At 48.9% G+C, this 56,667-nt stretch overlaps 2 protein-coding genes across 5 annotated transcripts; both read right to left on the reverse strand.

Annotated features, from left to right (window-relative positions):
* Nucleotides 1–8,317: 8,317 nt before the first annotated feature.
* On the reverse strand, nucleotides 8,318–37,719 carry NCKAP5L (NCK associated protein 5 like). 4 transcript variants are annotated; one of them, XM_019724625.3, is made up of 13 exons: nucleotides 37,446–37,719; nucleotides 21,505–21,566; nucleotides 20,305–20,433; nucleotides 19,493–19,561; nucleotides 19,340–19,378; nucleotides 18,500–18,619; nucleotides 15,400–15,513; nucleotides 11,796–14,428; nucleotides 10,762–10,924; nucleotides 10,446–10,527; nucleotides 9,803–10,111; nucleotides 9,580–9,722; nucleotides 8,318–9,217 (listed from the first exon to the last, which is right to left on the reverse strand). In XM_019724625.3, the coding sequence occupies exons 3-13, from the start codon at nucleotides 20,425–20,427 to the stop codon at nucleotides 9,005–9,007; spliced, it is 4,008 nt and encodes a 1,335-aa protein (XP_019580184.3). In that variant the 5' UTR covers nucleotides 20,428–20,433; nucleotides 21,505–21,566; nucleotides 37,446–37,719; the 3' UTR covers nucleotides 8,318–9,004. The 4 variants fall into 4 exon arrangements, with proteins under 4 accessions (XP_019580184.3, XP_074181816.2, XP_019580183.3 ...); XM_074325715.2 differs by having other exon boundaries at nucleotides 20,305–20,464; nucleotides 21,541–21,566; nucleotides 37,446–37,718; XM_019724624.3 differs by having other exon boundaries at nucleotides 20,305–20,459; nucleotides 37,446–37,718.
* Nucleotides 37,720–48,559: 10,840 nt separating this feature from the next.
* On the reverse strand, nucleotides 48,560–53,275 carry BCDIN3D (BCDIN3 domain containing RNA methyltransferase). Its single transcript, XM_019724622.3, has 2 exons — nucleotides 52,999–53,275; nucleotides 48,560–49,844 (listed from the first exon to the last, which is right to left on the reverse strand). The coding sequence occupies exons 1-2, from the start codon at nucleotides 53,230–53,232 to the stop codon at nucleotides 49,203–49,205; spliced, it is 876 nt and encodes a 291-aa protein (XP_019580181.3). The 5' UTR covers nucleotides 53,233–53,275; the 3' UTR covers nucleotides 48,560–49,202.
* Nucleotides 53,276–56,667: the final 3,392 nt, after the last annotated feature.

Raw genomic sequence — 56,667 nt, forward strand, 5'->3', positions numbered from 1 at the left:
CATTGCACCACCTAGTGGCAATATATTTTCCTACTGTTCCGAAGGAAATAATTTTTTTTCCGAGTATAAAGAATCACAAACAAAGAACATACATGGAAAACTTAAATTTGCGATTTTCAAATGGCCCGCACTGCTACTACTACTCTGTTGGCTTCTACACCGGTCAACGACAGAAACCAGATTTCTTGATGGCTTTTGCTGCCATAAGTCCCAGCTGCCCTCTGCCCAGATAAGGCCCTGACTACTCAGTCTCCTGCAGGAATCACTCTGGGATAATCACTTTGGGATAATTCGGCGGTCCTGTGGATGACCCTCCACCCCCCAGCACCTGCCCCCACTTCCTTGATCTTCACCCTTCTGGTGACTTTCACTTGCACCTCATTTCAGCCAGCTGCACCCAATATAAAAGTCTAGACTTCTACTTTCAGACTGCAACCCACATCCTTCCAGCTTTCACATCCTGTGTCCTCTTCTCACCTGCACTTTGGTTGCACTGAAACCCCAGCCCTGCCCTTTAACCCCCCACACCTTCCCACTTCATCCTGCTTTCAATACCCTCCCAGCATCACCTCCACTTTGTTGTGATTTTGACTGCAGACTGTGGAAGCTGAAGTGCTGTGGTTTGAATCACAGCTCTTCCACAAACAAGCCTTAATCTTGGACGATTTACTTAAGCTCTCTGAGCCTCACTCTCTCATATTAAAAGTTGGTTAGAGCGCGAGCTCTGAACAGTAGGGTTGTCAGTTCGATTCCCACATGGGTCAGTGAGCGGTGCCCTCCTCAACTAGAGTGAAGACAACGAGCTGCCGCTGAGCTGCCAGTGGGGTGGCTGGATAGCTCTGTTGGTTAGAGGGAGAGCTCTCTCAGCAACAAGGTTGCGGGTTCAATTCCTGCATGGGATGGTGGGTTGCGCCCCCTGCAACTAAAGATTGAAAATGGCGACTGGAATTGGAGCTGAGCTGTGCCCTCCACAACCAGACTGAAAGACAACGACTTAGAGCTGATGGGCCCTGGAGAAACACACTGTTCCCTAATAATAATAATAAATAATAATAATAATAATACTTAACAAGATTGTGGTGAGGATTAACTGAGTTAATATGTAGCACTTAGAACAGTGCCTGGCACACTATAAATGCTGTACATGTTTGCTCTTATAAAGTATTATTGTTTTTGCACAAGCTAGAACCTATGGTGTATGTCCTCACCAGCTACCTCAACTCCCTCATCAGTAAAGCCCATCCTAGCACTAATCCCAAAGTCTTCCCTCTCTAGTCCTAGAACTAGGCCTCTATACCCTCCTAAGAGAAGAAACAGCAACCACAAAAATCCCACTTTGCTACAGGTTGGTGCCACTGGACATTCCTACTCTTCAGCGTCCTCTGGGCTCCAGGCTCCTTTGAAAATCCTTTACTTGTCCTTAGCCTGGTCCCTCTCATCTACCTGCAGTGACCATTCCACATCTTCACCACTTTCCCCATCCACGTGGTATGAAATTCAAAAGGTACAAAAGGGTACAGTGAAAAGATCCCCTTCTGTGGTAGTTAACATAGTTGCATATTTTGTAGCTGCTCCCGTTGACGACGTGTGATGAGCCCCATCCCCTGCATTCTGTACTCTTCCTGTCTCCTGAAACCCTTCTGCTGGGCCCTGAAGCACATGGCCTTGCATCAGCAAACTGTGATCCCTTCTCCAATGACTTTGTCTTCTATCCTATCTGAGCCACTCACTCCCATCTTCATTCTCTGGTTCTTGTTATTACTGATAACTGCAACCCCTCTGTTTTACTGTCCCAAGGCTGCCTTAACAAAGTATCATGGACTGGGTGGCTTAAACAACAGAAATGTATTGTCTCAGAGTTTTGGAGGCTAAAAGTCCAAGATCAAGGTTTAGGCAGGGTTGGTTGCTTCTGAGGGCTGGGAAAGAGAATCTGTTCCAGGCCTTGCCCCTAACTTCTGGTGGTTTGCTGGCATCCTTGGCATTCCTTGGCTTGTAGATACATCACCTCAATCTCTGCCTTCATCTTCACATGGCGTTCTCCCTGTGTGCCTGTCTGTCCTTGGTCCTATTTTCTGCTTTTATAAGGATACTAGTCATAGTGGATTAGGGCTCACCCAAATGGCCAATTTTAACCTGATTACCCTATTTCCAAATAGGGTCACATTCTGAGGTACTGGGGTTAGGACTTCAACATTTATTTGGGTGGATGGAGGGTACACTTCAACCTATAACACCTCCCAGAATCTCAATTTCATGCATCCCACTCTCCGACCTCCACCTTATTTCTTCCCAACATCTTTCCAACTCATTCCCACTAGTACTCTATCTCCAAAATTCCTTTTATCCCGCCAGGACCTGCAACCTACTATTCTACCTCCTTCATGCCTCTCTCCTCTATTGTTTTCTTTTCCTTCTTTATCCAATGTAAAGCCCATAGCCAAGTAAAAAAACATTCCCTTGCATAAACCTTTAATTCCATTGCCTCACTCTCTCATTTGTTTCATTCATTTGGTAAATTGGCAGCCCTGGCTAATCCAGCTCGCTGCCTATTCTGTACCTAATAAGGCAGGAGGAAACCTCCCAAGACAGTCACGTTAATAAGTCTCATTTAAAATTTTTAATCACCTCAAGTGGACCGTTCATGCTGTTTGGTAATCCTACTACTTCCCCTAGTCTATTCACCCTTTTGAGCTCCTAGATGACTACTCATACTGTTTCCTCTCTTCCAAAATCGCCACCACCTCTATTTTCCACCCCTCCTCTTAGCTGATGACCTTGACGATTTCCTTGAGAAAATAAAAGCAATCAGAAGAAGACTTCTATAAGTAGACACCCAACTACACGCCTTGCGCCTTCCTCCTTCCTGTACCCATGGATACTGCTTACGGCCACGTGTGCACTGGAGCCTAACAATTTCTTCTTCCCCGCACCCCTTCCCAACGATTCCCTCTTCTGTCGCCTGCATCATCAAATTTTCTCTTGTATCATTCCCATAAGTATAAGAAAACACTTCAATTTCTTTTATCTTTAAGAAACCCTCTCTTAGGGCCTGGGAGCAGCAATTCCCCAATAGCAATGAGCATACCTGGCTTTCAGATCCTGGTTTCTAAATATCATTTCCTACTAAAAGAAACCAGGAGGTCTTTGGGAAAAAATGGCTGATTCCATGGCTGGGTTGGGGAAAGTCCAAGATGAATCTCAAGCACGTTATGCCAGAAAGTGCATCCTCAAAGAATGATCGGGGTTTGTCAAAAAGATAGAGGCCAGATTGAAGGGGCTCCTACTGGCCAAATCATGGACAATTTGAGCATCAAATAATGATAATAATGGATTATAAACCATTAAATAAAATAGGAAACCATAAGTCCATAATGACATAAACAAACAAATAAATAGAAAGTTTGATGAAACAAAATATTTACATAGTTTCAAAGTACCTCCCTATAATGTTCTAAATTATAAAGGGACAAATAGTAAATGTATAACAGAGAAAACTAACAAACACCAATTTAAGGAATGAAAATGAACATCCTCAGTAATGAGGCAAATAGAAATAAGTCATGGCCTGTAAAGTTCAAAAATGTCAAGGTCATGAAAATCAAGGATAGATTAAAGAATTGTTCCAGATTGAAGGAGACTAAGGAAATACGACAACTAAATGCAATGTGTGATTTTGAGCTGGCTATAAAGGACATTATTTGGATAATTGGTGAAACTTGAATGTGGTCTGCAGATTAGGCTGTAGTTATATATTAATTCCAGATTTTGATGATGGTATTGGGGATATGTGAGAAAGCCCTTGTTTGTAGGAAATAAACGCTGAAGTATTGGGGTGATGGAGCATCAAGTTGGCAACTTACCATCAAATAGTTCAGGAGAAAAAAAGTGATTTGTATTATACTTGAAACATTTATGTAAGTTTGAGATAGTTTTGAAAATAAGACTTAAAAATATAAAAGATCTCAATTCTTGACCCCACTTCCCTCTCCTGCTCTTTTCTCCCTTACTCCTTAGAAGTTGTCTACACTCCAGTTCTTCCTTCCCCATTTTTTCTTGAATCACTCCAACCAGCTTTCATCTCTATCAATGCTCTTGTTAAAGTCGCCGGTGATCTCCATGTTGCTAAACCCAAAAACAACTTTTCACACACGTCAGCAGAATTTGACGCTGATTAATCTTTCTTGAAATATTTTCTTTGAGGACTTATATCCCAGGACCCCCCACTTTCTTGGTACCATCTTTTTCAGTCTCCTGTGCTGTTTCTTCCTCATTTCCTTGGCCGCTAAAGAAATGGAGTATCCCAGGGGTTGGGACATAGACCTTTCCTCTTCTTACTCTCTGGGTGATCTCATCCAGTCCCCTGGCTTCAAATAACATCCATATGCTGATGAGTTACTATAATCTGTATCTCCAGCCCAGGCTGCTTTTGCAAACCCTGGACTTCTATAATCAACTGCTTACTCCACATTTTCCGTTGGATGTTGTCCAATAGACATCTCAAGTTTAACGTGTCCAAGACTTAACTCCTGATCTTCCCTCCCCAAGTCTGCTCTATCCAGTCTTCCCCGTATCAATTAAGGCCAACTTCTTCCTACCAGTTGCTCCAGATACCTTGGAGTTGCCCTCGGCTCCTCTTTCCCTCACATCCATTACATTAGCACATCTTGTTGTCTATATAGAGTCTTCACTCTGGAACAAGTCACCACCATCTCGCGCTGGAGTTACCCAAGAGGCCTCCTTGCTGGTTTGCATCCATACTTACACTCTACCGTCTATTCTTATCACTCTCTCATGGATGCCCATTTCACTTGAGGAAAAGCCAAAGTTCCTACATTGGGCTACAAACTCTACATGATCACTTACTCCTACCAAATTGACTACGAATAAAAAGTTTGATAATACTCCATAATGTGGGAAGATAGTCCCTCTTACATGTTAATGAAGTACAATTTGTTAATATCTATGAAACATTTAAATTAAGCATACTGTATGACCCAACAATTCCATTTATTGGAATTTATCTTACGGAGATACACAGGTGGCTAAAGACATATATGCAGTGTTCATTGCAGCAGTTTGTCATGGCAAAACAAATAAACATGGCACATGCATACGATGGAAGACTACATGACAATGGATATTCACAGGCTTTGGGAGGATCTGCAAGACATTATGTGCTAAAGGAAGAAGTGGATCAGTAACTACAGAATAATTGCATTGTCTAATAAAAGGTCAGCATAAGCATGCTGTGTGTGTGTATTTAAAAAATGATTTGAAAGGATCACCAATCAACTTGAGTTTTATCTGGGTAGTGCAAATGGGAGTTGGCGTATAAAAGAGACTCTTCCTTGTATAACATTCTATTCAATTTCAATTACCTTTTTAAATAACCATGAACAGGCACTTTTATAATTTGCATGTCTTTAATAATTACAAAAGTGTAACTTTTTAATTAAAAAAAATTCAAACTTAAAGAAATTCTTCCCCACCCCAATATCATAGAAATGCTCCATGTTATTTACTTCAAATTTACATCTTTAAACATAAAATGTATATGCTTGAATTAATTCACTTAGGATTACAGAATGGGGATATATGTTCAGAGTTTTCTGCAGAGCGTGATTGTTTCTTTTAAAAAAATTGATAAAACGAATTATTTGTAGCAAATCTAGAAAAGAGTAAAGAATAACCACTGGCAACGCAGAGAAAATCTCAGTTAACATTTTGGCACATTCCTACGAAAGGCAGGGTGCCCAGGGAGGTGGAACCTGAAAGCTTTTCATAGACTTTTGCTGATGCCTTGGTGCCATTGGGGGGGATAAGAGGGGAAGCTGGTAGTTTGGCTTCCTTTGTTTGAGAAATCCAGCAGAAAGGGTGATCCTGAATGGTGAGGCAAACATTCGTCCATTGTTCATGGAGAAAACAGTGAGGTCGCCTTAATCCTGAAAGCAGACGTTGATAGGACATGTTCTGCCATAAGGAGGATCAAGTGGTCTTTTAGCTAAAACTTTTCTTGAAGTACAAGGAGAAATCAGTTTCCCAGGAGTGACTTTAACTCACCTCTGTGTCCTCCACAGAATTACTCCAGATGGAACATTCAGTCTGTGTGGGGGGCACATACAGTCACGTGGGCTGTGGGATGGCTTGTCTGAGCCCAGCACCCCTTAGCAGCACGGTATGATGTGGATTTCGGAGTGAGAGAGGCCCACCTTGGAACAGTTGGTAGGGAAGGGTTGGCTCCAAGCACCATGTATGGCTGATGTTACCCCCTTTTGGTGACTGACAGACATTTCCCCAGTCAGCCTACACTGCCCCAGGGACCAAGGTGACACCTTCCATTTGCAAATACTAGAGAGCAGAGCCTGGTAGAGGACTGACCAGACCCTGGTGACAGAAACATGCATGGACCCTTTGGTCTCAGCTTGTAAGAGGTGGAGTCCAGAGTCAAACCCACCATGCCAAGCTCCTTCCCGGAAAGGAAAGAGGATAAATATCCTGCAGGCAAACAATTCTGTTTTAACAAGGAAATGAGGTAATCCCTCAGGTTCAAACAGAGAAAAGGGCTTAAAAAACCAAGAAAAAGCAAGTTAGGAGGATGTAGACTTCTTTGAGCCTGACTGGCAAGAGGCAGGGATCTGCAGCTTGATAATATACTTAAACCCAGTAAAGCAGAAAGGAAGGTGGGGTAGGAACCTGGAAGTAGAATATGGAAGAAAATGGGATCTTGACATTTAAAGAAAACCGAGACATCTGACTTATCCTTCTCTAAGTCTTGTTCATTTCTTTGATGATGACATCAACTGAGGGGAACAAGAGGGCGGGAGGCCAGATGGGGAAATGTTTAGGAAGAGCAGGGATCTAAGGAGAAAGTCTGGTTGATGGGACCAGCTGATCTGGCTCAACTGCCTAATCCTCTGTAGGTAACGAAAACCAAGACCTGGAGAAGGAACGCAATTTTCCCCCATAAAACCACACTCAGTGGCTAAGACTCTTGACTCCCAGTCCAGAGAGCTCTGAACCCCTGCCCACCAGGAGTGATCCACAGGCCAAAAAGGAAGAGGGGATTAAAGTCCAGGCAGGAGAAAGCAAAGCTACACACCCAAAAAGGAACTATTCAGGCCAGGTTCCATTACTTCTCAGCCTTGGACAACCACTGAATGTTCCCAAGCCTGAATATCTTCATCTGTGAAATGAGGGTGATGGTGCTTCCTCCAGCAGGGCTGTGCAGGGGGTTAGGGTGGCAATACGATAGGTGTTTATTTTAACGGGGTGTTTTTTCACCACTTTCTGGAGCAATCCAGGGCTGGAGACCCTGCTGAAGGAGTTAATATAAAGGGAAGTGCTGACACATTCCCCACATCCAACCATCCTGGGGCTGGTTAGAGCACAGGACAGAGTCCAATGGTATCACTGAGTTGTGACAGGACTCAACACTTCTCCCTGTCTAGGCACCCGACCTCAGCTCAGCAAGTCTGTGGTGTCAACACAGACCATGTACATACTACAGGGCCCCCATGCCCACGACGAACTGTCCGGAGTCCCAGCCAGTGACCAGGGGTGCTGAGTGTGCGTGCTGCCCATGGGGAGGCAGCAAGTGTAAGCTGTCAGGTGAGCGCTCTGGATAAGTCATCCTACACCTTGCAACCCAGGCAGGAAGGCCTTCCTAGGCCCAACTCAGCTGGCCAACGTAAGACCTGGTTCACCTTCAGGTCGTTGCCCAGCTCTATGCCCAACAGGAAATTCCAAGGGCTGTTGGGCCACAACCATCCCCTGGCCTCCCTGTGCATGGGGAGAGAGTCCGAAATAACTACTGAAGTCTAGACCCTCCTGCACAGACTCATTCCTGGCCTCCCCTTCCCAAAGCGAGACTTTGAGAACCAGGGGCAAGAGATATGGGGAAAGCCCAAGATCTGAGGAGAAACGAGAAGACGGCCAGTTTGAGACCCAGTTGTGCCTCACCCCATGCCAACAGGAGGCTAACACACTTAACTCTGCCTACCCCCCAGCCCCTGAGGCTGAGTTTGCAGGGCCCACTGCCCCTGCTACATACAGAGATGTAAGAGCATGCCCACGGCCACCCTTCTGCCCTGTCTAAGTCCTGAGCCAGGGCAATCTTCCCAATCCGGGTACCATTCCAGGCCTAAGTGGGTCCCAATCCCCATCCTCAGTTACCTTCTAGGTAATTCCAGCGAGCTGCCCTGGTAAGGGGGCTGTCTCACCAGAGTGCTTGGGACAGAGTCTCATCCCCACCAGTGCCCTCAAAGTGCACACATCTGTCCGTCCCTGAGTCCTCCCACAGAACAGGCCGACTCAGGGGCAGGGAGGAGCCTCCACATTTTATTAGGGATACTGCAGAAGCAGAGGCTGGAAGCAGAGCAGCCACATTTGTAACGACAGATAAATTAACCGCAGTGCGGGGATGGGTGGGGTGGGGTGGTGGGGACCGGGTCAGGCGCTTTAATATAAAAAATAACAAAAAAGACAAACATGCCCCAAAGACAGGGGGCAGGGAAGGGCAGCACCGTCCAGACAGCAGAAAGGACCAGGGCAGACAGAGAGAAGGCAACTTGACCCTTCGCCGCCCCCAAACTCCATCAGCACGGGGTTTCCGGGCTGGCCCCATGGGGGCTCGGGGCAGGGAGCAGCCAGGTTGGGCGGAGATGGCACAGCTGGTGGGCAGGAAGCCCAGCACCACAAGACGGCTCAGCCTGAAGTAGGAGCTAGGGCTGGGACACAGCAGCCTGGAGACCCAGTCCCTCAGAGGAAGAGCCTCACTCTGGGTGAAAGGAGGGGCCAAAGGTGGTGTCTCTCCCTGAGCTGAGAGTGGTCGTCTCCTCCACAGCAGCGGTGGGCAGTTGGGTGTGCCAGAGACCCCCTTCACCTTCTTATCTGCCTCCTTGGTCCCTTCAGGGAGCAGCCCCACTAGCCCTGAGGGGGGCAGGGCCTGAGGAGAGCCATTCCAGTCTGTGGTCCCCAACTCCAGAGAAGAGCATGGCACAGCCCCTCAGCCCTGACTCCCACAGGAGGAGAGTGAGTCATAGAGTGAGTCGCTGAGGGACTCTGACGTCTCCAGACCTGGGGGGCCCCCACTGGCCACTCTGCCTTCCTCGCCCATGTCCGATGTGCTGGGGGTGCGGCTACCCCCAAACGCCGGGCCCTGGGGCGTAGGGGCTGGGCGGCTGGGCTCCAGGCTCCGCTTCCGGTCCACGGGCAGGGCCTGGGAAAGGAAGGGAAGCTCGGGAGGAAGTTCCTCTCACCTCCTGGCCCAGCCAGAAAGGCACTGGGCTCTGCCCTCAGGATGGGAGATCTGCAGATGGGGCCCACCGAGGTGGGGTGCACTCAGAGGAAGCAGGCTGGAGGCATGGCTGAGCAGTCCTACCAAGGTTTTGGGGAAGGAGAGAAACCCTTTCCCCAAGAGGGGTGTAAGAAAGGAGGTGAGTGGGCTGCCCAGAGGGGCATCCAAGGGGCTGTCCCCTCAATCCTCCTCCCGGACAGAGCTGTACCTCACTGGAGAAACTGGCCTCCCATCATTCACTGCACCCTTCAGTCCCATTCCCTTTCCCCTTCAGCCATGCTCACCATGGGGGTCCTGGGCAGCCCCTCCAATTGTCGGGGTGGGCACAGGAAAGGGTCAGCGGAGCCACCGGCTGTCCTCGAGTTGGGAAAGGTCCAGTTCTTAGCCAGCTGGACAGGAGGGGGTGGGCCTGGGTCTTCACAGGGATCTATGTGGTGACAAGGGAAGGTGGGTGGTGGTGATGGGTGGAGCTCCTGTGAAGGCCCACCCACCTGCCCAGACACTCACCATCAGGACAGGTCTGATGGCACCGGTGGCCAGGAGCAGCAGTAAGCAGTGCAGGGAAGGCTGGCATACTGGGGTGTCGCCCGCTCACCAGCAGCTCCTCTATGCCTGGCACCTCACGCTCCAGCGTGTGGGCACGGCGGGGGACTTTGGTAAGGGGTGGGGGCCGAGCTGGGGGCACCCCAGGTGGGGGCTCCAGCCGTGGCGGCTTGGTCTTGGGAGGATTCTTGCTGGGGGTCCCACTGCTGCCATGGTCTGGGGGTGGGAAGGTTCCAATGCCACTGTCCAGGGTTCGAGTCAAGGAGCCACAGGCTGGGTAGGGGAGGGTAAGTCACGGATGTGAGGCTGCAGGCAGCTCAGCCACTCTGCCTTCTTCTAGCTTCCTGCCCCAGTCCAGGCTCCATCCCTGCTCAGGGCCCTCCAGGCCCAACAGGCTCATTCACCCTGCCCCACTTCCCCTAGGCTTGGGGGAGGGGAGGCAGGTACCCTCTGAGGGCAGGAAAGGGTTTATTTCTGTGTAGCCCCAGTGCCCACCTGGTGCTTGGCACCAACATGGCACTCAGGGTCTGGCAACTGCTGTTGTGACAGGAAGGAGTAAAGAGCAGGTGAGGATCAACTCCCATCCTTGGCCCTTGACCCTGCTGACCTGTGAAGTGTGAGGTGGGCACTGGCTCAGCCAGGCTGTCCTCCGAGGGCATCTCTTCCCGCCTCCCGGGCTCGCTGCTCAGCTGTGGGGAACAGGAGACCTCGGAGCCCGTTCCTCTCCCACCACAAACCCCTCCCCAAGCCCTGCCATTAGGACCCCTGGAGTATGGATCTGAGAGTGCAGGCAGCCCGCCAGCCCTCGGAGACCAGGAGTGCACCTGGCAGCCTCCAGGGCCCAGGGAGCGGAGCCCTCTGGGGAGCGAGCCAGCAGGGTCACAGGGCCAGCGCTCCACCCAGCCCCCATCCCAAGAACCTACCTTCCCAGGAGGTTTTCCACAGCCCTGAAGAGGGCCCACCAGGCCATTTCGGGGTCCACAGGCTGGCCAAGGGTTCTTGGGGTCTGAGGACACTGGCTGGAAGTCACTATACTCGGGTTTGGGCTCCCTCCAGCTCTTGGGTGGCAGCTCCTTGCCATCCACTCTAGGGGCAGCAATACAGACAGGTGAGAGAGGCCTGGGCCCACACAGACATTCCAGCCTCGCTCCCTCCAATGGTGTGGGCCTAGTGAGGCCCCCATGGCCCCCTGCCCCTCTGGGAAGGGGACATATCCCTGGTGGTTGTCCCCAGCAACCCCTCCTGACTATGGGAACAGGCAGAGGAACAGCAGGGGCAGGGAAGATGGGAGGACTCTCCCAAAGCTATCCAGGGCCAAGCCTAGAGACCACTTGACAGTGTCGGCAGGTAGATGGCAGAGCCGGTCACATCCTGGTCTAACATGACACACCTGCTTGCCCCAGCTGAACTTGAGCAGGCACTTGCTGTCCAACTCACACCCAACCTGGGCCCAATGCCTGTGGACATTCTGCCTTACCTGCCCCAGACACAGCAATCCCAAGAAGGGGTGGCCCCTTCTCTAAACCACAGCTCCTATTGCTGGGTGTGTGGCAGGTGCTAAAGAGCAAGACGGGAAACCCCAGAGGAAGAGCCTCATCAGGCCAGTTAGGAACTGGCTCTTGATCACCGTGTGCGGGCATTTAGGCTGCCTCATCCGACACGAGACGATCCGGGAAAGTGTGGACTGCTCATTTCCTCCCAAATGAGAAATTGGGTCTCAGCATGTCTGACGTCAAACAGCCAGAGGAGAGGAACAGGGGCACACACCCCTCTTTCAGTCAGGCCACTAACCCCCCCGATGCTTTGGTGGAATTTTACTTGCTCTCCAACCCCCTTTAACCTCTGTGAAGCCCGAGCTCCCAGGACAGGCAGTCCCAGCCACAGCCCCTGGTGTGCCCGTGGAGGGACAAGCGTCTGCAGGCACCAAAGCACCTGCCGACTGGTCCCAGACCCTCACCTGTTGAGCAGCTGCTGCATGAAGGTGTCTGCGCCCTGGTACATACCAGCCAGCTGGCCTTGGACCTGCCCCAGCCCTGCACCGGACCCTGGCACTGGTCCCCCGGGCCGCGGCCGGGCCCTGCTGCTCAGGTAGGCCTTCTCCTCCTCCAAAGCCCGGCGCAGGTCTTCCGCCTTAGCCATCAGCTTGGAGATGTTGAGGCTCTCTGCCTCCAGCTTCCGGGCTTCCACCTTGACCTCCTTCCGGAGCGGGGAGCCCCCACTGGCCCCTTCCTTGCTCTTGGCGGCCTCTGTGCGACGGTTCAGTGCTGGCAGCTTGCTTTTCTTCAGGCCAAACCAGCTGGCAATGCTGCTGGCATTGCGGTGCTTGGCCTCGGTGCCTGGTGCCCGCTCCTGACCCTGCAGCCGCAGCACGTTCTCCTCGATGCCCTTCATCACCTTCTCTTCAATGGCCGAGTGTGGGGCGCGCCCCTCAGGGCCCTGGCTTGGATCAGCGGGGCCGGGTGCCGAGGATGTAGGCTGGGCTGTGGTGCTGCCACAGTCTGCCCAAGGCGGGCCCTTCCCCTTGTCAGGCTTGGGGGGCTCCTTGGTGGCTGGTGAGGCCACAGGTCGGGGCACCACCTTGGTGGGTGACTTAGAAGGAAGCTTTGTTGGGCTGCCGTGGGGGCTCTTACTGGGCTTGCCCAGGCTGGGGGCTGAGGTTGGCACTTTGGCAGGGGTGCGGGGTACCTGGGGGCACAGGGCCCCTGCCAGCCGGCTCTTGGCCAGCTCCACTTTGGTGAGGCAGCTCCTTGGTGAGACAGGCTCCAGGTCCACCCTGGCCCCCATGGAGTGGGAAGAGTAGACTCGAGCCCCGGGATCCCCTAGGAGCCCAGGGTCCTGTTGCTTCAGGCTGCTTGTGCCCAAGGCCACTGCTCCTCGCAGTGCCCCCTTGGCTTCTGGCTGCTCAGGGAGCCTGGGGGTGGTGGTTGCCATATCTCCAGTGCTTTCCCCTGACCTCCCTGCTCCCCGCACCTTCTCGGTGCCAGGCCTGACTGTCACCCCATTCTTCTCTGGGCCCTGGGGCCCCTCGGGGCCAGTCTTCAGTTTCCCCAGGGCTGCCAGTCTGTCCCGCAGAGGGGTGTAGCCAGGATCCCCAGGTCGCCGCCCTGCCCCCTGGCTGGGCTTCCTGGATGAGCCGCCTGGGGTCCTGCGGCCAGGATGGGGAGACTCCAGTCCTGCTTTGTCCAAACTCTTCTCCTGGGGGCTCCCATAGGGACAGGATTCTGGGAGACAAGGGCTGGGAGGGACTCCAGGGCTTCTGAGGACCTCAGGGGCCTGTGGTACCTCCAAAGTTAGTTGTGGGTAGGTGGGCACCTGCAATGGGGATGGAGGTGGCTCTGGGGAAGGACCCCTAAAGGTGCTCCGGGAAAGGTCCAGGATGTTCTCGTAGCAGGGAGACACCACTGGTCCTGGGGAGAGCGTGGAGGTGGGCATGGCTGGCTGGGGAGGTCGGAGCTGTGCAGAGTCCGGGGTGGTAGAGCAGGGCGAAGGGCTGGTGGGCAGGCCCTGCGCCCCTTCTGGGGAAAGCTCTCCTCCACACAGAGCCCTGCGGGCCAGCAGCGGGGAGGGGCTGCCATCGGAGCCACTGTTCCGGCAGGGGATTCGGGTGTTCCGGGGGAACTGGGGGCTGAGCTGGGGGCCTCCTGGGCTGGGGACCTTCTCTGAAGCTGGAGGCAGCTTTAGGAACTTGAGACCTCTGGCTGGGGAGGGCAGAAGGGGTCCCTGGGCTTCCCCAGGAGAAGGGGGGCCAATTTGGAGCTTGCTTTTCACCTGAGATGAAGAGTGGGGGTGGCCAGGTCGTGAGCCCAGGGGGGCATCCTCTGCACCCATGAACATGCTGAGGAAGGGCAGGGGTCCCTGGCCCTCTGAGGTAGCACCAAAGCCTGGTCTGTGAGCCTCTGGGGTACCCCCACTCCAAGCTGACTTGGGGAGGCCTTTGGACTTAGACAGCTGTGGGAGCCTCTGGTCTGGGGAGGATGGCTGCCCAGAACCTGGGTGGTCCCCGTTGAGTGGGCCTGCAGCCCCGGCCAGGACGGCCTGTAGGTAAGACTCTGTGTCCTCAAGAAGCTGGCCCAGGTTCAACTGTTTTCGGGCCAGGGCCCCGAGCAGGGTGTCGGGGCTGGGTGCCTCGTTGGGGTCACCCGCCTCATCAGAAGAGGAGGAGGAGCTGCTGCCTGGGGCACAGGGTGGGCCAGAGCTGGCACCCTGGGCCTGGGGCGAGCCCCTACTAGGGCCCCACGGCCGCCCAGCACTCTCTTCTTCCCCTGGGCCCCCCAAGAGGCGCTCCCAGGGCAGCAGGCCTCCCAGGCTACCAGGGCCTAGTAGCAGGTAGGGGGCCCAAGGTGAGGTTTCAGGCTGGGGTGGGCCACACAGCTCGCCATTGATGGGCTCTGGTGAGCCAGGACCCTCACTTGAAGGCCGCCAGGGGGTGGCAGGTGAGCACAGAAGCAAGGGGTCAGTCTCTTCCAGGGCTCTCAGCACCTCCAGGATCTGGGCTTTCTTTCGAAGGAATGGGGACAGAGCATCCAGCACTGGGGGTGGGGCGGCGGGGGGTCCAGGGCCTCCTGGCCGCAGCTGCTGCTCCCAACACACCTTGGGGGAGAAACGGCATGAGGAGGAGACCACATGCAGACACAGGACCTGAACTGGACGTAACTGAGTGTGTCATGAACAGAGCTGGCCTGGCTTTGTTTGTGTCTCCAAAAGGAATTGACAGCTCCTGAGATATGATGGCTCAGCTTCCTGAAGGGTCACTAAGCCCTAGTTAGCCCGACTCTTCTTTCTGGCATGACGGGCTGGGGGGGCATCCCACTTCCCCTTCCTGCTTATCCCAGCCCCACTTCCCACTGCTGTTTGGGTCGGCAGCGCTGACCACCTACAACCCTGACAACCATGCTTGCTCCAGGGGACGCAGGCCTGTCTGTTTTTCAGGCTCCAGAAAGAACATAGAGACTCAAGAAGGGGGTGTGATGTGGCTAAGTCCTATGTCCGTAACTGTAGGTGATCCCAGGCCTTCTCAGGTCAGACAGAGGCTTGCTGACGTGATCCTCCTGGAGAAGGGGATTGGGAATGTGTCCACTGCAAGCCCTTTCCAGCTTTTGCCCGGCCCCTTCTTGGGCCCAGTCCAGTCTGATATACTGGTTAATTCCATGGGCTCTGCAACCAGACTGTGTAGGTTTAAGTCCCAGATCTACCACTTAATTAGTTATATGGCCTTCAGCAATTTATTTAATCTCTAAGCTTCAATGTATCATCTGTAAAATGGGATGGTAATCACGTTTAACCCCATAAAATAAGATCCAGGTGTTCAGCACAGTGGCTGGCAGAGTAAGCGATGGCTCTTACAGCAGCAATAATGCATTTGCTTGCAAGGCCAGTGGTTGGGGGTGGGGACCTATTTGTCTTGGAATGAGGTGACAATTGAGGGCTGGCTAAGAATCTGTGCCCTAGGAAGCAACCCTTCCCATGGGACTCGTTAGGAAACAGCAATGGAAGCCACTGACGAGCCCATAGCCAGCACAGCCACAGACCACCATGTTCAGCCCCATGTTCAGCCTTCCTACCTCTCTCTGCCCAGCACAGCGCCCCAGAGGCAGCAAGGTGGCCGGTCCCTCGGTGGAGCTCAGAGAGGGGGAAGCTGGTGGCTCGGATGGTGGCTGGAGTGGGGCAAGTGGAACCTGCAGGGAGAGGCAGAGTTAACACAGGTGCTCTGTCCCAGGTCCCTACTCCCTCCATCTAGGGGAAGGAAAACATCCTTCCAAGTTTGCTCCTTTAGGGACATCTCCTAGTCCAACACGTGCTTTCACTACTGTCCCACCACCTGGTCAGAGGAGCCTCAGGAGACCATGACACAGGCAGACTGAAGAAGTGTATGCCCAGGTGGCGGGGGGGTGAGACCGGTCAGGGGGCTTTGGAGAAGAGGGGGCCCCTTGGCCTGAGGGCAGTGGCAGGCCTAACCTACTGTTTCCCCAAAAATAAGACCTAGCCAGACAATCAGCTCTAATGCATCTTCTGGGGCAAAAATTAATATAAGACCTGGTATTATATATCATATAGTATATATCATATAATATATAATATTATATTACATTACGTTATATAAGACCTGGTCTTATATTACAGTAAAATAAGACCAGGTCTTATATTAATTTTTGCTCCAAAAGATGCTTTATAGCTGATTGGCTGGCTAGGCCTTCTTTTCGGAGAAACACGGTAGGTGCCACTGTGGCTCCAGGACCACTTTGTTTTTCTGTGGGGCCTCCTCCCCGATTACAGAAAGTGTGAGCCAGGAGGCCCCTTCCTGTTCTGATGGCATCACAGGCTGAGACTAAGGGAAGAGACATTTGTTACTGGGTCCTAGAAAGAGATGGCAGGAGTCATCACTTCTGTCTTCCTTATCTGATCTCCTATGAAACTTCTACTCTGAGGAGTACAAAAGTAGTATGTAATCACGGGTCACTTCTCTCTCAGTCCCTCGGAATGTCACTTTGTCCTTTTAGGCATCTCAACTAGATACCAACTTTAATTCTTCCCTGTCTCCTTTTCCATAGTGTTTAAATCCTGTCCCTGCAGCATCTCTCTGCCTTCCCTCTGGCCGCCCTCTGGTTCGGCCGCTCCTGCAGCCCAGAACCTCACGCCTCAGGCCTGGATGCAGCTCAGCGTTTCAGTCTCTCTGACCTGGTTTGGTGGCTTTTCAATTTCTAGTGCACAAGGCAGCCTAAAGCACATTTTTCTTTCCTTTTTTTTCTACAGCATCTATGTGCTCCAAGCCTCCTATGCCTGCCCACTGCCTACAGAGACAAGTCTGAACTCCTCTGCCGACGATCTGGGCCCAGCCTGCCGGCTCTTCCCTGACACCGTCTCCAGCTCTGTCTCACTCACTGCTCTTTTACACACTCTTTATTCCAGCCCCATTGAGCAGCCCCCTGCTCCTTAGGCTTCCCTGCTGTTCCTCGCACCGGGAATCCCTTTTCTCCAGCCCCCACTGCAATCTTTTTAAATCTCCCATCTATCAAGGCCCAGATCCAACGTCACCTTATTAAGGGTGCCCTCCCCAGCCCATCTGGGATGGCATCTCTCCCCGCTCACTCTTAGACAGCAGTCACTCTGCTTTGTATTACTGTTGTCTGTAGCTTCCGCAGTCCCGTCCTTTAGGGGCTACATTCACTCCGCACAGGCCACAGCCCTGTCCAGATCCACATGAGTTGAAAAGGCACTGCTCACAGTAAGAGCTGCATTAGCATTTGCTCAATGGAGCTTTCATCCTAACAAAGCACAACTTGGGGATAATGTTAATAATGATATTTAGCTGCCGATTATTGACTATCTACTATGGGCCAAGCACTATATATTATCTCATTTAATCTGCACAACTTGCAATATAGGTATTCTTATCCCCATCTATAAGGAAAAAACTGTGCTTTGTAAGGTTATATCATCTGCCCAAGGTCACACAGATAAGAATTAGCTAAGTTAGGGGTCCAACCAAGTTTACCTCAGGCCAAGGTTCACGCTCCTTCCATTATGCCCTGTTACCTCTGGGGAAGATAAATCTATTGCCCCAAACCCCAAAGTTAATTTTAAAAATCCCAAATTCAAATGCCAGAATTCATGTAAGTAAAAAAGCAATGTTCTACACCTCTTTTTATCACCAGTCACTGAGAAGGGGATGGACAGGGTGCGATTGGCCCACCGGTGTGGTTAGCCCTCTGGGGATCCCGGGGGGAACCTGGTAGCAGAGCAGGACTCAGGGCTGGGGGCTCCAGAAATGTCATGGTGATGACATCCTCCTCTGCCAGGGGTCAGGCTTCCCAGGGAGCTGAGGGCCTCCTGCTCAGGGTCTGGGGGCCAAGAGCTGCCTGGTTCACCTCAGACAGACAGACAGACAGACAGACAGACACACATACACAGAAGGTACTTCTCTTCTTGTCAAGCTCAGGGGTGGGGTGAGAGGTGTGCCGGCCGACCTCAGCACCTGCTGTTCACCTCTGGTACCTAGAGCTGCTCCAGATCCTCCCACCCCCACATCTCACCCCATCCTTGAGGCTTTCTGACAAGAGTGACCCCGAGTGACACCTTGGTAGCCCCCTGCTTCTCCCAGGTAAGGCAGGTGTCAGGGCTAGAAGCAGGGACCAGGGTCGGCAGCCACGCCTGAGTCAGTGGGTAAACACACGAAGTTTGCGCACACACAGAGTAATCTGGTCAAGTGCCTTTGCTGACCTCTCTGTGACACCAAGCACGGGGTGCCTTCCACCCGGTCCCACCCCTGCCCCTGGCCAAGAAGAGGCACTGCAGTGGCCAAAGGGGTCCCTGGGGAGTATGAAATAATTTCATTTTCAGCCTCCACCCATCTCCCCACACAGGGCGAGAACAAGCAAGAACCTTCTCTGTCAACAAGGGACGCCATCCTGCTGGGTGGGGTATACCTGCAAGGTGGGGGACGGCCCAGCTTGAGGGGATTCAGGGAGTTTTCACTCCATCTAAGGCCCAGATCTATCAGGATAGGAGGGCCTTCTCTGGATGGACAGACCCCAGAATGGAGGGGAACGGCTGACAGCCTGCTTCTCTACGTGTTTGGGGGAAAAAAGAGGGTGGTGATGGGGCGGGGGCGGGGGGAGGCAGGCAGATGCGATAGGATGAGGGAAGGACACTGGTGGTGCCCACCTGAGGGAGGGAGCCTGTCGTGAGCTGCAGTTTCTGCTGAAACAGGGCGCTCAGCATCTGGTTCTGCTGTTCCAGGTCAAACACCCTCTTCTTCAGCTTGATGCACTCTTCCCGAAGGTCCTGCCACCGCCCAGGAGGCAGGGGGAGAGAAGAAGATGATGGCAAGCAGTGAGGGGGCGGGATGAGTACAGTGTCCCTCCCAGGCATGCCCTTCTCCTGCAACCTCCCCCTATGTGGGAGCTGAGACCGCCTATGTGTGTAGCTATCACAGCTTCAGGGGACAGTAAATTCCCTCAAGTTAACCACGCCGGTAGACAGTAGGTTCCACTGGCGTTGGTATCTTCCCCATCTCTGGTGCCAAGCCCCTGCCTCTTAGAAACCATACATCAAAAAAGGGCCCATACAAGGCAGAAGAACACCTAGGGGTTAGAGGGGACCATATGTCAAGAAGTTACCCATAGTATTTGGGTAAATATTTAGATGCCACCTTATGCTCACAACATCAACATTTTTTTCAGGGTCATTACAACCTGGAGAAAGCAGCCAGCGCCACAATAAGGGAAAGATTCAAGCCCAAATCAAAGTTACCATAACTCGGAGATCTGGCCTTACCTAGCCCACCCCTGCCTCCAGGGAGAATAGTACAGCCCTGTCTGAGGTGGGGAAGGTGGGGCATTATCGGGCCAATAGGACATTTCCACCAAGCCGCTTTCTCCAGTCCCTGCAAAGGCTTCGCTGAGCAGGCTCTGAGGTCCCCAGGAAGGACCTCCCCTGCAGTACCCAGGGCCTGTTCCAGAGCAGCTGGGCTTGGGGGTCAGAATGTCTCCTGTGGCCACTTACCTTTTGGTTCAGCAGTGCCTGCACCACGTGGTTGGCAACCTGGGGACAGAAAGCCCCAAGGCAGAACGTCAGCTAAGCCAGCTTCTGTCTGGAGCAGACAGGCCATGTCTCTCTCCGCACCCCAACATCAGCCCCACTGCAGACCCCACAGACCTCATCCAGACAGCGCTCATAGGTTTCCCGCTGGTTTTCATTGGCCTGAGCAAGTGCTGAGTTCTCTGCCTGCAGCAGGGAGGAAGGGGGTAGAAAGGAGGCTATGGGGTCATTCTTCTCTCAGGGCAAATTCCTTCTGGGGAAGGAGAGACAAGCAGTCTATGAACTACACCCCTGCCCAGCTCTCGGCTGGGCAGGACTCTGCCATGGGGAGGCCCGCAGAGACCGACCAAGGGCATCAAGAAGACAGAGCTCAGATGGCTGGTTTTCTGTGAACCCAACCTCAGTCAGTGAGCCTGGAGGAGCTGGGGAGACGCTGGCCAGGAGGACCTAAGGTGGGAGGAGCCAACAGTAACCGTTATTTCCCTGGGGAGAAGGCAGAGAAGGCCGGAGGGAGGAGGGCAGGGCCTTCGGAATGTGATGAAGGGCCTTAGTTTAAGGGTACATGCCCTTGCCCCTCACCTCCTGAATGCCAAGTCATCCAAACCCTTCTTCCTATGGCCTGTGCAACCACCCATTTCCTAAAGCCAGCAGAGGCTGGCGGAGTGGGGGTGAAGTGGGGGAGAAGAGGGGTAAAAAAGGGAGACCTTTAGGGGTTAGGACAGCCCTGCCCTGTGCACGCGTCTTGTCCCTGAGCTGGCACTTAGCCTGGCGAGCTAAGAGCAAGGAGAGGGCTTCTCAGAGAAGCTCTGCTAAGAAATGTTCATCTCTGCTCCAGCCTGGCGAAGGGGGCTGAGAGGAAGGTCCACCCACACGAAGCTCAGAGGAAAGGGCAGTCCTGCCACCCTCACCCACCCTGCTCCACGCCCCACCTCCAGCTCCCGCAATCGGTGCAGGAGCTCCTGGCAGGTGCCTGGCTCCATGCTGCCATCACCACCCTCTCCGGGCCTCAGGTTTCCAGGACTCCCCGGCGGCTGGTCCATGGCCTCCGACATCGGGCCCTGGGAACACGTGCGAGACGACCCAGCTGCTCTGGTGCCCAGGGAGGAGGGGAGCAGGGGAAGAGGACAAAGACCAAACTTGTCAGTATTCTCGGAGGTGACATTGTAACAACTCAGGGTCAGGCTGAGACACTCCTGGTCATGGGAAAGACACAGACACTCTTCCCATTTTAAGAACAAAGACTGCTGTTTTAAAAACGCCTATAACTACACTCGCCCTATCGCAGGTCACACAGACACTGGCCAGGAGCCGAGAAACCTGAATTCTCCACTGAGACTGGCCTCCAACTGCTACACTGTATCTTCCTGGGGACTTGGGAGGCAGCCTGCATGCCTCCAAGGCTCCCTGCTTCCACCAGAACCAGCAGACCAGCCTCTTGGCACACACAGGTCCTCTGCAGGGGTCTCGATGCCCTCCCCCCTTTCCACTTGGCCCCCTCCTTTTTATTCATTCTTCAGGGCTCCCAATCAAAGTTCAGTCAGGTTCTGTAACTGTCTCTCCTAGACTGACAGCTCTGTGAGGGCAAAGATGCTGTATTCACTTCACTGCCCAGGCCCACACTTACAGCTGTTATACCTGGTGTGCAAGAGACAGATTGATTACTAAACAGACTAGTCTGTCACTGCCTGAACACAATTCAGCCAGGGTTCTGACCTGTATACTGCGTATGTGCCCCCCCCCACCCCACCGTTGCCATGGTCACTGACTATCCTTGAGTAGGCTTCATCCTCCATCTGCGCTTCAATTTCTCTGCTAGAGGAAAGTGCTCATTTCCTTCTTCTGCAAAATATTGTGGAATTTTCCAGTAGATGGGAAACCTTTCCTCATGTAAAAGGATGGAGATCCCTGGTCCACCACCAATTACTTGTCTCCCTGCCCCACTGAAGCCCCCATAAAAAGAGCTTAGTGCTTTTGGACCAAGGAAGTGAGGGGCCCTCAGTAGCTCATCAACCAAGCATCTGAATGTGCTTTTCTCTGTCCTCCACGGTGAGACACAGGGGGCCTCCGCCACCCCCAGCCTTCCTCCTCCCATCTCACCACCAGCATGCACAGGCCCCAGAGCCCCTCACCTGTCTATGCCCCCTCAACCAGGCCGGCGCACTCACTCTAGCAGCCAGAATGGTCACCTTGCCTGTGGAGGAAGAGGGAGATGATGTCAGCCATGCATTCCACAAACGTTTACTGTGCTTCTGCTGTGTGCCAGGTGCTGTGCCACAGGGAAAGCCCTGCCTTTATGAAGCATCCATTCTATTGGGGGAGGCAGACAATACACAGAGAAACCAAGGAGCATATACTGGGTCCTGAGAAGGCACTGACGGGTGACAGTTAAGCAGAGACCTGAATGAAGTCCGGATGAAATCCTGGGATGGAAAAAGCATTCTGGGCAGAGGAAGAGCCAGTGCAAAGGTCCCAGCTCTCAGCCAGGAATCACTCAGATAGCAGATGGAAAATGAACAGCAACACATGGTTGCTACATGGCCCTTCCACAACATACGTCTTCTTTAATCTTCATTGCAACAAAGGGAGGTCAATGCTATTATCAACACCTAATATTTGAGATGAGGAAACTGAGGGACAGGAAACTGCACTCACACTGAAAGTACCTTGTGTGTTGGCACTTTCTCATGCACCACTGCATCTGATTCTCCTACCAACCTTGTAAGGGGGGCACCAGCCTGGGAGAGGAAGCAGGCTGCAGAGGTAAAGGACGCCGCCCAAATTATATGGCTGATTCACAAAGCACACTGGACAGGCCTAGATTTCGTCCCATCCCTGTGCAGCCTCTCTGGACACACACAAGCTGTGATGTAAGCTCCTTATATTCTGTAAGCTCTGTACCGTCCTGGGCCTCCAGGAACATTGCACTTAAACAGATCTAGGTTAGAATCCTAACTCTGCCAGATCTGTTTCCTCATCTATAAAATGGGGATAAGACTACTTAGTCCAAAGGGTTGTTGGAGGATGAAATGAGATAATGTATGTAGAGTATCTTGAACGAACTCAGTAAATGGAGGCTTTTCCTGTTATCACATCCTGATACTGGCACAGTACAAAATCTTGCCGTGGAGCCTGCAGCTACATTCCCGAGGCCCAGGCCCCCCACCCAAGGGTCCCCACTGTAGGGGCACCTGAAGATCTGAGAGTGCTGCCTAATCTACCCTGCCCTCAGGGGGCTCCTGCTCTCCAACCCCTTTCCTGCCAGCCATTCTCCAGCCACAGGGCCAGCTCAACGTTCACTCTTCTCTGCCTGATACCCTAGAAAGAAAAGAGCACAACAGCAAAAGGGGAGAATGCATCTTCCTGAGTGTGAGTGTGTGTGCGTGCACAACTGTGGCCAAGGGGCTTCTGAAAACTTGAAGAAAAGGAAAAACTGTGTAGTATTTATTTTTAATACTCTACCACAATCTATAGTCCTTTGCTATTTTAATATCATAAAAATATGTTGGGTATAACTTTGCTCTTAACATTATGGTTGATATACTTAGAAATGGATAGGCCTAGAAAAATATGAAAAAAAAAATTAGGAAATATCCTCCTTCCCACATACACAAATAGGGGTTAAAACCAAAAAAGGCCTCAGGTTACCTCCACCATTGGGCCAGTCCCGCCCCACCCACAACACTCAGCTCTGGGCCCTCGTCCACTTGCTCCAGTCAGAAGCTGCTCTGCTTCAGGAGAGGCCGGCCCCCATGGATCATTAGCTTTCCCTCAATCCCCTCACCATTTATTCCCCAAGTGGACAGCCCCAGAGAATAGAGGGGTTGGGGGGCAGGGGAGGGAGTGCTGGGGAGTGTGAGGAAAATAGTTGGGAGGACGAAGGAAGGGAGTGGGATGCATAGGCTAGTGTCCAGAGGCCAGGAAAAAATAAAGATAAAGCTTTGAGTTCTTCACGCAACAAAACCAAACTAAGGGTGAAGGTGGTTTAGGAGATATCTTTTCCTAAAAAAAGAAAATGAAAAGAAAAAAGCATCCAGGTTAGGCGCCAAGCCCAGAATGTGAGGGCTGGCTGTGGGCTGTGTACATGTGGTTTTACTCGTATATGTGTTAAGGAGGGCGAGGACGCAGCACACACCACAGAGCCCCAACTATGCCCCCCTCCAATCTGAGCCCCTGTGGATCTCAGTGCAGGGAGGCCTGAGCCCCACTGTGACCTGGGGGAGACCCTCGAAGTGATAAGACTTCCAAGTTCTGCCATGCGTGTCTCCATATCCCTGGCTGGGCCTAGGAGAGGCCCCGGAAATGTCAGCTGAGGCAGGCTATGACTCAGCCCCACTTTGGGGAGATGTTTGCTGCCCTCGGCAGAGGTGGTCTGGCCGACTCAGGAAAAGGGGCCTTCTCTGTGTCTACAGGGCCATGAGCAGAGGGCAGGCAGAGTCACGGGGAAGAGGCTTGCATTTGAACTTGGCAGTGGGGAGGAGTGCACACTATGAGTCGAACTAAAATTTGAGTTCCAGATTTCTATGGCAAAAAGAAAACTTCCTGCATCTCTACACTCCTCTGGGGAATATTAAGATCCAGAGAGTTACTACTACCTCTGGCTCCCAATCTGAGCCTAATTAGCCTCTTCAGAGTCTGGGGTTTGAGCCTAAACCTCATGAGAAAAAACCCCAACCCAGGTCAGTTCCCCAGTGGCTGTCCTGTCCCTGCTGGGTGTCACTTGGGCCCCTTGCCCCGGGGCCGAGCACCCTCCGGCTTCCCCCAGGCCCACAACTCCTACTCAGCAGCTCCTGCGTTCAGCCTGAGCTGGGGCCAGGGCAAACCCTGGCCTGGGTATTTCAGGATGGCCCTGGTTTCAAACACTCCTTTGGGGTCCTACCATCCACCTTGGATGTTGGGTCTAGAACACTTGATGCCAGCCAGACTAGGTAGGGGTGAAGCTGTACAGCGTGCGAGCTCTAACTTGACCTGGTGCCTTCTTTTTCCCTCCAGAATTGCCAACGGGCACCGCCTTCCACAAAGGCCAGATTCAGAGGGAGGTGACCTCAGTGCTGAGGGGAGGGAGGGAAAGAAAGAAGGAAGAGCAGAGCCGCTCTAGCCTGTCCTTGAGGGGTGGGGTGGGGGCAGTTTGCAAGTAGCCAGCAACAGGGAAGTGGGAACAGCTGCTTGGGGGGGGGGTGTTCGCTGGGTAACCTGGGGACGTGGCTGGATCAGCCCAATCAGAGAGTGAAATCTGGGGACCACTATCTCTTCAGCCTAGTTGGTTATGTATGGCCCTCGTACCCCCTGCCCCTTTAAAACCAGGAGGGGATGGGGCTTCCAGGACCTCAAAAGACATCTGACTTTCTGGTCTTTCTGGCAGCCAGATCAAAGGATCTGCAGCTCCCACCCCCTCGCCTGCCAGGGCACAGGCTGAACTCGGGTCCAGGTCTGGGAGGAAGGGGCCAGAGAGGTGGCAGGAGGACATCCTCCATGCTCCCTCAGCTCGGCCCTTCGCCAAGGCCTTCAGGCCCTGATGAGCCCCTCACTTACCAGCTGTTCCCCCAGTCCTCTAGGGAGAGAAGCCAGGGACCAGGAGGGGGGGAGGGCTGAGCAGCTGGGGGGAAGGCAGGGATGGAGAAGCTCTGACTTTAATGACAAAATCATCCATAACATCAACCGTTTTCCCCTCTGCTCCCCCTTGTCCCCCAGCTGCTTTCTGGAATCCCTGTCACACCCAAGAAGAGTCCACTTGTAAACAGCAACCTCTGCACCCACAGCAAACACTCCTTCCCAGCTAAGATCAGCCCTGGGCTGCCGTGGGGTATGAGGAGGGATTTAAGGACAGACGCCCCAGGACGCGGCTGGCCTGGAAGTGGCCACCTTAATCCCTGGCCCAGGGCATCTTTTAGCCCTAAGAATTCCAACTGGTCTCCTCCCCTCAGGGAAAGAACGCAGACAAGAATTTCCTTCCCTGTCCTGACAACTGGCCCCAAGACACAATAGCCCTCTGAGAGGCATGTGTTCCTGAGGAAGGGGCGCCCGGCATCCCCCCTCCCACTTCTCTGCACAGCACTCCAAGAACTTCCACACTACGCTGTGGGCATTGACAGACAGCAGAATCAGTCGCCGGCCCTTGCAGGCAGGGGAGGAGGAAGAGCAGTCATCTTAGGAGCCCAAAGACTTCTCTCTCCTCCCCTTGATCCTTCATGTTCCGTCCACAGTATAAGCCAATAACAAAAAAAAGGCAGCTGCTGCGGGTGGGGAGAGGGGCTCTGACAGACACAATGGGTTTATTTATAGGGCCACATACCAGGGACTCTGCAGCCAAGAAGCCTAGGCCCCACTCCCAAAAGCCCAGCAGGGCCCATCCCAGCCCTGCCAACGGATTGGAAAAAGCCTCAGACCAGAAGGCAGGAGATTTAATTAGAGTCTAGTCCCAACACTGCAATTTACTTGCTGTGTGACTTTCGGCATATCACTCAGTCTCTCAGGAACAAGTTCTTTCATGCCAAGTGGAGGTTGTTCTAGAGGAGTGGTTCTCAAAATGTGGTCCAGGGGCCCTGGGGCCCTTTCAAGGAGTCCACAGGGTCAAAATTATTTTCATAATGCTACTAAGACATTCCTTGCCCTTTTCATTCTCATCTCTCATGAATATACAGTGGCATTTTCCAGAGACTATGTGATACATGCTATTACAACAGATTGAATACAGAAGCAGGTATGAGAATCCAGCTGCCTTCTATTAAGTCAGACGTGACAGATTTTGCAAAAATGAAGAACACTGCCATTCTTTTCACTATTTTGTTTTGGAAAATATATAATTATTTTCCATAAACTATGTTAACACGTAATGGGTTTATTACTTTTTCTTAAATGAATTACATAAATGTTTAAAACTCCCAGTTTTAATTTATATGACAGTAAATGTTAATAGGTATAAAACCCATATAAACCAAAGCTCTTGTTTTTTAAGAGTGTAGAGGGGTCCTCAGGCCAAATAGTTTAAGAATCACTTTTCTAGAACAGTGTTGTCCAGTAGAACTTTTTGTGATGATGAAAATATTTACTCTGTGCTGTCCAAACAGCCACAAACCACACGTGGCTGCTGAGCGCCTGAAATGTGGCTGCTCCAACTGAGGAACTGAATTTAAAATTTTGATGGGCACATGCAGTTAGTGGCTAATATGCCGAACAGTCCAGTTCTAGAAGATCCCTGAAATCTAGAAGATTCCTTGACTTGAGCATTCTAGGTCACTGCTTCTTTCCAGACTCTAGAACTCGGGGTAGGAAAGGACAAGACTTGACATGCACTCCTGTTCCCCAGGCTTTTGCTCACACTATTTCTCACTCTTCCCCACCAAAGGAAAGCCATCTCAGGCGGGTGGCCAGTCCTGCCTGGCACTCCTACCGAGGCTGTTAGAGCTGCTCTCTCATTCTCTGAAATGACTGCTTCACACCCTCTCCTCCCTCAAACTTCTGGCTTATCACCTCCCTTCATTTCCCCAACGGATTAAAGCCAGCAGAGGGAAAACCCCTCAAATCTCCTGCCACCATCCTCCCAGCCCCATCGGAATCCCTAGCTCCTCACCAACGCCTGATCTAGCAGAGGGGCTTGCCCTCTTCCCAGGCAGGGTCAGTCCTCCCTGCCCCAGACCCTCCCCATTTATGTCTTCAGTATCTATCCCGTGAAGGGATCTTTCCCATCCACCATTAAAACCTCTTGGGTGTCTTTCATCTTAAAAGTAATTTTCCCTTGACATTTCTCTAGAGTCTGTCCTCTTCTATCTTTCATAGCCAAACTGCAAAAAAAAAAAAAAAAAAAAGCCACCCTCCTCACTTCTTCCTCAACCTGGTCCAACCTCAGCAGTAACTACCACAGTGCTAAATCCAACATTTTTCAGTCCCCATTGCCTTCTCAGGCACAAGTGCCTCTGGTGGCCACTTCCTCCTAGACTTTTGTGTTTAAGATTTGAGACATAGTTCACATCCTGTACAACTTACCCACTTAAACTGTACAATCCAGTAGTTTGTAGTATATCCCCAGATATACGCAATCATGACCACAGTCGATTTTAGAATATTTTCATTACCCCTTAGTTAGCACCCCCCCACCCCAATCCCAGGCAACCACTAACCTTCTTTCTGTCTCTATAGAGCTCCCTATTCTGGACATTTTACATGAACAGAATCATAAAATAGGTGGTCTTTTGTGACTGGCTTCTTTCACTTCATTCCTTTTTATGACCGAATGGTATCCCATTGCATGGATATGCTACAATTTGTTTATCCATTTATCAGTTGGGCTGATGATAATTTGGGCTGTTTCCACTTTTTGGCTATTATCAGTGATACTGCTAGGAGCATTCGAGTACAAGTTTTTGTGCGGACAAGTATGTTTTCATTTCCCTTGGGTGTGTACCTAGGAGTGGAATTGCTGGGTCATATGGTAACTTTGGGTTTAACTTTTTGAGAACTGTCAAACTGTATTCCAAAGTGGATACACCATCTTACAGCCCCACCAACCGTGTATGAGGGTTCCACTTTCTCTACAGCTTCACCACTTGTTAGTCTGATTTTCTCATTCTAGTCACTCTAGTAAGGGTGAAGTGGTATCTCATTATGGTTTTGATTTCTATTTTCCCGATGTTGAGTATCTTTTCATGTGCTTATTGGTCATCTGTATATTTCCCCTGGAGAAATGTCTATTTAGATCCTTTGCCCGTTTTTAAATTGGGTTATGAGTCTTCTTATTATGGAGTTGTAAGAATTCTTTCTATATTCTGAATCACTATCATATATGATTTGCAAATATTTTCTCCCCATTCTGTGGGTCTTTTCATTTTCTTGACAGTGACCACTTCCTCCTGGACGATTTTTCCCTTGTCTACTACACGCCTCCTCTCCCCTAAGCCATCTTCCCTCTCTAATTCTCTGTGTGCGTTACTTGTGCATGTGTGTGAGTATTTCACTTTTTAAATAAACATAGCAGAATGTTCTCACTGTTCTAGATCTTTCTTTAGCAGAAAAATTTTTTAAGAACAAAACTACAGACTTTATTCGGATTTTATTGGTTTTTCCACTGATGTTTTCTTCCAAGAGTCAATCCAGGATCCCACATGGCATTTAATCACCATGTCTCCTTAGTCTCCTACAATTCACAACAGTTCCTAGTTTTTGTCTTTCATGACCTTGACCCTTTGGAAGGGAACTGGTCAGTCTTTTGGAGAATGTTCCCTAATTTGGGTTTGTTTGATGTTTTCTCTGAGTAGATTGAAGTTATGAATTTTTGGAAAGAAAAGCATAGAGGTGATATGCTCTGCTCAGTGCACCATATCAGGGGATCCATCCATGTGATGCTGAGATGGCTTATAACTGACATTAATCTTGGTGACTTGGGTGAGTGGTGTCTATTAGTGGGTTTCTCCACCATAAAGTTACTATTTTTCCTTTTGTAATTAATAAATATTAATATTTTAGAGTGCAATAATTTGTGACCACGCAAACACCATTTCATCTTAAATTTTCATCCACCGATTTTAGGATTCATCAGTGGATCTTGCTTGCAACAATCACCATGGTGTTCTAACGATAATTTTCGATTCCCCTTCTTCCTTGTACACTTACTAATTGGAAGTTTTCCGTAAGGAAGATCTGTCCCTTCACTCCTCTTTATGTACTTAATTGCATATTTATATTAGTATGGACTCATGGGTATTTATTTTATTCTTTGGGTTATAATCCAATAATATCATCACATATTTCATTGCTTAAATTCCAGCTTTGGCCATTGAGAAGTCTTTCAGGTTGGCTCCTATGTCCTTTCAACATGCCTCCATTTAAAAATTGTATGTATCTTTTAACATTTGCTTACTTTCTGGCACCACAAGACGTTCCAGGCTTATTCTGTACTTTCCCTGCCGCAATCACTTTTCCTCCTGTGTTGGGGACAGACCAAAGCCCTCAACACGACCCTGGAAGCCCTGCCCTGGTCCGGCCCCAGAGCAACTCTTTGGAAAAGCTGTCCTGCACTGACACAGCCCACACTGACCTCTCTTCTTAAAGTGTCTCCTGTAGGGTCAGTATTCAAACTGTAACGTGTCCTCTTCTCTAGCACTACCCTCTGAGGAAGAGGAGACTTGCTGTTAGAACGGGGGCTCCCTGAGGAGGGGCCGTGCCTATATTTCTATACTCCCCCCACTCTCTGCCTGCTCCTGTCGCTGCTCCTGTCAAAGAGTCCCTGGACCTGGGGATCTTTTATTCCAGACAGAAAAATATCAGGAAAAATGGACAGGTTAAAAATGTGCAATGGGTTCATCAGGTTCCCCCAAAGACCCCCAACTATACTCCACCCAAAAGGCTCTGAGAGGTGAACAAGGGACATTTTCAGATTTGTCCCTGAGATTGATATGACCTTTTCCAAGCTCTCAACCCATTCCTAGGCCTTAGTGACTCCCTCTGGCAAATGGGACTAATTTATTCATTCTACAGATATTTCTGGACAGATCACTCAGTATGAGCTGAGGCATATGCTGGGTGCTAGGGGGCAGCTCAGAGATGGGTCAGCTCTTAGACTTGGAGCTTTCAGTCATTAAGGAACACAAGCCATGCAGGTAAACAGATGTATTGTGAAGGAAGTTTCACATGAGAAGTCTTGCAGGACTTTAAAAGTCAGGAGAGAAATATTAAGCTAGAGCTGGAGGAGTTTTTCAGAATTTAAGGCATCAAATGAACTGAGCCTTTATAGATAGGTAGGGTTTAGATACAGGGAAAGGGGAAGGGGGTCATTCCAGGCAGAAGGAAGGACATAAACAGAAGCAAGGAGGCAGAAATCTCTGGGTGTATATGGAAGCAGATCAGTGCAGCTGGATCAAAGGGCATCTGAAGGTGAGTGTTTCCTGGTCCCCTGGCCTGTGCCAGTTACAACTCCTCTCCTATCCCGATTGAATAGGAGTCAGCATCTTTTCAACATCCTGGGCGTAACCAGAGACGTAAGTGGGTCCCACAGGAGGACCCAAAGCCGAGAGGCCCCTGAAAGCAATAGCAGAGTGGACTACTGGAACACCAGCTACCTGCTCTCAGATCCAAGAGAAAAAGGGGCCTGGGAGGCTGCACAGCCTGTTGGCTCTCAGGCTGTACCTGCAGACCCAGTTGACCTGGGCATATGTCCCCGAGCCCTCATGCTCAGCCCCCAAGTGCTCACTCCCTCAAGATTCATATCCTGGCATCTTTCTTCAAAGGCAACAGGCTCTGGCTGGCCAAGTGCCTTCCACAGCCAGGCGGCTCCAGTGTTGACTCAGGGGGCACTATTTGGCCAGAGCCCAGAGGTGACCTCCAAGACTGCTAGCTCTGCTCCGAGAGGAAATATAAGCTCTGGTTTGCCCACAAGTCTCCAATGAGCTCTGCTCTTGTTTATGTCCACAAATGGGAGCAGGCTTCCTAGATTCTGGTTCTGGCTCAGCCATACTGCATGACCCTAGGTGAAGCCTAGAAACCCTCTAGGACTCAGTTTTCCTATCTGTAAAATGGGGTGAGCTCGCTCTGATTCCTCTCTTCCTGCAGGGCATAGAAGAAAAGGATGAAATCATGTCTGGAAAGGAATTGCATCTGAAAAGACAGGTCTTCTTGCATGGAGTAGGGGGATGGGGGTAAGGAGCTTCACAGGGCCTTTGGGGTGAAGCCACGGGCTTTGATGTGGCCTTCTTCCTACAGGGCCCACAGGCTTCCCAGGAAAGCGGGTATAGGGATATGGGGGTGTGGGGAGGTGGTAGAGAGGGAGGGACAGCAAATCCAAGAGCTTTAGCCTTCTGCTAGCACCAGGGACAGGAAGTGAGGTGCCGTCTACAGAGGAAGTAAGACGCAAACACCCCCTAACTTCCCCTCAGCCTAGAGTGGAAAGGAAGGCTCCAGCTTTAGGAGACTGCAGGCGAGAGGTGGGGAAAAAGAAGGCTGGGGTGGAGGTGGGGAGGAGGCAGGATCAACGCCATCTGGCGGAGAAGGGGGTTTCTTGTCTTGGACACAATAAAACCCAAGGGGCGCAGACTGGGGGAGGGGAAGAGAAGCTGCTGCAGTCAAGTTGAGAAACCCCCCTGTCCAGGTCACAATCTGCCGTATCGGCAGTCCTGGCCCTGAACTCCTGCCTTGCTCCACACCCCCAACCCCGACCAAGGTGGGACAGGTCCTCTGATTCCTTGCTCTTATAGTACATGTCCTTTCTTTATAGTTTCATCACAGCTGTACTTCCATAACTGTTGACTTATTTAAGTAATGTGGGCTTTTTTGATAACCATTTCACCTCCAGAATCTAGCACAGCACCTAGCACGTAGTAAGTGCTGGCTGAATGAAGGTGCTGACCATGGCTGGGGAATTCGTCAGAGGTGCTTTTGGCCTAACCCTGGCATCTGAATGAAATTCAGTACATGAAGATAAATGAACACTGTTCATAGTCTGGGGTTGACTGGGGGCCCGCGGGTGGGTGGCAGTAAAGGTCAGAAAGGTCAGAAACTGATACCCGGATATTGGGTGTCAATAGGTAAGGTGACAGAGGAAGACAGTGTACTCTATATGCTACCTTTTGGGTAAGGGGGAACATACACATGTATATTTGTTTTGGGGTAAAGAAACTCTGGAGGGGTATGTGAGAAACTAATAAGTGATTACTTTTAGAGGGAGAAGGTTGTGGAAGTGGCAGCGAGATTTCTCAATGTATGCCTTTTTATACCATTTTGGTTTTTGGACTAGGTAAAAAAAAAAAAATCCAGTGAAAAAATAATATAAAACGTTTACTTCCCCATCAGGAAGCAGCGACCAGATCCCTGGAACAAGGGAGGGGTGAGGAGGTCTGGCCAGATGAGTGGGAGACTCTGGCCAAGGGACGCCAGTGTCTCCACTCCCTTTCTTCCCAGAAATGTCTCCCTGGGCTAGGAAAGAGGCCCTTCCACCCCTCGACTGTGGTGTGGGATGGTAGCACTAAACTATTCCCAACTTGGCCAGGGTTCCTTCTACCTGGGTAAGAGCTGGGTTCATTCTAGATCCTTGGGACGGTGGGGGTAAGGTCGGGCCAAGGGCAAAGGCAGAGGTGGGAGACTGGGCAAGATGAGAGTTTGAGGCAGGGGGGTAAGTGACTCCTGGATGTGCCTGGGGCTGCTGTGGGCAGGTTCTGGGGGTGTCTCAACAGATCCTCACACAGAAGGGTCAATTATAGCCCCCACTTGAAGCCAGCTGGGGGTGAAATGAATCAGCCCCTGGGAACTACAGCTGCTGAGAACCCTAGGGCCACACCCCAGCAGTTCCTAGGGCACTCACAGTCCTATCTAGGAAAAGCCTCATTATTCCCCCACCGGAGGGTCTTCAGGGAAAGACAATGTCAAGCTCTGCAGGAGTGAGAACTGCAGACCAATGTCCCAAGCAGCACCCACCACCCAAGCCTTGCAAGCACAGCATGAGCACCAGAATGGGGTTGTGCCTCCTTTTAAAATATCTATACATTAAAAAAAGTTTATTGTGTACTGGAGAATTCCCAGAGTTCAAGGAGCAGCATAAGGTTCAAGGAGCCTTATGAAAATGCTCCCCTGACTGGGCTCTCCTCAGCGGCTGCTGCTGGATTTTAAAAAATCAGTAACAACAGCAATGATAATTCACCTTAATAACAGCCTGGCTTCCTCAGCCCTCTTTCATCTGTGTAGCTCCCAGAGCTGGGAAAACGGTAATTATTGAGCAGGTGCCACACCCCAATGATGATGTGTTATTCATCAGCACAGGCTGGGAAACTGAGGCCAGGGAGAAGGGCTCCCCTCACACAGAGCTAAGGATGCAGGGCCAGGGCCACTGGGCAGCGAGGAAACAAAAGCACTGGCTCCTTATCTGCTGTCTGGGGAGCATAAGGAAGAACAGGGCACTCCTTTCAGAGTCAGCGAGATATGGGTTTGGGGAGAAGGTGAGGAAAGACCCCAGACGTGTGTCCCAAGCCCTGTCCTCAAACTGCAGCAGTGCCTGGTGGTAGTCCTGGCTGGGAGCCAGGGCCTCTGATCTGGAGCCCGTACACCCTACTCTCCCTAAATACAAAGCAGGCCGACCGCTGCTTTGAGCATCTCGGCCATTTCTGCAACATGCACACACATCACAGGTAAGTGAGGGCTCAGCCCTCCAAACAGCCCCATGCCACAGACACAGTCTATGAAGTGAGAGCGGGAGGCATCTTGCAGCTGGCTGGGTGGATCAGATCAAGAACCCAAGCCCATCTCCGCAGCCCCCTTCCATCTTTGGCACTGATCTTAAAATAATGAGATTCTTCTTACAGCAAGGACTGGTCATGCTGCAGAAACCTGCAGAGGAGGCCCAGCTGGCCTGTGCCCTCCAAGAGGGCAGGGGAGGGCGGGCCAAGAGTCACAGAAGGCCAAAGATCTTTTCCCATGGTGGCCACGGAGGGAAGCAGTGGAGACTCAATGAGGATGGAAGGGTAAAGGCACTGCCTGTGCAGACCTATCTGCATGTGCCTGGTAACGTGAGAGATTCTGGGAACAGATATAACCTCAGCTCTGGGAAAACTGTAAGAGCCAAGCCAGGCAGACACCAGCGGCCTGGTCCTCCAATCCTCTGGGGCAAGGCCTGGGGAAAAGTACTAAGGTTGTTCTACGGGATCTGAAGATATTTTACTTCCCCATGTTAGCGAGCTGACCAGTGCCCCTGGAAGGTCCCTGAGATAATACTGTGCCCTTCCTAGGGGTTCAAAACTGCCCTCTCTGTTTTAAATTCAGTCAGGCCTCCTCATGCACCACAAATTAAGGAAGAATGGCACCATGTAAAACACTTGACCAAAGTCGGGAGCCCTGCCTAACACTCATCACCGTATGAATCACTTTCCCCTCTGGACTTCAGTTTCCCCACTTTTAACACAAGGGCATTGGACTAGACTGTCTCTAGGATTCCTTCCGACTATGTTGTTTTGATGTGGTGGCAGATCCCAGATTGATTTACATAAATTTGCATGCTCAATCAGAAATCCTACACTCTGAGTACAGAAAATCCAATCAGTCCATTAGCACAGCCAGACTGGGACTGGAGGAGCCTGCCAGCTTCAGGTGAGGACTGTCAAAGCAGAAGGTGGTGGTGGTGGTGAATTAGGGGAGGAGTCAAGGCAAACGGGGAGAGAAGCAGCATTTGTTCTGAGACGCAGTTCTGGTGACCAAGGGCTGATGGGGCCTGGGGCCCCACTTCAGCTACCAAACAAGGGTCCTTTCTCCTCCAGCCTCTAATGAGGCCTCTGGCTGGCCAGCCTCAGAGCCACACCCCAAAAGGGAACAGCAGCTTCTGCCTAGCAACAGCTGCATCCTTCACTCTGACAGGCACTCCACCATTAACCACTTTCTGGGAAAGTGACCTCCCTGGAAGCTTCCATTCTCTGTTCCATTCTCCCTTCCCTGCTCCTAGCAGTGAGGAAGGTTTCCTTGGGGTCTAACTTAAATACCTCTTGTTGCAGCTTCATTCCCATGGGCAGCAGCGCCCAGGGGCTAGCAGAGGGAAGAGCAATGCAGGAGAATATGCCCCACATCCCACCGACCCCATAGCCTCTCTAACCACCACTCTCTAACCACGTCTCCTTCAACATCTCCCTCAGCACCTGGGAGACCAAGGATGAAAACAAACAAGGAGAATGTGAAGGCCTTTGGCTCTTGGGCTATAGAGCAAGTCCCAACCTGGAGAGCTGACTCCTGAGAAAGCACTCCCCTCCACGGACAGCAGGCTGGGAAAGGTGGGGTAGGGACAGCCTCTCCCAGCAACTGCTGGGCTGGCATGGCAGGGCCTGGGAGGCAGACTGGGCTGGCTGAGGGCAGCAGGGGAAGATCCCTTAGCTCTTTGCCTGGGAGCTGGAGAGGTGAGGTGAGTAGGGACAGGAGGTAGAATGGACAACAGGAGTGGGTTCTCCTTTTCCTCTTCCCATAAGAGGGAGGATGAATGTGCTGTGCTCCCTGGTTCAAATCCTAAAACAAGTCCCAACAGCTGAGATGCAAACTGTCTCCAGGGAATCTGCTTACCCTGCTGGCCTTTGGCTGACTCCTCCTCTCTCAACCCCTCCCCAAAGGTTCAACTCAAAGACTGGCTCGCCAGGATGTCTCACCAGAAACCTAGAGGCCTCCAAGAGTGAGCCAAATCCCAGCCAGCAGGAGTTCACACCTCAAAGCACCAGGGATGAGTAGGACAATGGCTATTCTTAGGGAGGATAAGGGAATCTACTCCCTTTAACCCACTTGTGTTCAAATCCCAAGTAACATGGATTTAGAACTACATCACCCAAAACCTACCTCTCCAAACTGAGCCACCCTGCCAGAGGACCTTTCTCCCCTCCAGATTCACTCATCAGTGAAACCACACAATATCAAAATTGGAAGGGAATGTCAGAGCTTTCTAGTCCAACAGGGGAATTTCACAGATAGGGGAAATAGCCCCAGAGAGGCAAACTGTCTTGGCCAAGGTCACACAGCAAGCTGGGGGACCAGAGTTTCTGACAACAGCCTCGTCATACACATTGGATTCCACCTGCCTATCCTGGAAGAGCATTCTTCCCTGCAGCTCAGGCCACCTGCCTTTCCAGGTTCTCACTCGCTCCCAAAGGCCTGAGCTGAAGAAAGGAGCTGGAGGGTCCAAGCCACCTCATGCATCGACCGTAGACTTTGAAAACAAATTTGTGCTATGTGGGAATCTCCCCAGACAGGAATACATGTGTTTCTCTAAGGTAGGAAGTACAATAACCCAGGTTGTCCTTAGAGACAAGGGACCAATATGAGAGGAGAATTTTGTGTCTCCCTTCTTGTCAGACCAGGGTTCTCAAAGTCAGATGGCATAATGTGTTGCAGGAGAGGGTCTGCAACAAAGCAACTGGGCTTGGTCCATTTTCCCCAAAAGTACTGACCACAGAATGTTTAGACATTGATGCCTCCCTGCCTTTACTGTTCCCTAGGACCATCTCTGTCCCAGACATCTCTTCCAACCCTTCTCTCTGGCAGACAAGTGTGCTTAGGCAGGAGGACCTGTGGGGGGGGGGGGGGAGAGCAGGAGTAGGGAGGGAATAAGGGGAATTGCCTTTACAGTCAGAGAACCCGTCAGCCAGAGACCCCTGGCTTCACAGGAAGGTGAGCATTTGAGAAGTAGCAGCTGGATAGGCTGAGTGGATAAGCGCGGAGACACCTGGAAAACTAGGCCTGCGGGAGGTGAGGGCCCTCTGTGCCCTTGGGACAGCGCTAGGGCTGTATCCTTATCCTGGGCCCAGGGTAAGGAGATGGGGGCTGAGGTTCGGACAGCAGCTTCCCTAGTCGAGCTAAGCCAGGGGAGTGTCGGGCACAGATAAATTCTCTGCATTCTTCTGACACCGCAGTCAGGACCCAGAGAAGTGTTTTCTGCAGGCGCTCCCTGGCCCCGCTCCCTGGCCCCACTCCTTACCCAGCCCTTCTCCCTCTCTCAGCCCCTCTTTAGTGTTCCGCCTGCCGGGCTCCCCTCTTCCTATCCGCAGCCCTTCAAAGCCAACGAAGGGTCGTTCTCGTAGACCCCGATCTCTCCGCCTCTCCCCCAGCTCCCCCACGCCCTACCGCCCCAGGCCACGGGAACTGCAACGAGTACTAAGAGGAGCCCGGGGCTCGTCTCCGCGCCTGCGCTTTGGGAAGAGCCTCCCCCACCCCAACAACCCGGCACCGCTAAACTGCACCCGGACGATGGGAAGCGGGTAGGGTGGGGTGCGCAGCTGGGGCAAGGTCAGTGCTTTCAAAGAGGGAGGGAGACCGGCCCCCGGAACATCCCCCGATCCCGAAAGTTTCCCTTCCGGGGCCACCGAGTGTGCGCGAGGATGGCGCGGGGGGCGGGAGGGAGTGGAGTGGGGGTGGACAGAGTCGCAGCCGGACCCCCCCACCCCGGGAGAATGCGGCGGGAGGGAGGGGCAGGTAGCGAGGTCCCGGCAGGAAGCCGCGCCGCCCCCTCCGACCCAAGGCTGCCACGAGAGCCTTATCCTTCATACTCCTCACCCCCAGCCCGGGGCTTTACACAACCCTCCCTCCCCCCGCAACGTTCGCCTCCCTTTAAATCCCAAGTAGGCCCAGAACTCACCGAAATCAGGTGTTGAGCTGGGCCAGGGCAGGCTGGATCCGCCGGGTCCATGGCCGCGTCTCAGGGGCGAGGGGCAGAGAAGGGGGGGTGCTGGGGCCGCCTCTCGATGTCAAGGCTTTAAAGGGCCACGGAGCCCCGCCCCTCGCCTTGATCCCGCCTTCTGCCTCCCGCGCAGCCAATCCACGTTTCTCCTGGATGCGCGCCCCTCCCAGCTCCTCCAGATGTTCCCAGGACAAGAGCTAAGTCTGCCCCGCCGGCGCGGGCTGCTTCCGCCCGGGGGGAAGGACCGCCCCTCCCCCTTATAGAGAAACACCATCCCAGGCAAGGCTGGCTCGGGCCTGGTAAACCTCTCTAGTGCCGGGGTACAGGACACCGGGCTGGACTGAGCGGATGGGGAGGCATCTATAGCACAGAAAACTAAATAGGTGCGCGCGGACCCACAGGCATGCGCTTCTGCTTCTGTGGGGCTAGGCGTGCACGTGTATATGTGGTTGTGAGCGTTGGTGTTTGTAATTGGCCTTCCAGCATACGTGATAGGAGTAAATCTATGGGAAGAGCCTTGAGTGCCTCCTTGGCCTTAAACGCTCCCGCCTCCTTTTTCTTCCTTTGGGATAAGGTCCTCCCAGTAATGCGGAAAACTGGGCGCTGGGTACAGACTCCATTCCTCTCAGAGCAGTGCTGGCCCGTTTTCGCACTGGTTCAGGACAAAGAAAGGCTCAGCAGAAAAAGACACAACCTTGTTCTCAGCTACTTCCTATCTCAGTGGGGACAAGTTCCTTCCCTGAACTAATTGGTGCTTAAAAGAGGAAACGCAAACAGCCCACCTCGGCCCCTACAGGGCCTCAGAGCTCCCTTCAATCCCATTCTCATTGGACCTCGGATAAACATCTATTTGCCCTCCTCTGGATACCGTATAATCTGCATAATCCGCATTGTACTGACCGGCCTGGAAATGCAGGTTCTGAACTGGGTTCTGCAAGGCCATACAAAGGGATCCCCAGCCACAGTCTCTGTCCATTTTATTAAAATTGCTTCTGTTGCGGGATGTGTTAAAGCATCATATTAGTCCAATAAAGGAACATAAAAGCTGAGGGAACAGTGCTCAGACTGGTTAAGATTAATGAAGAGTTCTTCTCTGAAGGAGGCTCTTTAGTTTAAAATGGGATTTGAAGGGCAGAGAGAATTTGACTAGGAACCAGGCAGGGCAAGGACAGGAGACTCAGATAGGAAAGAGCAAATTATCTGCGTGGGACTGATCACCATGGTAGGGTGGAAAGTGGGTAAAGTCAATGGAGATCAGAACCTGGACGTGGATTTGACAGGATAGGTGATAAAGACGTCATTTTGGGTTCTTAAGCTTAAGGGTAACCTGACTTTTTCAAATACCTGAGGACAGTTATTAGTGGAGCCTAAAACATGTCATGATGGTTACTCTCCACAGCTTCCTTACCTTTGCTTAAAATTTTTTTATTGATTTATCCTTAACGTATAATAAGATATGCAGATCTTAGGGGTTGTTTGGTGAATTTCAACAATATATATTTATGTAACCCTCCAGCTCCTGAACCATCACTCCAGCAAGTTCCTCATGCCCCTTTATAGTTGATTACCCTGCACCTACCACCATGCACCCCCTGCAACTTCCTGAATTCTATCACTGTAGTTTGTCTATTCTTAGACTTTCTGGAATCATGCAGTATGTACTAATTTGCATCTATATTCTTTAGCTTAGTAATGTTTTTGAGATCCAGCCATGTGTAGTCTATTCTTTTTTATTGCTGACTAATATTCCATTGTATGAATTACATCACAGTTTGTTTATCCATTCTCCAGTTGATGGGTATTTCAATGTTTCCAGTTTGGGGCTATTATGAATAAAGCTGCTATAAACATTCTTGTTCAAATATTTTTGTGAACATGTTTTCATTCCTCTCTTATTTCTTGACGATAGATAGTGGCATATTTGGAATCCTGCAACATTCTTACTCATTCAATCATCCAACATCTATTGAATAAGGATCAGTGGGGAGTTCTTGGTTTGCAACAAAAATTAGACATGGTCCTTTTCTTAAAAGCCTTAGAAGTCCTATAAAACTCCACGTATCTATTGCATTTCAAAGCCATGGGGTGGATAAACCTTAACATTCTGCCAGAAATTCCTATTTTTGGATGTTTCCAAGTAATTAAATTTTTGGAAGCAAACAGACCATCTAGATGGTTTTTTACTTTTCATTCAGTTGTTTACCCTTGTTTAATAAACACAGCCAGAGCATCTGCACTTATCAGACCAAGTACCTGCCCTACTTAAAAGCTCTGGAACATGTGAAAAGTTTAGGTATTCAGATTTTGGCTGATTCTCTATGCTTCACAAACCATCTTCACTGACATTCACTGAATGAGGCTTTCATTCCTCAGTGGTATTAGTCACTTAAATTATTAAAAATTATACGGAAGCCCCAAAGTTGGTTTTCCACCCGTTATATACCACTGACCACATGTTGTTCTTTACTTGTCTGTGTTACAAAATGAGATAGGCTTCTTAGGTCTCTGGTTGCTGCAAGCTGTAGGAAACCAGTTTGGTGGTGTAGTCTAACTGTACATATAGTGCTGATGACTGACTGGTAGATGGCATCTGAGAGAACCACCTCCCTCACTGTTCACATCAGTATTTTGGGGTCCTCTGTTTCAATACTATGTGGTCATTCATTTAGTGTTGGAGCATCTTCTTTTCTCAGTTGGCATTATAGCCATTTGGCCACTGTTACATTAATAACTGACCCCAGTTTAGAATTCCTGACATCAGGAGATGGCCTCGCAAAACATTTAATAATCTGGTTATTCCCCAGGTTGGATTGACTGTGTGTTCTTGGTGTCTTTCCTGTTCAATAAGAGGAAGAAAGGAGCTGGGGATAGGCTAATGTATGGACCATTTGCTGAATAGGAATAGATCTTTGCAATTGCTGCTTAATTCTACATGGGACAACTACGGTCCTTGACAGCATCACCAGTATGTGCTTTGAAACTTACCTGGCACAGGTATGATGGATCTGCTCAGGTCCTTGAACCCCCTTTTCCTCATTTTCATCAATCAAAAGGTCTTACTGAGTCCTTCACTAAATGCCAGGCACGGTGCACTAGGTAACTAATATGGAGTTCATGTTGGGTATGATAAGCAATGAGATTGAAAAGCAGTGGAAGACCGTATTTTATCCTAAGAGCAATGGAGAACCTTTGAATGGTTTTAAGCAGGTGGGTCTCATAATCAGATTCCATTTTAGAAAGAGCACTGTGGTTGCAGTGTGGAGAATACAAAGAGCAAGACAGAAGTCAGGGAGACCGGACAAAGTTTTTGTAGTAATTGAGGGGGAAAATGAGAAATGTGCTGTGAAGTAGGAAAGTGATAGTGGTGATAAAGAGATGACTTCAAGAAATAATAGTAGAATCAGCAGGTCTTGGGAGTGGAGGGAAACAGAGAGACCAAGACCTCTGGTTTGGGTAACTTGCAGACAGTAGGACCACTCGTTGAAATAAAAAAACACTGGAGGAAGAGCAGGTTTGAACATGTTGACATGTTTGAAAGGCCTGGGGGGACATCCAAGTGGAACTGTCTATCCAAGAGGTCAGAGCTTCCCAACTTGTGTCTCAGGAAGAGTTTACAGATGTGCTGCATATTGACCTTCTCAACTCTCAGGGCAGCAGGAGCTCCCTGTGACAGAGAGCAGTCTCATTTATGCTAGGTTGCCATGTAAACACCATCATTTTCTGTGTGCCATGATGTGGAAAAGGTTGGGAAGTACTGATATATAATGATGTTGGATAAATAATTCTGAAGCTCAGGAGAGAGATCTGGACTAGAGAGATTTGTGAGTCATCAGGACATACCATGTGTCCCGGAAACAAGACCTGGCCGGACTATCAGCTCTAATGCGTCTTTTGGAGCAAAAATTAATATAAGACCTGGTCTTCTATTATATTATATAAAACCCAGTCTTCCATTATATTATATTATATAAGACCGGGTCTTATAGGAAAATAAGACCCGGTCTTATATTAATTTTTGCTCTAAAAGATGCATTAGAGCTGGTTGTCTGGCTAGGTCTTATTTTCAGGGAAATACAGTAGGTGGCCATAAAGTGCAGGAGATTGTGCAAGGAGAGAAGAGGGACTGGAATAGAATCCCAAGGAACAGTAACATTAGAGAGAGGTATCCAGAGAAGGAGGAAGAAAAGTGGCTGAGTGCTGACACCAGAGCCTGAGAGGTTTTCAGAACAAGACAGATAGTTCTGCTATTGCTGATGTCAAGCTGGACGAGGACTGAGACATACCTCTGACTTTAGCCACATGTCGTTGGTGAGAAGCAAATCCAGATTTTGAGGGGCTGAGAAAGACATGTAACATAAGGAATGGACACAAGAGTGTTTAAAACTCTTAAGAATCTTGGCTATGCTGTGAGGGAAAAGTTAGATAGGTAGGCAGGGCAATGGGGGATGAGTGATATTTTAGACACTGCTTAATTTAAAAAATATTTAAAATGTTATTTTTAAAAAAGCATTATGTGGGGCAGCCAGTTAGCTCAGTTGGTCAGAGCGCGGTGCTCTTAACAGAAAGGTTGCTGGTTTGAGTCCCACATGGGCCACTGTGAGCTGCGCCCTCCACAACTAGACTGAAATAATTATTTGACTTGGAGCTCATGGGTTCTGGAAAAACACACTTAAAATAAATAAAGCTTTAAAAAAGGGATTATGTGCACATGATTTAAAAAATCAAATACAGAAGCAATTATTCGTTGCATTTCCCACCCCCAGCAATGAGCCATTTCAACCTTTTGGCTGATTCTTTGATACGACTAAATATGCTTATCCGCTGTTGATTTTTTCACTCTGAGATGTTTTATTATCTTCTCTGTGTATATTCTTTTTTAAAGGAACAAAACTCACACTAGTCTGCACCTTACTTCTTGTAATTAAAATATCTTGGAGACCTTTCTGTATTAACATATATGGCTTTACCATATTTTTGTTTCCTACTGATTGGCATTTAGGTTGTTTCAAGCTTTACACTTTTATCAATCAACTTAATGGATATTGTACACACATCCTTGCATACTTATGTGAGTATGTCCACAGGATAAATTTCTAGCAATGGGATTCCTGGGTATATGCAGCATACACTTTGATAAATATTGACAAATTACCTTCCAAAATGGTCATGCTAACAGGATACAAGAATACCTATTTCCCCACATTCTCATCATCACTGTTTAAAAAATTTTGTGAATATTGTTTTAAGTGATGATATGTTCTTTCATTGTTTTTATTTGCATGTAATTAATAAGAAGAGGAAACAAGTTTTCAGGTGTTTATCTGCCATTATCAATTTCTGTGAATGTCTTTTTCTAATAGACGTATGAGTTGCTTGTATCATATGAAATTTTCTCTTTGTCACATGTATTGCAAAGTTTTCCTACTTGGTAGTTTGTCATGTGATTTTAACTGGATTTTCTTTTTTCTCTTTGCCTTATGTAGTCAAATGTATTGATCTTTTCTGTTGTGGAGTTTGGGTTTTTCTATGTTTAGAAAGTACGCCTATTTTTAAAATTACCTTTTTCCTCTAGCATATTAATGGTTTTCTTTTTACTTTTAAATATTCCATCCAGGATCTACTTAAATGGCAAAGGCTACTGGTATTTCCCAGGTCTGCCCCGAGTTGACATCTCCATTCTAGACAGTCAGTCCTGTCTGTTCTCAGAGTAAAACACCCATTCCTGTGTACCCTTGCCAAGAGGTCCCTTTCTCCAGGCTCACACGGCGTGCTCCTTTCCCTCTTGTGGCTCATCACAGAAGCTATATTCCTTTCAGGGGCGGCTCAAATCCCATACCCTACAGAGTCTTCCATGTCTACAGTAGCCCACAAAAATTGTTCCTTTGCTGAAGCTCACGTGATCACATGCTACCTTGGATGAGCCTCTCCTTTTCTCTTCAACTTTAACATATTTGCTGCGTGAATCAAATCTAACTTTTGGAAGTCCAGGGTTGTTTAATCTACTTTTCCCAACCCCCACAGCAGATAAAAACATGCTGGGTATAGGGAAGGAATTTGATATAACATTTCTTGATTTGCAATAAAAGTGTATGTATGCATTAGCCCTACGTGGTTCCGATGAGCATCGGAAATGTGGCTGGTCCTAACTGAGATGAGCTGTACGTGTAAAATGCACACCAGATTTTGAAGACAGTATAAAACAATAATGTAATATAGCTCATGAATAATTTTTATACTAACTGCATGTTGAAATAATTTTTTGGATATATTGGATTATATATTTTTTAAAAAATGTTAAAAGTATATCCAGGATCATTCACTATTCTTGTCCTTCAAAAAGTCTGTGTCATACGTGGTGTTGGCTCCTAAATTAGGCTGATTTATGAGGTTAAGTATGATCTTTTCTTGGAGCCAAAGATATTCTGTCTCCCAGGGCGGGCTCTCATAGGTCAGGAGCACTATTTACACATCTTCTTTGAAACTAACTGCTGCAGACTTGAAATGCTACGGTCCCTCCCAAACAGGTCAGGTAACTGCTCAGCCAATAGACGTATTACCAGTGAACAGGTCGGGTTCAGATGCTGAAGCATCTCCCAAAGCTTTTAATGATCGAAGATTCCTCAGTTAACTATGTAGACTGAGCCCTTGCCTATCCCTTTGGCTACTGGGACCACTTTCTGCCATGAGGGAGTTGGGACAGGTACCACTTGGCTTGTAGCCTGGTCTCATTGTAATCAGAGCCCCTGACCCTTCTGTAACAAATTACCACAAACTTAGTGGTTTAAAACAACACAAATTTATCCTCTTACAGTTCTGGGAGTCAGAAGTCTAAAATTAAGGTGTTGGCAGCGCTGCATTCCTTCAGGGGAGACTCCATTTCCCTGCCGTTTCTAACTTCTAGAAGTCACTTGCATTGCTTGGCTTGCAGCCCTTCCTTACATCACTCCAACTCTCACTTCTGTCATTCCATCTACTGTGGTCAAACCTCCCTTTGCCTTGCTCTTACAAGGACACTTGTGGTTACACTTCGGGCCCATCCTGATAAACCAGGTTAATCTCCCCTTCTCCAAATCCTTAATCCTTCGTCAAGATCCTAATCCACGTCTTCACATCTGTACACATCTACAAAGTCCCTTTCGCTACCCAAGGTTGCATTCATAAGTCCCAGAGATTAGGGATGTGGACATCGGGGTACCGTTACTCAGCCTGCCACGGCCGCCTATACATTTCTTCACACTGCCTTGGTGAAGGGTGGCAGGAGAGCACCCAGCAGGGTCACAAGCTTTCAGTGTTCTTAAATTAAATCTACAGAGAAGCAGGTAAATTCAGATCTGTAACTACTGTGATCATTCTGATTATAAACTGGCCTCATTTCCATTAGCAACGATCACTTCCTCCCAGAATTGCTTCCTTTAAAATGCTCTGTAGTGCTGAAGCTGAACTCCTTGTTACTTCCTCATCCTAAAAACAAATTACTAGGAGTGTAAGATGCGTGTTTGCTGGAGATGAGGTGTTTTTCTCGTAAGCCTTTGATCTAAGAAGCCTAGTGTGGTATGGGGCATGCTTACAGAATGTAAGAGCACCTTGTTTTTAATACTCTATATTCTGCAAAACACCTTCACATCCTTTAGCTTACTTGGGCATAGGAGAAGGGTTTTTATAGCAGTTGTACAGATGAGTAAACTGATGCTCAGAGGGGTTAAATGACTTGAACAAAGAGGTCTTACAGTGAGTCGTTGGCAGATTGACGCAAACTTGATGTGCTTTCCACGCACTGCTCCCAGGTCAGACTCCATCCCAGGGGTCTGAGAAGGAGCTGTTGGCCTTGGAATCCCTGCCTCCTGAGCATGAAACAGATTGAAACCCACTTTTAGGAGGTCCTACCCAGCAGTCAAAGCTAGAGGCAGGTGAGAATTTCAGGAATTCAGGGGAAGGTTAGGATTGCTGGTAAGTCAAGGGTACAGTGAGAGGGTAGTTAGGACCGAGGGAGACTTAACAGAATCTGTGTCTGCTATATGTAGCTGCCAACTACTTTTCCAAAACACCATGACAACCAAGCATGTTTGTCTGGTAGGCAGCAGCAGGGGTACTTGACCTAGAATTAGATCTGACTTCTGTGAGGGGACGTCTAAGAACATCAGGGATAGCTAAGACTGGCCTGGCTAGGCTTCTTACTCCCAGGTCTGAACACATAATCTGAGGACACACAGGAACTGCACAGCCCATTCTTACACTGGCTCCGTGGAGTCTCTGCCCAATCTTGAATTCTGTGACACTCCAGTCACAGCAGCCGAGGACTGGACTCTGCAACCATACTGCCCAGGCTCAAAGCCCAGCTCTGCCATTTACTAGGTATGTGATTTTGGGAGTCACTTAACCTGTTTCAGGTCCCATATTGTAATATGGGAATAACAGTAACTACCCCTTAGGACTATTTCAATGATTACAAGTTATGTTGTCTAGTACATGGTACTATATTATCTTTTTTCTTTTTTCCTATTTCTAACCAGTCCTCTTTTATTTCTTCGTTTTCCCCCTCACTCAAAAACTATGAGCTGCCCTCAGACCTAGGACCTGGTCCCTTATCATATACACTTATTTTTGGAATTTACTCCTCATCAAATCTCAATCACTCTATACGGCTTCCGGATTTTAATATTCAGTCGTGATCTGCTGTCCTCTCCCAAACCATCAATAATCAGGGCCTTGAAGACCAGCACTGTCCAACAGACTTCCTGCAATGATGGAAATGTTCTGTATTTGTGCTGTCCAATAAGGTAACCACTAGTCACATACGGCTATTGAACACTTGAAATGTGGCATGACTGAGGAGCTGAATTTTAAATTTTATTTCATTTTCCTTAATTTAAATAGAAGCACCTACCACAGTGAACAACATAGGTTTAGGCACCGGGTAAAGCACAAGACTCTAGGCCACTGAAGGTTTTTTAAGAGAAAGAGAACACTGGAAGCAGGGCAGAGATAGGACGGGGGACGGTAAATGATAGAAACCTGTGGTAGGCACCAGTCACATGAATGGAATAAATGGGAGTTCCATGTTATTAGCGGAATTTGTTGGACTGTGTGACTATTTCAGTGTGGTGAGTATAAGTAAGAAGAGGCCACTGAAGTTTGCAATTTGAGCAATGGGAGGATGGCAGCACTGAGGTAGGATGAGGTTTAGAATGAGGGTGATGAGCTTGCTTTAGGGATATGTTGAATTTGCGGTGTCTAAGAAATATGTAGGTGTATATGACTACAAAACAGGAAAAACGTTAGTCTGGGATTGTGGAGGTGGGGCTACCAATATACTTTGGGATTATTAGCATATACGTAGATGTTAAAGGCATGGGAGTGGAGCAACTCACTCAAGAAAAATATGTAGAAGAGGGCTGGATGGACCCCTCATGGTGGTCTATGTCTGCCTGCATCAGAATCATTTGAGGAGTTTGTCAAAAACAGATTCTTCATTGTGAATATATTTAATGCCATGGAATTGTGCACTTAAAAATTGTTAAAACAGTACATTTTGTCATGTATATTTTACAATAAAAAATGCAAAAAATCAAACGAAACCAAACCAAACTGATCCCTAAGCCCCATGCCTGACCTGAATCACTGTTTCCAGAGATGAATCCAGGACTCACCAGGTAACTCTTATGTAAATTAAAAGCTGAACCAATTGCTTAAGACGTAGTGAGAAACTAAGAGACAGGAAGAGAATAAAGGGAAGGAGGTATGGTGGAGAACTAAGGAAGAATGAGGGGTTCAACAAAGAAGGGGTCAATACTGTTGACTGGTCATGGCCCAGGAGGAAGACTGAAAAGAGACCAGACTTGGCATTTCGGTAGTTATTGACGGATGGGAGGTGACGGAGCAGAAGCTGTGGGATCTATTCTCTCAAAGGATTTGCTCACGTTTAGTGGTGAAGAGCTAGAAGAAATACTGCATAACCTTCAGGAGGAGAAAGGACACAGGAAAAATTGGTGGTTTTGAAGATGAGAGAGAATCGAACATGTTGGTAGGTGGACAGGAAGGAGTCAATAAGGCCAAAGAGACACCAAAGGGATCCTCCATAAAGCATAATCTGGGCGAGGTTGTAGAGGTTGGGATCGAGAGCTCAGGGAGAAGTTATTTGGGTAAAAGCTCACGGGGAAGTTAGAAGTGAAAACGAGGGAAGATAAAGACGTTCAAGACGTCCTGACACAGCAAACAAGAATGGCACTAGTTGGCGGTTAGGTCATCTACTTAGATTAATGGAGCAAGGACAGAGTCAAGAGCCAGTAGAAGGGTAAAAGTCTGGAAAAGTCACTGGGATATAAGTGATGAGCAGCAATATAAAAAGATTGAAAAGCAGTTCCGGAGTCTAACTGGGATTGAAAAGGCACCAACCAACACAATTAGCCTGCACAAAATAGAAAAATTGGTTTTCCTAAGTGAAGGTTTTGCTACCATGTTCCTGTTGTTTACGGACAGCAGTGGCCTCTGCTCTCTCTTGCATAAAGTTCAAATTCCTTAGCAGGAGCGTTTACCTAACTTCTTCATTACTAGGTCCAATGTCTAATTGATAGTCTAGACTCTCTTGTTCCCTGCTCCTTCTATAACTTCAATTCAGAAAATAACAGGATCGTAGGGATTTTGAAGCTTATCAACCCAATCTCCCTTCTTAGCTAGGTATGTTTTGTTTTTCTATCTTCTCTTCACCAAACAAATCTTTCTCCACCTTCCACTTTCCTCTGGACTGAACTCATGGGCGTTTTAAAAATCAAAACCTGATAGACACCAGCAACACCACCCCAGCATTTATGCTCTAGCATCCAACTGCAGACTCCACGTTACGCAAGTTTCTCGGCACATATTCCCACCCCAGACTACTGTGTGTCCTCCACCTCCATATTGGTATGTTTGGGCAGAGAATCCTGACAAAAAAAGTCCTGAATTAACTTATTCACTGGCGTGTCTTCTGTTCTGAGCTTGGACGAGGTTCTTTTTCTTGAGCTGAAACCTCCCTGGATGCAATGGGTAAAAGCAGCAGTTTCTTATCGCTCCCAGATTCACAGGGCATTCTCAACCACACTTATCATTTTTATTATAATTATATATATCATATACAATCTCACTTCATTTCATTTGTGCCAGTTGGATTTGGGGTTCATAATTTACATCTTTTAAATGCCAGCCAATGCACCTTGACTAGTATCTGTAACTGAGCCTGATCCTGTTGGAGACTTCACCTGCTCTGGAAAGATACGATGTTTCCTCTAATCCGCTCCTTCAGCCAGGCCAATGTCTCTTGTCTCCAGGTTATTTGTGAGGTTTTCCTTGGAGGCAGGAGGAGAAAGACCAGAAGAAGCCTGAAGAAGCCAGATCAGATTCAAGGGGCCAAGGGAACCGATACATTCTAAGGCTAGCCTGGTCTTTATAAATAACCACCAAAAGCAGCCCCTTCCATATCCCCGCAGCAGGATCCCTTGCTCTATGCCATCTCAATCCAGATAGCCCAGCGCTTTGCTCCACAGATACTCTTCCAGGATTATCCCAAACAATGGAGAACAGAGAACTGATTCTTTCAATTGCATGTCTTGGACATTTTGCCAAAGCTTCTACCAGGTTTTGAAGCAGCCTAACTGTTAAGGAGTTAAGGAGAGTGAACTTAATTCTCAGTATAAAACCCTTTCAATATCTCTTTCCTGGTCTTCCTGCCCTCTCATCTCACTATCTCCAAACTCTTAATCTGTCCCTTTCGTTCCCTTCTTCTATCAGTGATTCAGGGATTGGCTGAGTCTCTGTGGTTTGTCTTGCCCTGAAGAGCAGAAGGCTGCGGTCCCAGCTGGTATTGCCAAAGCAGCATACTAATTCCATGCCATGGTCCTGGGTCAAGATCTTCACGATCTGACTGGCCATATCGCCTCGGATGGCAAGGGAGTGGAAGTGGTCAAAATCATGGAGGCCCAGCTTTCGGAGACGCCTTGCAGCTGCCCGGTAACACTTCCAGGGCTGTGGCTCCACAAGGAGGTAGCGACAGAGGGAGGAAAGGTGAGCCAGGAACTCCCACAGGCCATGGTCCCCATGGTTCAGATGAATCCACATGGTTATTGACATGCAGAAGCCAATGTCAAAAACTGAGCGTCCAAACTGGCTTAAGAAAGAGCTCAAGAGCACCTTCCGGCTCCTTTGATTCATGAAGTCCAGAGTAATAAAAGTCAAGGCATCAGGAAAAGGGCATTCTTTTTCAGCTCGCTCCACCAGAACTGGATCTATGTCGCAGCAGAGGAGACGGAGTTCTCTTGAAACATCTGACCAGTTCTCCCCATCACGTAGGGAAAGGAAGTGTTTGTACAGAGCCACACTCAGATCCTAGAGGAATCCAAAAGAGCTTTGTCATTGCAGCTTTCAATCAGTGAATGGAAGAGAAACCCATCTCTTACCTCTTACTGAGACTGCCACTTACTCCTGGCTTTAGAGGGAGACTTCTAAACTAGTTTAGGGAGGTTGCCTTGAAAGTTTTCCTGAGCAGGCTCTTTGGTGCCCTCCAGGGGTGATAGGCTGTAATGCATCATCGGTATACTTTCCTGACCCGTGGCAGATTGGGTTGTGTGGTTTTAAGTTACAGCCTAATAGGTGCAGGAGAGAAACTCAGAGCAGTTTCCAGCTGACGTTAATATGCTGGTAAACTTGCTATATTTTTCTTTTTTAGGTATCTCAGACCCCAGGGAGGAGGAAAGTGTTCCAGGGGCGTAACCAGTGTTTCTTACCAGGAAGGTGAGGAAAAGGGCTAGTACCACCTTATAAATACCTGCTTCTCACACCTGTGGGTGGGAAAGTGGATTCCAAGAAGTCCTCATCCAGCCTTTCGTCTACAGCTTCAGTTTCACTACCTGTCTGACACTTCACCACCCGCTTCTGAGGCTTTCTCTGTTTCTGCATCTATTACTTCCAAAAGTCACTGCTGGTCTCCTTCTTCCATGATTTGTGAGTCTCACCATCTCAGCATTTTTTTGACTCTAAAACAAGTCACCATGTCCTTTCTCTAATTTTTACTTCTATAACCACTATAACTAATTCACATTCACGTTGTTCTACACATTTTTTCCAAGCTATTTTCCTATTCACTACCTCATTTGTTCTATGCAACAATTCTGTGAAGAAAATATTTATGCCTTTTTGCCAATAAAGAAAGTGTGGATGGAAACAACCCAGATGTCCCATAATAATAGCACGAATAAATAAATGTGATATATTCCTTAAGATGGAATACTACATAGCAGTTAAAAACGAAGAAATTCAGCTCAGTGCAGTAACGTGGATTCTCATAAATACATAATGCTGAGTAAAAGAGCAAGACAAAAGAAAATACATGGCAAGCTTCCATTTATATGAAGTTCAAAAATGGATCAAATTAAACTTTGTTGTTCAGGAGTACAAAAATAGTAAGCTATAAACAAAAGCAAAGAAACAATCATAATAAAAGTCAGGCTAGTTGTTACCTCTGGGTGGAGAGGGGGGTTTATGAACAGGAAAAGGCATATGGGGGACTTCTGGGGTGCTGATGTTTTATTCTTGATCTGAACAGTAGTCATAAAGGTGTCAGTTTGATAATAATTCATAAAGTATAGATTTGTTTTATACACCTTTCTCTATGCAGGGCACAGTTCACACATAAAAATTATATTTTAAACATCACGGTTCAGAGGCTAGTGACTTACTTGTCCAATGTCACATGGTTAGCACACAGCAAGAGTTAGGGTACATTAGGTTCTTTCTTCTTACTTCTTACTCTTTAACAGGCATACACATCACCTAGGGATCTTGCTAAAATAAAGGCTGACAGCAGATGTGGTGGGGGGGGTCGAGATTCTGTATTTCTAATAAGCTTCCAAGTCATGCTGATGCTGTAGTTTAAGAACCACACTTTGAGAAGGAAGGTACTCTACTAAGCTGCTTCATTTTCTCCCCAACTCTCTATTTGCGTGTTTGCTGTCTCCCTCCTCCTAGCTAATCTTGCGTGTGCCCCATGTTGGACCAGTAATTTTGTCAGACCAGTCTCTCCTCCGCCACATCTCCTTATCCTCTCCAGCCTCAATTCCCCAATCCTAGAGTCCCCTGGAAGCTTAAAAAAGAAAATACAGATTCAAAGGCTCAATCCCCAAGATCCTTGATTCAGTAGGTCTCGAGTGGGGTCTAGGAATTTTTAAAATTTAAACAAAGCACCCCATAAATTATGGCACATCTATACAATAAAATAGTATGAAGCTGCTAAAAAGGAATGGAGTCACACGAGTAATCTCCAAATTATTAAATGAAAAGAAAGGTGCAAAATAGTGCGCTACTTTTGTAAAATTAAAAGCGGGGAGATATTTATACAAACAGAAATGCTTGCATACACATAGGATGCATACCTGAGAAATTATAAATAGCAGTTACCACTGTATAGGGGAAAAGGAAGATTTAGGGTCAGGCATAGAGACTTGCTCCCTAAATGTACAAGTAGGTTGAACCACTACCCTAGTTAACTGTAACTATGTCCTTGCCTCTAATATGTATATATATTACTGTCAATTTTAAAATCTCCTGTGGTTTCCTAAGGATTTTCATGAAATCCTAAGCCAATCCTCTCTTTTCCATTGCTTTCCCCTTCTGATTTCCTGTATCAGTGGAGAAATGTTTGCAGGGGACACCTAGACACCCACCCCGTGTGCTCATTCCAGCTTTGAGTCTGTATCCAAATGTCCCCCTCTTCTTTATCCTATAGCCTTCAACCCTCCACCAAAGTCTCTTCTGTGGAAGACCAGCAACACAACCAAATTCTCCCCACGCCCTCCTGCTCCTGGAGATGGAGTGAGAGCATTCACTTTGGAAGCATTTGGTGGTGTCAGAGACATTTCTCTATTTTGCACGTGGTTTGACTATTATACGCCTAAGAATACTTTGCGGTAAGAAAACGTGGCAATGCCTTCCTCCAGCAGGATGCTGTATTTTCCTTCTCGATCCTCCACACTGTACTCCGTCAACTCATTGCTTTTAAAACAAATCTCCACCCGACTGCAGGGTCCGTCCTGCACTGCATGGCACACGAATATTAATTCCAGGCACGATTCTGTCACCTCTGACTCATCTCTTCCCGTAAACCAATCCCAACCCCAAGCTCCCAAACGTAGGTCTCCGGAAGCCCCCTCTCCCCAGCCAGGTTGCCAGCCACGCTGACAGGAGGCGAGCGCCGGAAACCCAGTGTGGTGGCCCATCCCACGCGGGGTTTGGCCTGGAGGCGGAGAACGCGGAGGCGGGGACGCGGGAATTCGGGACGTAGCTGAGAAAGATTCCGCCCCAGGATTCCTAAGAGATGCTGGCGGGACCCTGGCAGATAGCTAGTAGCAGCGCGGGGTCGGTAACACTACACCTTTAAGCTCATTTTGGGAAAGGTGTGATGTCACGCCCAGGCCAGAACCCCAGTGGACTTGGAGGCAGCCGACCGCTCGGCTCCCCGACCTCCGATCCCTTTCCCGTCACTCACCCCGGAGTTACACCCCACGTCGAGCCCCAGAATCGGCTTCGTCTCGGAACCCTGAGGGAAGAGCCGACGAAGCAGCTCTGGGGGCAGGAGGCGGAGCCGTTGCTCTGGAGGGTGGAAGCGGGAATAATGAGGGAAATTTCCGAATGGGGCGGCCCCGGGTTCCAGAACTCGCGGTTCCTGTTCCGCCACAGCCTCCTCAACACCCCCAACGCTCTGTTTAGTGGACGCCGCCATTAGCCTCAGTCTGGCCTCCGAGTCCCCGCGGAACCGGAAATCGGGGACCTGCGGCCCGCGGCGCCAACGCGCCTGCGCTGAATGGCGAAGTGCGTGGATGTAAAAGCGGCGTTGACTGAGCGAGCGCTGACACCTGGCGTTTGCCTTGTGTTGTAGAGTCTTCGCCGCAATCTAGGAAGTGGTTAGTGATATTATCCTATTTTACAGGTGAGGAAACAAGCGCTGAGAGGTTAAGTGACTTATCCCATGTCGCCAGCCCCTGGAAGAGCAGGCGCCACGTTTCAGTCTCTTCCTTAAAGTCAAGGGGACATTAACCCCTCAGCAGGGCCCTGCGTCCTTGCGTGGTACTCCTGGCAACTGGGGAACAAAGTCCCAATACACAGGTTCAGATACAATAACACAGCTTTATTTGGGAACCAATGTCCCTCCAGAGACCAATGCTCTGGTAAGCATCATAGGTTATACAAGATAAAATAGAATTTAATAAGGAACCAAGTCCCAGAGTCAATCGAGATGGAAAAGATTCCTGGTCCAGGAGAGACCACTGGACGCCCAACGAATGTGAGACAAGCTGGTCATGCAAGGAAGAAGTTGGGAGAGTCGGGGAGTATCTCAGCTTGCCCCTGGCAGAGGGTCTTAGCTGGAGGGCCCAGTTCGACTACTCACTGCACTGCTCTTGAGCTCTGTATCCTCTTTTCCTTGGACTTGTTTACTTCTTAGGTGATAACCAGAAGTTGTTTTGGTGAATGTGTTTAGCACCCAATTTTGTCACACTCAGTTTCACACATAAACATAACCATGTTTACTTTTATGTATATGGTCTACACATAAACATGTTTACTTTCACGTCACTCATCAGTTTCACACCTACTAGTAAACAACTTGTTTTGCAAACCTCAATCCAACAACGACCTGTTTATAGTATATTTTGTATGCTCTACATAGTCAAGCTGAAATTGTTTCAACTTGGGCTACCCAGAAAAAGGAGTTTGTTGGGGTCTTGGAAATCAATTTTGGTCCAACTTCTTTCCTCTACAAATGGGTAAAGTGAGTAGAAATTATTTGTCCAAGGTCACACAGTGAAACTGTGACACAGGAATTTGCACCTGGCTCATCCTGTGATTCCAGGAAACGGTAGCTAGGAGCCATCTGTCCCTTGAGGTGCCAAAAGACCCAGATGGCCCTGCCTGCCAGGTGGGACAGGTGGACCATACAACTGTAGACGGTCAGCTTCTTGAGAGACAAGGACTATGCCTTAAGAGCCAGCACTTAAGCGTGCTTACCAGGTGCCAGACACTTTTCTAAGCCCTTTACATGTATTAACTCATTTAATCCTCACACCGGTCTTGAGAGAACAGGACCATACTTATTATCCCTTTTATGTAGAAAAGGACATAGGGGCACAACAAAGCAACTTGCCCAAGGTCACGCAGTTAGAAATGATAGTACCAGGATTCGAACCCAGGCAGTTTGGTCCAGAGGGTGTGCTTGCAACCATTATGTTATTCTCAGCCTTGAATTCCCTAAGCCTATCATAATGCCTGGGCCAAAGATGCGCAATAAATATTGTTGAATAAAACTTAATATTGTCAACATAAGAAACAGCCAAACCTGTAAAGAAGTTTAATGAGTTTATTTGAGTCAAACTGATGACAATCGCTGAAAAGCAAAATCTCAACAGATTAAGAAAATGCTCCAGAAAATGGCAGTTTTGCAGCTTATTTTATACGTTAGAATCAAAGGAGACGTAAGGAGGGTTATGTGAAATCCATTGGTGGTAGATTAAGGGGGTGGGAGAAAGCAAAGCGGCAAGCTCTCTGGGATTGGATAAAAAGTAAAACGGAGAGACAGATACTTCTTTTACATTGGTGGGCACAGGATAGTTAACAACACTATAGCACAGAGAGGTAGTATTCAGGGAACAAGATAACAATGAGGGGTTCTATAGTCTGGTGCTGACAGTGGGTTGTGCCTTGAAGGGTCTGGAAAAAGGGATTCCTCTGACATTCCAAGGGTATGTTATCTTAAATGCAAAAAGACAATAGACAGGCTCACTTAAGGTAAAGATTGACCTTTGTCAAGGAAGCTACAGGCCAAGGATGTGACTACCAGCCATGACCCGCGTTTAGTTATGAATTCTTATGTTCAGACCACCCTGCAGGGTAAATTTTGGTCTCAGAGTTTGTAGGGCCTGCCTTGCGGGCCTACACTGCGCTTGTCAGCTTTAGTATGTGGCCCCTTTTTCATCCACAATGTCAACAAAGGTTGTTGGGAAAACTGGTTATTCACATGCAAAAGAATGAAAGTAGACCCTTGTCTTACACACAAATCAACTCAGAATGGATTAAAGACTTAAACATAGTGAAACTGTATGACTCCTAGGAAAAGAAAAATGGGGGAAGGGCTTCATTGATCTTGGCAATGATTTCATGGATATGAAAACAAAAACACAGACAATCAAAGCAAAAATAGACAAGTGGGACTACATCAAGCTAAAAAGCTGCATAGCAAAGAAAACCATTGACAGAGTAAAAAGGCAGCCTACAGAATGGGAGAACATATTTGCAAACCATATATCTGATAAGGGATTAATTTCCAAAATATATAAGGAATTACTCCAATGCAACATCAAAAAAACCTAATAACTGAATTTTAAAATTGTCAAAGGACTTGAATAGACATTTCTCCAAAGAAAAACATACAAATGGTAAAAGTATATGAAAAGATGCTCAATGTCACTAATCATCAGGGAAATTAAAATCAAAACCGCAATGAAATATCATCTCACACCTGTTAGGATGTGACTTTTGGAACACAACCCATCTACAAATGGAGAATTTACTCTTTATTAAAATAGAGAAATCCTGCAATTAGTCCTTGTAGAGTTTGAAACCACTTGGAAATAATAACCATACAATTTATAAATGGAGTGTTAGAGCCAAAAGGCAACCAAGAGAATATTCATTCTAAACCTCTCATTTTCAGATGAGGAAACTGAGACTCAGGAGGTAAAGGCAGTTTCTCCAAAGATGGAGTCAAATTAGTCAGGGTAGGCTAAGTGCTGTAACAAACAACCTCCAAATCCCAGTGACTTGCCACCATAAAGGTTTATTTCTTCCTCATATTACAGTCCAATATGAGTCAGTTGGGGTGGGGGTGGAGAAGGGAAGAGCCCTCTACTTCTCAGAGATTTCATGGACTCATCTAGAACCTCTGCATTTCCCTGCTGCCCTGGAGTTCTCCAATGAGTCCTCTATATGTGGCTGCAGATGAGGGAGGAGGGAGATTGTAGAATCTCAAGGGATGCTTTGGGGGCCAGGTACACAAGAGGCATTCCTTACTCCCACACACATTCCATTGGCTAGAACTCTGTCCCATGGCCCACCTAGATGCAAGAGTGGTGGGGAATATAATCTAGCAATATGTCCAGGAAGA

The sequence above is a fragment of the Rhinolophus sinicus genome, chromosome 1 (genome assembly GCF_057876585.1).
Source record: "Rhinolophus sinicus isolate RSI-liver-muscle chromosome 1, RSI-T2T, whole genome shotgun sequence".
Taxonomy (NCBI): domain Eukaryota; kingdom Metazoa; phylum Chordata; class Mammalia; order Chiroptera; family Rhinolophidae; genus Rhinolophus; species Rhinolophus sinicus.

Bases quoted from the DNA above. Each gene is read 5' to 3' on its own strand.
- NCKAP5L (XM_019724625.3), bottom strand. From the start codon at position 20,427: ATGTCGGAGGCCATGGACCAGCCGCCGGGGAGTCCTGGAAACCTGAGG. The intron at 15,514-18,499 runs GTGGGCACCACC...CTCTCCCTGCAG, and splicing joins CGACAGGCTCCCTCCCTCAG to GTTCCACTTGCCCCACTCCA. The intron at 14,429-15,399 runs GTAGGAAGGCTG...TTCTCCCCCAAG, and splicing joins GCTGTGCTGGGCAGAGAGAG to GTGTGTTGGGAGCAGCAGCT.
- BCDIN3D (XM_019724622.3), bottom strand. From the start codon at position 53,232: ATGGCGGCGTCCACTAAACAGAGCGTTGGGGGTGTTGAGGAGGCTGTG. The intron at 49,845-52,998 runs GTGAGTGACGGG...GGATTCCTCTAG, and splicing joins ACGTGGGGTGTAACTCCGGG to GATCTGAGTGTGGCTCTGTA.